This window comes from Sceloporus occidentalis, unplaced genomic scaffold (assembly GCF_023333645.1).
Source record: "Sceloporus occidentalis isolate IW3139 unplaced genomic scaffold, rSceOcc1.0.p SCAF_1, whole genome shotgun sequence".
Classification (NCBI taxonomy): Eukaryota; Metazoa; Chordata; class Lepidosauria; order Squamata; family Phrynosomatidae; genus Sceloporus; species Sceloporus occidentalis.
Genome location: NW_028316981.1, coordinates 204,306,638 through 204,378,726, shown reverse-complemented (window position 1 = coordinate 204,378,726; position 72,089 = coordinate 204,306,638).

Sequence of the window (72,089 nt, the reverse complement as noted above, 5' to 3'; positions counted from 1 at the left end):
TTGAACTTTGCTGTCATCCGTCTCGACCCTGAAAAAAGCAGAGACGGGAAACAAATAAATATATTGTTATTATTATTGTTATTGTTGTTTTTGTTGTTGTTATATTGGACCCACCTTAACTCCTCCTCTGGAATTCGCGTTTTTGCAGCTGAGAAGGAAGGAAGGAAGGAAGGAAGAAAGAGAGGGAGGGAGGGAGGAGTGGAAAGTTTTTGCAAGCGCACACAGGCGCAGAGAATGTTGCAAAAAAGCATTGCAATTTTGCAAATTTTACGCATGGATTTTGGGGGGTCTGTAGGGGGAAATGGGGGTCCTAAGGAGGAATAAGTGGGGAGCATTAAGTGGGGGGTCGTGCCTCTTTTCCTAATTTGCTTAGAATCCTACAGTTGTAAGAGACCCAAGGGCCATCCAGTCCAACCCCATTCTGCCATGCAGAAACTCTCCATCGAAGCATCCCAGACAGAAGACCATCCCCGACAGGATTCCTAGGAGGAACTTCCTGACAGTAAGGGCTGTTTGACATAGGAACAAACTCCCTTGGAGTGTGGCGGAGTCTCCTTCCTTAGAGGTCTTTAAACAGAGGCTGGGTGGCCATCTGTCAATAGGGATGCTTTGACTGAGAGTTCCTGCATGGCAGAATAGGGTTGGACTGGATGGCCCTTTTTGGAGTCTCTTCCAACTCTAGGATTCTATGAAATTCCAAAAAGGAAATTTTTTATTTATTAAATAAATTGATTAACTGAAGGCGAAAGAATGTATTAATTTATTTTGAGCGCCTCAATCCAGACTAGCTCTGCGGGAAGACTGACTCCCATCATCCCCAGGAGATGGCACACAAAATGGCAGAGGCTCCAGAGTCCGGAGGAGTACACTTCTCATCATCCCCTGATGAAGCAGAAGGTGGCGGACGACACCCTCAATGGCTTTGGAATGAAATTCCCATCATCCTCTGGCCGTCAGGGGCAGGACAGCCATGTTTTCCCAGGGGGTGATGGGAACTGTAGTCCAAAAGCCATGCCTAGGGATCTTGCAGTCCTTGTCAAGCGCACAGACACAGACATGAGCTCCTCGGGGTTCAGGGGGAGCAGCAAGGTTTCCCATGACATTCTTGCAAACAAGCTTGTAAAATGTGGGCTAGACAAAGGAACTGTTAAATGGATCTGTAATTGGTTGACTGGCCGAACCCAAAGCTTGCTCAACAATGGCTCTTTTTCAGCCTGGAGAGAAGTGACCAGTGGGGTCCCACAGGCTTCTGTCCTGGGCCCAGTGCTATTCAACATCTTTATCAATGAATCAGGGAAGGGAACTTTCTATCGCACAGGGATACCTTGGGTCCTTGAGATAGAAGATAGACCCAAAGGCTCTGACTCAGTCCACACCTTCTGCCATGCATGGATATGTAGGGTCCTCGACATGAAAGGGAGCCCCAAAGGACATGAGTCAGTTCAGACCTTCTGCCATGCGGGATACCTAGGGTCCTTGAGATGGAAGGGGCCCCAAAGCCCCTGACCCAGTCCACATCTTCTGTCATGCCAGGATACCTAGGATCCTTGAGATGGAAGGGGCCCCAAAGGCCCTGACCCAGTCCACACCTCGTTCTTCTGCCGTTCAGGGATACCTAGGGAACTTGAGATGGAAGGGAGCCCCAAAGGCCCTGACCCTGTCCACACGTCATTCTTCTACCATGCCGGGATACCTAGGGTCCTTGAGATGGAAGTGGCCCCAAAGGCCCTGACCCAGTCCACACCTCGTTCTTCTGCCATGCAGGGATACCTAGGGTCCTTGAGATGGAAGTGGCCCCACAGGCCCTGACCCAGTCCACACCTCCTTCTTCTGCCATGCAGGGATACCTAGGGTCCTTGAGATGGAAGGGAGCCCCAAAGGCCCTGACCCAGTCCACACCTCCTTCTTCTGCCATGCAGGGATACCTAGGGTCCTTGAGATGGAAGGGAGCCCCAAAGGCCCTGACCCAGTCCACACCTCCTTCTTCTGCCATGCAGGGATACCTAGGGTCCTTGAGATGGAAGTGGCCCCACAGGCCCTGACCCAGTCCACACCTCCTTCTTCTGCCATGCAGGGATACCTAGGGTCCTTGAGATGGAAGGGGCCCCAAAGGCCCTGACCCAGTCCACACCTCATTCTTCTGCCATGCAGGGATACCTAGGGTCCTTGAGATGGAAGGGAGCCTCAAAGGCCCTGACCCAGTCCACACCTCCTTCTTCTGCCATGCAGGGATACCTAGGGTCCTTGAGATGGAAGGGGCCCCAAAGGCCCTGACCCAGTCCACACCTCATTCTTCTGCCATGCAGGGATACCTAGGGTACTTGAGATGGAAGGGAGCCTCAAAGGCCCTGACCCAGTCCACACCTCCTTCTTCTGCCATGCAGGGATACCTAGGGTCCTTGAGATGGAAGGGAGCCTCAAAGGCCCTGACCCAGTCCACACCCCGTTCTTCTGCCATCCAGGGATACATAGGTTCATAGAGTTGGAAGGCACGTTTTATTTTAGAAATAAAAATTTATTTACATAAAATTTAAAATAAAATAAAATACAAATTGATTCAAATTTAAAATAAAATGCAATCCAAATAAAGTATAGAAATAAAAATCATAATAAAAATGAAGTAAAATGGGATAGACAATAGAAATAAAATATCAAATCATATGAAATGAAATAGAATCAAAATTACAATTAAAATTAAATATGAAATCAAGTCTGAAATGAATATTGGCATATAAAAATAAAATAAAAATATAAGAACAATAAAGTAAAAATAAATTAAAAAATAAAAAATGTTAAAATCAAAAAACATAGATATAACAAAGTAAATAATAAATAAAGTAGCTGTTGACCCAGCATCTAAATAAATGAAGAAGGAATGTAAAATAAACCAAATAAATCAGAAGGGGCAACGACTGATAGGAAAGGATATGAGAAAAAAGAAAGAAAAGGTGGGTAAGAATTGGAAAATAAATCAAAGAGAAGCTCACCTAAAAGAAAGAGATGGAAACAGGAAATAAAATGAGGGAGGGAGGAGGTAAGGAATAGAGAATGAAATAGGCAAGCAGGAATGTAAAAGGAAAAAGGAAAAAGAAAGGCTAAAACTTACAAAGCAGAGAAAAAGGAGGAATGGAGATAAAAGAAAAAGAAGTAAAGAAGGGGGAAAGGAATTAAAATAGAAGAGGATGGCACCAGACCCCAGGAAAAAAGGATAAAGAAATACCGTTTTTAATGATTTATTTTGTATATTTTAAATGTTTAAATGTATTTGTTATTTTTATGTTTTTAACTTTACTGTGATGTTTTATTTTTATATAATGTATCATTTCTTTTATTTTCGACCTTTATTTTTTGTTTTGTTTTTTTTCTTCTTTATTTTGTTTTTAAATTTAATTTTAACTGAATTCTTTCTTTTCTTTTCTATTTCCTGCCTCAGGAGGCTGTCCAAGTGACCTGTGGCCACTGGAGGGCGCCGGAGAGCAAGGAAGGCAGCGCTGCTGTTTCCCATTGAGGAGGTCACAGATGATGGCAGAGACTAGGAGAAGAGGACCAGGAGACGGTTCCCTAGCGGCACCCAGCGGTGGCGCATGGGGCTAACAGACCGGAAGGCAAGGGTCGTGGCCTGGGATTGTAGGATCAAGCCTCTGGGTGTCCCTTTGGCAAAAATGCTGCTTAATAAAGAGACGACACGTGCATTATTATTTAAAAGTATTGAATTCTTTCCCAGAAAAGGTGGGAAAATAAGTATTAAATTACTTTATTATTTGAATTTATTTTATTTCCTACTTCCTACCTCAGGCGGCCACAGGAGGGCGCTATAGAGCTGTTCTTTGGCCACTGTGGGGGAGTCGCTTAAGCAGAACCTGGATGGCCAACTGCCCTTTCGGCTTGAATGGAGAGTTCCTGCATGGCAGAAAAGGGCTTGCATCAGGGCCCTTCTTGGGGTCTCTCCCAACTCCAGGATTCTGGGATAAGAAAGCCCAGGAGGACATACTGCTTTCCAGAGGCTTGCAATGCGGGTTAACGGTAGTCCAGTCTGCAGAAGTAAAGTTCTTAGCTTCCTTTTCATTTCTCAACATCCATTCCAGCCCCCTCCTTCTGCCATGAAGGAATACATAGGGTTCTAGAGTTTGAAGGGCCCCAAGGGCCATCCAGTCCTGTCCCTCTTCTCCCATGAAGGAATACATAGGGTCCTAGAGTTTGAAGGGCCCCAAGGACCACCCAGTCCTGTCCCTCTTCTCCCATGAAGGAATACATAGGGTTCTAGAGTTTGAAGGGCCACAAGGACCACCCAGTCCTACCCCTCCTCCTCCCATGAAGGAATACATAGCATTCTGCAATGCTGGGATACCTAGGGTCCTTGAGATGGAAGGAAGCCCCAAGGGTCCTGACCCAGTCCACACCTCGTTCTTCTGCCATGAAGGAATACATAGGGTTCTAGAGTTTGAAGGGCCCCAAGGGCCATCCAGTCCTGTCCCTCTTCTGCCATGAAGGAATACATAGGGTCCTAGAGTTTGAAGGGCCCCAAGGACCACCCAGTCCTGTCCCTCTTCTCCCATGAAGGAATACATAGGGTTCTAGAGTTTGAAGAGCCCCAAGGACCACCCAGTCCTGGCCCTCCTTCTCCCATGAAGGAATACATAGGGTTCTAGAGTTTGAAGAGCCCCAAGGACCACCCAGTCCTGTCCCTCTTCTCCCATGAAGGAATACATAGGGTTCTAGAGTTTGAAGGGCCCCAAGGACCACCCAGTCCTGTCCCTCTTCTGCCATGAAGGAATACATAGGGTTCTAGAGTTTGAAGGGCCCCAAGGACCACCCAGTCCTGCCCCTCCTTCTCCCATGAAAGAAAACATAGGGCCTAGAGTTTGAAGGGCCCCAAGGACCACCCAGTCCTGTCCCTCTTCTGCCATGAAGGCATACATAGGGCCTAGAGCTGAAAGAGCCCCAAGGGGCATCCAGTCCTGCCTCTCTTCTGCCATGAAGGCATACATAGGGTCCTAGAGTATGAAGGGCCCTATGGGCCACCCAGTCTTGCCCCTCCTTCTGCCATGAAGGAATACATAGGGTTCTAGAGTTTGAAGGGCTCCAAGGGCCATCCAGTCCTGCCCCTTCTTCTCCCATGAAGGAATACATAAGGTCCTAGAGTTTGAAGGGCCCCAAGGGCCACCCAGTCCTGCCCCTCCTTCTGCCATGAAGGAATACATAGGGTTCTAGAGTTTGAAGCACCCCAAGGGCCATCCAGTCCTGTCCTTCCTTCTCCCATGAAGGAATACATAGGGTTCTAGAGTTTGAAGCACCCCAAGGGCCATCCAGTCCTGCCTCTCTTCTGCCATGAAGGAATACATAGGGTCCTAGAGTATGAAGGGCCCTATGGGCCACCCAGTCTTGCCCCTCCTTCTGCCATGAAGGAATACATAGGGATCTAGAGTTTGAAGGGCCCCAAAGGGCACCCAGTCCTGTCCCTCTTCTGCCATGAAGGAATACATAGAGGCCTGGAGTTTAATGGGTCCCCAGGACAACCCAGTCCTGTCCCTCTTCTGCCATGAAGGAATACATAGGTGCCTAGAGTTGAAAGGGTCCCAAGGGCCATCCAGTCCTGCCCCTCCTTCTGCCATGAAGGAATACATAGGGTTCTAGAGTTTGAAGCACCCCAAAGGCCATCCAGTCCTGCCCCTCCTTCTGCCATGAAGGAATACATAGGGTTCTATAGTTTGAAGCACCCCAAGGGCCATCCAGTCCTGCGCCTCCTTCTGCCATGAAGGAATACATAGGGTCCTAGAGTATGAACGGCACCAAGGACCACCCAGTCTTGTCCCTCCTTCTCCCATGAAGGAATACATAGGGTCCTAGAGTATGAAGGGCCCTATGGGCCACCCAGTCCTGGAGGAAGACACTTCTCATCATCCCCAGATGACGCAGAAGATGGCGGGCGACCCCCTCAATGGCTTTGGAATGAAATTCCCATCATCCTCTGGCCCTCAGGGGTGGGACAGCCATGTTTTCCCAGGGGGTGATGGGAATTGTAGTCCAAAAGCCATGCCTAGGGATCTTGCAGTCCTTGTCAAGCACACAGACACAGACATGAGCTCCTCGGGGTTCAGGGGGAGCAGCAGGCCTCTTGAAATGCAGCACGGTGCAACATAGTTTTTTGTGGGTTTTTGGGGCTATGTGGCCAAACATCTTCTTGACGTTTCGGCCGCATCTGTGGCTGGCATCTCCAGAGAATTCTGTGCTTCTGCGTCTCTAAAATTGCTTCTCAAAAACCCACAACTCTTCATTGTTTGTGTTTTATAGGTTAGTCCTTAGCCCCCATGATTGAGAACATAAAATCAGATTGCAGGGGATTGGAGGGATTCAGGGTAACCAATATCAGAGTCTGCTTGTCTTGGGGAGAAAATGAGTGCCAGGGACATCACATGGCATTTGAATCTCAGTGAAGTCAGATGTTTGGTTTTGACAAGTTAAAATCTCCTAGAAGCTGCTTTTCTCCACTTGCTTCCCTGGCAGCCATGGCCCCAGGCGGGTCTATGGTTGGAAAGTCATTCAGAGAACCAGCCCAGTGTAAACCACTCTGCCCAGCTGGGGCCTTTACAATAAAATGGGATGTGAGGATGATCATTTTGGGGAGGAGAGTGTTTGAAGCCATAGGTCCTTTATGACTCTACCTCCCCACCCCATATCACATCAAACGAAACGCATCCGCATTGTGTGTAAAGAAGTTAGATCTTTCCATTGCCTCTTTTTACAAGAGAACACCTGTGTTCTTGTGGCTTCAGTGGGTGTCCATTAGCTATGGCATCTGGGGCACTTGAGCATGCCAGGCATATAAGACTACAGAGCCCCCAGGCACAAACAGCCCTGCACCTCGACCGAAGAAGTGTTCTTACAAGGCAAGAGCTCATAAGCATCTTCAGGCTTCCATGCATAATAATATTGCAGTGTGGCATGTTCTGGATTAGGCTGCTGATCAACCATATCTTAAAAGCATATCATTGAGCATCCTAAAACAGAAACCTTTTGCTTACTTGCTTGTTCTTAAGAAAAGACATGGCAAAGCTTCTTGGTAGAGAGAAGAAGACAACTTGCCCTCTTGATCCTTGCCCTTCATGGCTGGCCATCCAGGAGGGAGATGCCCTGAGGATGTTCTTGAGGGTCATCTTCAATGCATCCCTTAGGGAAAGTCAAGTTTGATCGCGTTTGAAGGAAGCGGTGGTTATTGCGGAAAAATTTGCTTTGAAGGAAATATGAAACCAGATCTTAACATTTCTCTTTCTTTTTCTTTTCTTCCAGGCCACAGCATCTGCTTCGGAGGATGGCATGCTCACTGAGGCCATGATAGACGCTCGCGTGGCTGATGCGGTCCAGCAACACAAGCAGAAAATGGAGTGGCTAAAGGCCGAGCGCATGGAACTAGTAAAGAGCCAGCCCTTGCCTCTCACGCTGGGGAAGTCTGTATGATGAGCCTTTTGATTTGCAGGGAAAGAGCAAGAGAATAAGAGGAAACACGACAGGCCATTGCATACAAAGCAAAGGACGATGGGGAAGCAGTCTCTTCCCTCAGAGACTAGAGAATCATGTCAAGAATGTTTTGCTGGTGAAGAGAGAGAGGGCCACAGTCTCATGTCTTGAAATCTGCTCTCTGGATTTTTTATACTTCAGGGTAAAACCTGGAATAAATTGTGTATTTGGGACACTGTATTCATCCATGTGGAAAGCAATACATTAAAAGAGTCCCATTGACAAATGGCAACCGCCACTTGTTCCATTCTGTGCCTTTTTGTAAACCACCTTGTGGAATATTTGAAATGCAGGTGGAGCAGGTGCCAAAGAATGCCAAAGAACCCTTTTTAGCCAAATGCAGGCAGAGTTTCCTTTTAGTTGCATTCTTGTGGGTTGCAAAAGGGGCAGAGCGAAACAACCACCAGCCTATTTTAATGTCTCTCTCTTACAATCGGCATCAAGCTTTGGATGAAGCATGTTGTTATTTTAGGATGAGGAAGATGCATACAAAGCACAGGAAGTCAAGAAATGAAATAGACATAGTCCTCTAGAAAACCTTCGAGGAAGAGGCAGGAGGCTGGGGAATGTTTCCTGTGGTTTTTTGGTTTTGACAAAAGAGCAGGCAGAGAATGGACAGCCTTGGATGCTGATGGACCCTCTCTCAGTTTTTAAAGCATAGACAACCATATGGGGTATGTAGTAGCAGTGCACCAACTTTTGAGGCATCTCTGGACCCTAGGTTCATATTGCCATTCAAGCCATTACAGTAAACCAAAGCTGTAAAATAATAATAAGGAGGAGAAGGAGGAAGAGGATGCTTTGGACTATAGCAAATAGGGATATAAGGGACCTCCTGATGTTAAGAAGACAAGAGCCAATCCTTATCAGTCTCGGGTAGTATTATGTTCACTCAGTGAGCAACCGGTTGCCTTTGGGAAGCCCCCAAGGAGAGCACCGTCTCATTCCCCATGGCCTGCTACACAAGGGTCTGTAACATTTTCTGCCAGTATCCACGGGGATGTCAACAGATGAAACCATCAGTCCGCATTGAGGAAAGAGGTGTGCATGTGCGCATGTGCTTCTCCTTCCTCAATGGGTGCATGGCCAACCTCTATGTGCATCTTTTTCCATGGACCTAGGTGCACCTCTGTCCCCTGGTTAGCTGTGGAAATCTCACTTGGGCATCCAGCTGTCCTTGCAGCACCAGGAAAGGGCAAGCAAGATGCAGACTGACGATACCTTCTGCTGACACCCCAGTGGATATTGGCAGGAAAATGTGTGCGCACTCGCCAAGGTTTATGCCCTGGCAGTGTTAATTATTGGATATTGGGCCATATGTGTGTAGCATGATTTGTCCCAGTTGTGAGTTTGTATTCCCTTTGCACCCAGTGAACCTCGGAGCATCAACTGAGCTGGGCAGTGACTGAAACGCCTCTCACCCATTCCAGCCTTGTGGCAAAGGCCAGTGCGGGCAAGGAGCTGGAGAAAAGAGAGAAGCCTCTCCCTTCTGTGGAAGGACTGCCAATCCTTCTTCATTGGGGTGCAGAGACCCAGCTGGTGTGTTTACAGAAGCCACGTGTTCTTGAACAGGAAATTGGCATGGACAGAAAGAAAGAGCAGTTCCAGCTTGCCAGCCAAGTCCTAAGAAAACTTGCAGCAGCATCTCTGCTCTAGTCAGTCTGTCCTAAAATGATGCCACTCGAAGCCACAGAAATGAGGCCCAGTGCCCAAGCCATGCAATAGTTTCCTGGCACTATCAGTGGAAAAACAGCTAAGAGAGTCAGCTTGCATGGGCAGGTGAAGGCACCGCTACACAAAGGGAGGCTTCCCGTCCAAGCTATTTGTCACCCACAGAAATGCCAAGCTGATCTCCGCTACTATAAGCCAAATGGCAGAAATCCGTGAAGCCCTAGACGTCAAAGATGGTGACAGGTCAAGCTCAGTGCTCATTACTCCTCCGAATGGATGACAGCTACCGGAAAGAAAAATCTGAGGACCTCAAAGAAGATACTGCAATGAACCAAAATGCCCCAGTTTAGAAAAAAAGATTAGAAATCTGGGTCAAAACTAACAGAATGATCTTCACCAGGGAGAAATGTAAGACACTGCATTAGGTCGAAAAAAGGAAATGCATTGATATAGGATGGGGGAGACCTGGCTTAAGGAGACTCCATGCGAAAGGGATCTGGGAGTCCTAGTAGACCACAAGTTGAATATGAGTCAACAGTGCAATGCGGCAGCTAAAAAGGCCAATGAGATTTTAGGTTGCATCAATAGAAGTATAGTGTCTACATCAAAGGAAGTAACAGTGCCACTCTATTCTGCTTTGGTCAGGCTTCACCTGGAATACTGTGTCCAGTTTTGGGCGCCAAAGTTCCAAAAGGATGTTGAGAAGCTGGAGGGTGTCCAAAGGAGGGCCAGCAAAATGGTCAAGGGCCGGGAAACCATGAATCCCTATGAGGAACTCCTTTGGGAGCTGGGGATGTTTAGTCTGGAAAAGAGACGGTAAAGAGGTGATAAGATATTTTCTGCTGCTCCAGAGACTAGGACCCAGAGCAATGGATGCAAGCTCCAGGGAAAGAAACTCCAGCTCAACATTAGGAGGAACCTCCTGACAGTAAGGGCTTTCCAGGTTTAGATTTTGGTCCCGTCTTCAAGATAAATAGACCAAATCTAAAATACTTCTGCTCTCAGGAATTTTGGAGAATAAACACAATAGGTTTTGGGTTTAGAGATGCGTCCCACTTCCAAAAACATTTCATTACGTATCTGCAAATATTCCAAAATGGAAAACACTTCTGGTCCCAGGAATTTGGAGAAAAAAGGAGACTCTATATACGAAACATAAATGAATTTTCTGTTTAGATTTTCCCATCTTCAATACAATCTCATTCTGTATATATTCCCAAATTCCAAAATCTGAAACCCAGCTCCTGCCCTGAAAGAATACATAGGATCCTAGAGTTGGAAGGGACTATTAAGGGCCTTATAGAGATGTAAGGGGGTCCAATGACAAGAGTTAGGAAGAGGCAAGGCAGTGCCAAGCCTTTCAAAACACTCTGCTGCCATGTTTATTTCCTCCAATGGCCCAGCACCTCCGCCTGCCCTTCAAGGCAGAGTAGCAAGGCCCAGAGAAGCACATGGCAACCATGGCCACTTGGCTAGATGCATTTGTTTGCCTTTGAAAGCATTCCGTATCCGCTCAGGAATCTGGATTTCACTCTTGAATGCAGCTGAGGCCAGTGCAGCCATTGGCTATTGGTCAGTGCGTTGGATACTGGTCAGTGCGTTGGATACTGGTCAGTGCGTTGGTTACTGGTCAGTGCATTGGCTACTGGGCAGTACATTGGATACTGGGCAGTGTGTTGGATACTGGTCAGTGCGTTGGATACTGGTCAGTGCGTTGGCTCCAGGGCAGTACATTGGATACTGGCCAGTACTCTTCTGGACCTTGGTCGGATCAGACCTGTTCTTGGAGGGCACTTGGCTTGGGTCTACCCAAGTTCTCAGCGCCAAGATGCCAAGCATGTGGACGTTCCTCAAAGAGCGTGGAGTGGTAAGCAGAGAGCGAGGCCTGAGGTGAACATTGAGGCCACGGCTCTGGCCAGCCATCCTTTCTCAGACTCTCATTCATCTCTTTCCTCTGCAGAGGGCCAAGAAACTTGTGGTCAAATGGTTTTCCTGCTCCAAACGACCAATAGATGAGAGGACGATGAAAGGTCTCTTCGTCTTCCAAGGTAAGTCCCCATGTCCTTCCGTCCTCCCTCCCTCCCTCCCTCCCTCTGTCTCTACTTCTTACTACCATCCTCCCTTCTTTCTGTCTCCTTCCTTCCTTCCTTCCTTCCTTCCTGCTGTCCTTCCTTCCTTCCCTTCCTCCCCTCTTTGTCTCAACTTGTTACTGCCTCTTTTCCTTTCTGTCTTTTCCCCTTCCTTCCTTCCTTCGTTCTGTCTCTACTTCTTCCTACCTCCTTTCTTTCCTTCTTACTGTCTCTTTTCCTTCCTTCCTTCCTTCCTTCCTTCCTTCCTGCCTGCCTGCCTTCTGTCTCTACGTCTTACTACCTACTTTCTTTCCTTCTTTCTGTCTCTTTCAGTTCCTTCCTTCCTTCTGACTCTACTTCTTACTACCTCCTTTCCTTCCTTCTTTCTGTCTCTTTCCCTTCCTTCCTTCCTTCCTTCCTTCTTTGCTTCTGTCTCTACTTCTTACTACCTCCTTTCTTTCCTTCTTTCTGTCTCTTTCCCTTCCTTCCTTCCTTCCTTGCTTCTGTCTCTACTTCTTACTACTTCCTTTCTTTCCTTCTGTCTCTTTCCCTTCCTTCCTTCCTTCCTTCCTTCCTTCCTTCCTTCCTTCCTTCTGTCTCTACTTCTTACTACGTACTTTCTTTCCTTCTTTCTGTCTCTTTCTCTTCCTTCCTTCCTTCTTTCTGTCTCTACTTCCTGCTGCCTCCCTCCCTCCCTTCATTTTTCCTTTTGGTTTGGGCAATGAGGGCTTGTATCTCTGATGTTCTCTGGGGAATTTTCTGTGCAGGGCTCTGGGAAACAAAGACTTTTGGGCATCTCTTGGAGTTGTTGTCTGCTAGGGAGAGGTAGATAGATTTGCTGGTGTTTTCATGGCCTCATTCCCACTGCCTTTTAAACCTGATGGCAAGAAACCAGTTCAAATGACCCTGGTTCCCACTTAATCTGAATCGCTGGAGCCATTCTGAGAGGGGGGCATGCTCCAGATGCATTTAACCCACGTCTTTTTGACGCAAGAGTCGTGAACCACAAGCGGATCAGAATCGATACAAATTTCCCCTACAGCCGGCTGGAATTGAAAATTTTGAATCCATTCATTCATGAATGGGAACCACAAGCGCTTTATTTTGGTGCCAGAAAATGATAGAAAATGCAATCGGGGCAAGTGTAGTGTAAACCACAATCCAATGTCAAATAGATCCATCGGTTCAGATCCACAGCAGTTGTGTGGGAATGAGGCCCATATCTCCCTTTGGGAAGTGGGGAAAGGCTGAGTGGGGCTTTTAGGTTTAGGGTTCATTTTTCCTGACCTCTCCCCTGTGCTCTAAGGTCTTTTTCGGTATCCATGCTACGGCTTTACGGAAGCGATCAGAGATCCACCTGAGGATGCCACTCTTGGGGCCCTACCAGTGGGCTTTCCAGAGCGCCATTCTGGCCGCATCACTGGACAGGAAAGATGGTCAATGGTGCTAGGGATGCTCTGAAGTTGTCACATTGAATGGCCTTTTCCTGTGTCTATTCCAGACTTATGGAGCCGCAAGGCACCTGCGTTAAGAAGGAGGACGTTGCCTGTCCTGCTCTTGCCGTGGAGGTCCAGCCCTCTTTCTCGGTAAGGAAAGAGTCTTTCAGACCACAGAGGGGCCTCATCTTTTGCCCACTAGTGTCCTGAGTCAGGACCATGGCCTGTGGTCAGGCATTGAAGGGCCCTGAGCCCTCCCCTTGTGGGTGAACAGGTGTCCTCCTTTTCCAGGACATGTCCTATGTTTCAACCTCCTGACCAGGAGGAATTCCAAAATGTCCTCTGTTACGAGCATGGCTAAGAAGCATGCATTTACAATGTGTGTGATGACTTCTTCCATGAATGTACTGCATTTCTTCTTTTCCTTTCAAAGGATTGCCCAGAAATGGAGGAGGGAACCCAAGAAACCAAAAACAAAGAAGACGGGGATCAGAGGTACTCCTTTTCATGCCATTTCCAAAGGGCATGTGGGCCCAAGAGGGGCCATGGATGGGCTTCTGTTCGGACCTTTGTACAGTGGAGCCTTGCCTTATGCGGGGATCCGTTCCGAACCCCACCATGTAAGGCAAATTCTGCCTATGCTTGAGCCCCATTCACTTGATTGTCACTTGCCTTCTGCGTAAACAGGAAGCCGTGTATGGTGCACCCACGTATGGAGCGGGCGCACTGTATTGTCTCTCCTCCCAGCTTCTGGAAAGAACCCTCTCGGCTTCAGATGGGAAATTTGTCCCACCTGGGAGGGATGGCTTCTGTAATGCCTCACCCTGGAGAAGTGGATCGGTGCTTCTGGTAGGAGCACTCTCTTCATCAGTCCATGGGCTTCCATAAGGATGCCCTTGTGGTCCCTCAGTGGGCTGTCTGGAGCATCATTCTGCCCCAGAGGGATGCTCTGAAGGTGCCACACTTCATGAACTTTTTCTGCCTCCATTTTAGACAACCGGAGCCAATGGAGGACTGCACTGAGGAGCAGGAGTACTGGGATAAGATTGGCCACTTGCCGGTAAGGAAAGAATCTGGCTGACCTTCAGAGGGGGTCCTCTTATTATTTATTTATTCATTTTTAAAAGATACACACTCACACACACACACTGTGGGACCTTGTTATCTGCCTGGGTTTGGTTCCAGCATCCCCCGTGGATAACAAAATCCATGGATGCTCATGTCCCATTCACTGTGATGACAGAGCAAAATAGTGTCCTTTATATAAAATGGCAAGTCAAGGTTTGCTATTTGGAAGTTGTACTTCTTAGGAATATTTCCAAGCCTTGTATCCTTGTAGAAAAAACCCACGGATAAGGAGGGCCCACTGTGTGTATTTATACATCTTTTGCCCTTCTGGACCCTAGACCAAGAGTGTCTTGAGAAGGGACCATGATCTGTGGCCAGGCAGGGAAGGATCCTGACCTCCTCCTTTTCCAGGATGTTTCCACCTCCTGACCAGGAGGAATCCCAAAACGTCTTCCGGTTATGAGTATAACGAAGAGGCCCATTGAGCAGGGTGGCCATTACACCTTCCAGGACACGTCCTACGTTTCAGACGTGCGGAGACTTAGAAGGTGGCACTTACTTAATTTTCCCTCTCTCTTCCCCCCCCCCCCCCCCCCCCAGAGAAAGAAGTCTCTGACTCCTTTTTGTGAGTGGTTCCGGCATCTGGACCCTAGAGTGAGCAAGTTAGTTGTAGACGTTGCGGCCAAGCGTCGTTTACAATTCATCCTGGCTCACTATTTAGAGTCACCCAAAAAGGTAGGTGGGCTGCCTCTTAATCTCCCATGCATCCCTGCGGCCCTGGGCCTATATTCCCTCTCTGGGGCTGGAAGTCCAGTAAGGATGCAACTTCCCTCCCTTGTTTCTCTTGACAGCAGCTGTGAAAAGCTCCTGCTTCAAGTCCTCAATTCTCCGTCCTGCGACCAGGAGCATGCGCTGCTATTCCTCATGGCCGAGGTGATGGCATCCTCCTGGTTGAGGAAGGTAGGGACATCACCCAGAAGGGGTCTTTCCTGCTGACCCTCATATGGCTGCTCCACGTGGAGCTAATGCAAGGGCTGCAACTTGTCTTTGAGAATTGGGGAGAAGGGCCAGGGGACCCTCGATCTCTTTCCTTATTGTTTGCAAGTGTTGTCCTCTTGTTGAGACCAGAATCTCCTTCTCATCCCAGTTGAAGGCGATGAAAGCCATTGGGCTAATCGCAGATGTCATCGCGTTTGAGGAGACGCTGATAGCCATGGGTACTCTTCGTCGCAAACACCTTGCTTTTTGCCACGTGTGAATCCAATTTCCGTGCCAAGAACCGCAAGGAGTTCAAGGAGTGAGTTGTGTTACAAGTAGAGGCTTGGGGGAAAAGGGTCCGTGGGGGTTTCTAGTCCGCTGGATGGGGCCAGATGGAGGAATGCAGATCTCTCTACTGAACAAACATGGCGTTCTGTTGACTTAGTGATGTGATATTCGCTCTCCCTTCTCTGCAGGGAATTAAGCCACAGCATCAATGCCCTGCTGCCCAGGTACATGCCTGACATCGAGGCCTTGCTTGATGTCATCCGTCGAGGTGAGTTGCTTTTCATGTCTGTCTCTCTCTGGGGGGAAAGGCCTTTCTCCCTTCCCCAACCCCTGAGCCACAGAGATCCCTCTCCCAAAAGAAAGGGAGAATGGGATTATTTGCAGCCTTGCTAGGGAAAAAATAGAGAGGGAAAGTCAAAAACATCTCTGCTTTCTCTGCTCTTTTTCAGGAATACGATGCCAGCGCTCACGCAGGGAAAAACAAGGGCTGTATCATCGTTAACGCCTGGCCCTCCGCCTTTCTGGTGCTGGACAGCTGAGGAGGAGGAGGAGGAGGAGGCCTGGAAATCGCAGAGGCAACATTGGGGCAGACACCTATCCACCAGTCCCACACGCTCGCCTGGGTCTTCTCCTCTTCCCTGCCCATTCGACCTCTTGGCACCAGGGACTGGCATGGAGACGAAGGGAAGAGAGCGAACAGAAGGAGAAGAGGCACAGGAGCCCCAGCTGCCCAGAGGCAATATTGGGGCAGACACTCGTCCACCAATCCCACACGCTTGCCTGGGTCTTCTCCTCTTCCCTGCCAATTCGACCTCTTGGCACCAGGGACTGGCATGGAGACGAAGGGAAGAGAGCGAACAGAAGGAGAAGAGGCACAGGGGCCCCAGCTGCCCAGAGGCAATATTGGGGCAGACACTCGTCCGCCAATCCCACACGCTTGCTTGGGTCTTCTCCTCTTCCGTGCCCATTCGACCCTTTGGCACCAGGGATTGGCATGGGGACGGAAGAAGGAGAGCAAACAGGAGGAGAAGAAGATAACTGCCATCCTCCGGTCTGAGAGGAAGGAGACTCCGCCCTCCATAACTGCCATCCGCCGTCCTGAGAGGAAGGAGACTCCGCCCTCCATAACTGCCATCCGCCGTCATAAGAGGAAGGAGACTCCGCCCTCCATAACTGCCATCCGCCGTCCTGAGAGGAAGGAGACTCCGCCCTCCATAACTGCCATCCGCCGTCCTAAGAGGAAGGAGACTCCGCCCTCCATAGCTGCCATCCGCCGGTGTGAGAGGAAGGAGACTCCACCCTCCACAACTGCCATCCGCTGGCCTGAGAGGAAGGAGACTCCGCCCTCCATAACTGCCATCCGCCGATCTGAGAGGAAGGAGACTCCGCCCTCCACAACTGCCATCCGCCAATCTGAGAGGAAGGAGACTCCGCCCTCCATAACTGCCATCCGCCGGCCTGAGAGGAAGGAGACTCTGCCTTATTACATCTCTCCTCACCTTTAAAAAGGCCATAAAGATGGATCACTTTTGGTGGGTCTTCCCAGAATGACCTCCTAATAGAACGGGAGAGGTAGATAAACCACAAGCGGTTTATTTTGTTGCCAGAAAATGCGATTGGGGCAAATGTAGTGTAAACCACAATCCGATGTCGAATCGATCCAGCGATTCGGGTCACACACCGATTTCTCTGTATGTGGGAATGAGGCCCATTCCTCACTTGGGAAGTGGGAAAAGGCTAAGTGGGGCTTTTAGGTTTAGGTTTCATTTTTCCTGACCTCTCTCCTGCGCTCTAAGGTCTTTTTCGGTATTTATGCTACGGCTTTACAGAAGCGATCAGAGATCCACCTGAGGATGCCTCTCTTGGGGCCCCACCAGTGGGCTTTCTAGAGCGCCATTCTGGCCGCATCGCTGGACAGGAAAGATGGTCAGTGGTGCTAGGGATGCTCTGAGGTTGTCACATTGAATGGCCTTTTTTTGTCCCCATTCCAGACGTACGGAGCCGCAAGGAACCTGCATCAAGAAGGATGACGTTGCCTGTCCTGCTCTTGCCGTGGAGGTCCAGCCCTCTTTCTCGGTAAGGAAAGAGTCTTTCAGACCACAGAGGGGCCTCATCTTTTGCCCACTAGTGTCCTGAGTCAGGACCATGGCCTGTGGTCAGGCATTGAAGGGCCCTGAGCCCTCCCCTCGTGGGTGACCAGGTGTCCTCCTTTTCAAGGACATGTCCTATGTTTCAACCTCATGACCAGGAGGAATAACAAAATGTCCTCCATTACGAGCATGGCTAAGACTCATGTATTTACATTGTGTGTGATGACTTCAGTTTTGTAATGTCCTACATTTTTCCATGAATGTACTGCATTTCTTCTTTTCCTTTGAAAGGATTCCTTAGAAATGGAGGAGGTGCCCACGGAGGCCAAAAATGAGGAGGACGAGAGGGATCAGAGGTATTCCTTATCATGCCCTTTCCAAAGGGCATGTGGGCCCAAGAGGGGCCATGGAGGGGCCATGGATGGGCTTCTGTTCAGACCTTTGTACGGTGGAGCCTTGCCTTATGAGGAGATCCATTCTGAACCCCGCCACGTAAGGCAAATTCTGCCTAGGCTTGAGCCCCCTTCAATGGATTGTCGGGTGGCTTCCATGTAAACAGGAAGCTGCATATGGTGTGCTCGCGTATGGAGTTGGCGCACTCTATTGTCTCTCCTCCTAGCTTCCAGAAAGAACCCCCTTGGCTTCAGATAGGTAATTTGTTCTCACCTGGGAGGGATGGGTGCTGTAATGCCTCACCCGGGAGAAATGGCTGGGTGCTTCTGGAAGGAGTACTCTCTTCATCAGTCCATGGGCTTCCATAAGGATGCCCTTGTGGTCCCTCAGTGGGATGTCTGGAGCATCATTCTGCCTCAGAGAGATGCTCTGAAGGTGCCACAAATCATGAACTTTTTCTGCCTCCATTTTAGACAACCGGAGCCTATGGAGGACTGCGCTGAGGAGGAGGAGTACCGGGATACGATTGGCCCCTTGCCGGTAAGGAAAGAATCTGGCTGACCTTCAGAGGGGGTCCTCTTCTTATTTAGTTATTCATTTTTAAAAGATACACACTCACACACGCACACAGTGGGGCCTTCTTATCCGCTGGGGTTTGGTTCCAGCATTCCCCGTGGATAACAAAATCCATGGATGCTCATGTCCCATTCACTGTGATGGCAGAGCAAAATGGTGTCCCTTATATAAAATGGCAAGTCAAGGTTTGCTATTTGGAAGTTGTACTTTTTAGGAATATTTTCAAGCCGTGTATCCTTGTAGAAAAAAACAATGGATAAGGAGGGCGCACTGTGTGTATTTATACATCTTTTGCCCTTCTGGACCCAAGACCGAGAGTCTCTTGAGAAGGGACTGTGATCTGTGGCCAGGCAGGGAAGGGTCCTGACCTCCTCCTTTTCCAGGACGTTTCCACCTCCTGACCAGGAGGAATCCCAAAACGTCTTCCGGTTACGAGCATAACGAAGAGGCCCATTGAGCAGGGTGGCCATGACACCTTCCAGGACACGTCCTTACGTTTCAGACGTGCGGAGACTTAGAAGGTGGCACTTACCTAATTTCCCCCCTCTCTTCCCCCCCCCCCCCCAGAGAAAGAAGTCTCTGACTCCTTTTTGTGAGTGGTTCCGCCATCTGGACCCTAGAGTGAGCAAGTTAGTCGTAGACGTTGCGGCCAAGCGTCATTTACAATTCATCCTGGCTCACTATTTAGAGTCACCCAAAAGGTAGGTGGACTGCCTCTTAATCTCCCACGCATCCCTGGGACCCTGGGCTTATATTCCCTCTCTTGGGCTGGAAGTCCAGTAAGGATGCGACTTCCCTCTCCTTCCCTGTTTCTCTTGACAGCAGCTGTGAAAAGCTCCTGCTTCAAGTCCTCAATTCTCTGTCCTGCGACCAGGAGCATGCGCTGCTATTCCTCATGGCTGAGGTGATGGAATCCTCCTGGTTGAGGAAGGTAGGGACATGACCCAGAAGGGGTCTTTCCTGCTGACCCTCACATGGCTGCTCCACGTCGAGCAAATTCAAAGGCTGCACCTTGTCTTTGAGAATTGGGGAGGAGGACAGGGTGACCCTCGATCTCTTTCCTTATTGTTTGCAAGTGTTGTCCTCTTGTTGAGACCAGAATCTCCTTCTCATCCCAGTTGAAGGCGATGAAAGCCATTGGGCTAATCGCAGATGTCATCCAGTTTGAGGAGACGCTGGAGCCGTGGGTACCTTTTGTCACAAAAGCCTTGCTTTTTGCCACGACTGAATCCAATTTCCGTGCTAAGAACCGCAAGGAGTTCAAGGAGTGAGTTGTGTTACAAGTAGAGGCTGGGGGAGAAAGGGTCCGTGGGGGTTTCTAGTCCGCTGAATGGGGCCAGATGGAGGAATGCAAATCTCCGTACTGAAGAAACAGGGTTTTCTTTTGACTTAGTGAGGTGCTATTCGCTCTCTCTTCTCTGCAGGGAATTAAGCCACAGCATCAATGCCCTGCTGCCCAGGTACATGCCCGACATCGAGGCCTTGCTTGATGTCATCCGTCGAGGTGAGTCTTGGTTTTCTTGTCTGTCTCTCTCTGGGGGGAAAGGCCTTTCTCCCTTCCCCAACCCCTGAGCCGCAGCGATCCCTCTCTCCCAAAAGAAAGGGAGAATGGGATTATTTGCAGCCTTGCTGGGGGAAAAATAGAGAGAGAAAGTCAAAAACATCTCTGCTTTCTCTGTTCTTTTTCAGGAATACGATGCCAGCGCTCACGCAGGGAAAAACAAGGGCTGTATCAGCGTTCACGCCTGGCCCTCCGCATTTCTGGTGCTGGACAGCTGAGGAGGAGGAGGAGGAGGCCTGGAAATGGCAGAGACAAGATTGGGGCAGACACCCATCCACCAGCCCCACACGCTTGCCTGGGTCTTCTCCTCTTCCCTGCCCATTCCACCCCTTGGCACCAGGGACTGGCATGGGGACGGAAGGAGGAGAGCCAACAGGAGGAGAAGAGGCACAGGAGCCCCTGCTGCCTAGGGAAGGGGATACCTGCTTTTGGGGCCTCATTGGTCAAACAAGATGGGGCTGGAAGGGAGGCATTCCAAAATCCGTGGATGCTCAAGTCCCACACGGCCGCACCATTATTAGGGAGAATGGGACAAAAGTACCTCACCTCCCGTCCTCCTTCCCTTCCTCCTTCTCTCTGTTCTTCCTTTCTTCCCTCCTTTTGTACCCTCTCCCTATCTCCTTCCCTCCCTCAACACTCCTTCTTCCTTCCTTCCTTCCTTCCTTCCTTCCTTCCTTCCTTCCTTCCTTCTTTCCTTTCTCTCTCCTTCCCTCCCTCCTTCCTTCCTTTCTTCCCTCCCTTCTTCCTTTCTTCCCTCCCTCCTTCCTTCCCTCTTCCTTTCTCCTTCCTTCTCTCCCTCCCTCATTCCCTGCTTACCTACTTCCTTGGGGGCTTCTGCCCCAGCTTGGCTGAAGAGGCAGAGTCTGCCAGGGCCAGGAGCAGGCTGGGGGGAAGGAAGGGGGGTATTTTCCTCCAGGGCGCATTGGCCTGAGATCCTGGAGGTTTTTTGCCTTCCCCTGGGCACTGAGCAGGAGTTACTTTGGGAGGTTAATTGGCACATTCAAATCCATTTAAAAAATCATGGTGAAGATAATAAAAATACTAAATCCAACAGAAAGAGAAATAAGAGCTAATACAAGGAAAATAAATTTATTGATTTAAAACTATTTCTCGTTTCCTTTGCCTTTTTCACTAATCTGTTACGCACAGTGCTATTATTTGCTGTTGCATGGATTCTGGGACAACATGGCTTGCTGTGCCAGCTAGCTAGGTATATGGGCTTATATATTAGAAATCTGGATTGAGTCAGCCTTGTAGTTTAAGCAGTATAATCACTAGGGGAATGTGGGGGAAGAGAGCTGCTCCAGGGGACACCCGAAGTGGGGCTGACACCACTGTAGCTATAAGCTGTGACACTTGCCTGTGTCCCTGTAAAGGTCTGAAGAGATGGGGTGAGTGGAGATAGGCTTTGTGGCCAGGGCTGGGGGTGGGGAAGGAGAGACCCCAGGGTTGTATTAATTTCATTTAGTTTTTTCTTCTTTTAAAATTTCTTTAAAAACATCTCTTCCTATTAAATTTTGACTTTTACCACATGGAGGTATTTACATGTACAGTTGCCCCTCCGTTTTTGCATACTTCAGATCTGTAACTCTTGCTTACTCCCAAGGAGCTTATGGAGGGGGTTAAAACTGGGGGTATACCCAAGGCACACGTCCACAACCACTTGCAGCCAGAAACCCGCTTTCAAGCCTATGGGGCTTGAATATCTGCGAGTTTCCATTTTTGCACACGAGTCTGGAATGGATCCCCCACGAAAACGGAGGGCTGACTCCAAATACATTTAGGCTGTGTGTTCGATACTGTCATTTTAAGGTTTTATTTTAATTTTGTTAGTTGCTCATACCACAACAATTGCCATTCCATGCAGTGATATATGGGAATTATGATTTATAGCAATGGAAAGAGTAATAGCATTTACATTTCTAAACCACTTCATAGTAAACCCACACTTCAGCCCCATACAACAACTGAGGCATTAGCTTACTCTTGTAGAGCTCAAGGCATGGCAACACAAACCTACCACCAGAATGTGTTGCATATTGAAAAATAGCATTAGCTGTTGTATTAACTGCAGCAGCTTTCAAGAGCGTAGACCAGCATCCAGAGTCCTTAAATGTTACCAATAGCTATTTAGAATGACTAACTTGCTCCAGTTGTTGGTGATTTCAAGCTGCCATTGATATTTCTGCGTTCATTTTCCAAACAGCATGATTTTAGTTTTTGAAGAATTAACCCATGAATTCTTTCTCATAATATTCTCCTAGAGTCCTGAAAAGTCCATGCAAGACCACTTGTGCAAAAGAGAGAAGGATGGCATCATTGACATATAATAAAATGGGGATATCTTTATCCTTCAAACAAGGGGAGAAAAACATTGCATCTAATAGAGAAGAGATTATACCGTTCATACAGAAATTACATAAAAGAACTGCTTTTAGACAGCCCTGGCAAACACCTGTATTGACAGGAATGGTTTCTGAGAAACTGCCATTTGAAACTGTAAGCTGCCTTTGGTGCTTCTCAGAGAGTTAGTCCATAAAAGAAAAGAAAGAAATATTGCACCTTACATTCCATTTTTAGGCAAGTCAGTCAAGCCTCTACTGTCCTTCTAGGTTCACAGATTCTCCAGTTAAATGGATTACAGTGGTACCCCGGGTTACGAAATTAATTCGTTCCGCTGCCGCTTTCGTAACCCGGAAACTTTCGCTAGCCGAATAGCCCATAGGCGCTAATAGCGAAAGCCGCGATTTCGTGTGAAATCGCGCCGAAAAGCACCAAATTTTTTTTTCGTAAGCCGAAAAAAAAACGTAACCCGGAACAGTTTTTTTCTTTGGGATTTTTTCGTATCCCGGGAATTTCGTAAGGCGGTGCTTTCGTATCCCGGGGTACCACTGTATCTGGAATTGTTTGGGATTTGGGATGGAAATTACTTTGATCACTCTGATAGACCACCTACACCAGGAACATGATAGGATTGTTTGTTTGTTTGTTTATTCAACTCATGTCCTGCCTTTCTCCTGAAATGGGATCCAAGGCAGCTCCAAGGTAACATTCCTGTTGCTCCTTTGGACTTCTCAGTGGAGTTTACTGTCATTTACATTTGGGTTCACATGTCAAGATGCAGCAAAGGTACTGTTTAGAGAAGATTTTCATCATTCTTGAAAAGCCAGTTCCAAAATATGGAGCTATTCAAACCTTGGCCCTTTGGCCTGTGGCATCCCACTGGGTTCCATTTTTGTCTCCTGTGCTCTTTAATATCACACGAAACATCTGAACATGAAGATCTAAGGTGCACTGGACATCAGTGTTCAGGTGAAACACAACTCTGTTGATCCATCTGATTACAGAAAAAGTGTTGATGCCTTGACCAGTAATAAGATGGATGAGTTTTAACAAACTGGAGGTTAAATATAATTATAAAGATTAACCAAACAAATTGAATATACAGGTCTTCTTGGCTGTTATGTGTAACTTCTCCAGATAAAGCATTTCAATCTGTCCAGGATAGGACAAGTTGGCTCACCACCTTATCCTGATGCACTTCCCACCTTTAAACCCTTTCTCCTTGTTGGCTTACTTCACTATCAGGCTTGCATGACAGAAACCAGCTTAAAACAGGATGAGTCATGAGTTGAGGTGGGAGAGGAGAAAATTGTAGTATGCTCCCCCATGTAGTACTCTGAGTGCAATACACACACACACACACACACACACATCTGGTTTGATTGTTAGAGACCAACAAGATTATTACATGGGGCTTTGAAATCATGAGTACAGCCAGGCAAAAAAGTGGCATTCATGATACTTATCACACAGTGATGCCTCTGACCCATAGCTGCTGTTTTCCTGGTACACAGTGAGGGCATCTCTTTTAATTGACAAGGATATCTGTCCATGTTCTTCTAATCACACTAGTCTCTGGGTACAAAATGAGATGCCCTCACTGCCAGGGCACTTGTGATACTGGCAGTCATGCGGGTTCGATGTCTCCTCCACTCCCTCTGCCCCCCCGTCTCACTATAAGCATCAGCTTATGCAGAATGGGAAAAGATACAGAGAAGGCTGATAGGAATTCAGGTTATAGGAATGAATAGTCAACCTAAGCATTTTTTTCAAGTAGTGTTTATGAAGTCACACTTTCCGAAAGCCAATGGTAAACCGCCTCTGGACAAATTTTGCCAAGAAAACGACACTATATGTTTGCCAGAAGTTGGAAATGACTTCAAGGCAGACAACAAGAACAGTATACAGTATGTTCCTTTGTGATGTATTTGGGCACTAGCGACTGATATACTTCTTGTCAAAAAAATTGAGTGCTTACATGAATATCAGTGTTCCAAAATACAGATCAGTGGCATCAATGGCTCTTTAGGCTGAACCTACGGTGCGTTACAGACCGTCGGATTGCGGCGGTCTGCTGCCGCCGCAGCTTGCAGCATCTGAGAGCCACAGTGGCCAAACCGCGGGGCTCCCGGACGCTCCAAGGAAGGAGCGCGGAAATCGCGCTCCTTCGTGGGCCCCAGAAGTGATGCCACAAAGAGCAAGGCGCACTTTCGCAGCGTCACTTCCATCGCGACACGTCTGGACACTATGCGTCCAAGACATCAAAATGGCGGTGACCGTGTGGAACGGCTGCTGCCATTTGTTACGGACAGAGTCTGTAACAGGAGTAGGGATGTCTAGAAGAGATGCCCTTTTTTAAAACGGGGACGTCCTGAGGACGTCCCAAATGGCAGTATGTAACCCACCTACCTAAACTATATACTTTTCTCCAGAGACTTCTCCAGAAACTTTCCATGAAATGAATCTTGAAGCTTCCTATTTCTTTAATGAGTTGGAGGTAAAGAATTGAGAAGAAAGACAAAGTATGATTACTGACTGAGCACGTCTTGTGCTGATTAAGTTGTAAACTGAGGCTATTATAGTTTGGCCACATCATGAGAAGGCATAAATCATTAGAAAAGGCAATGATGATAGAAAAGGTAGAAGGCAGCAGATAGAGGGGAAGACCACATGCCAGATGGCTAGATTCAATCAGAGAGGCCACAGGCCTGAGCTGAGCAGTGGAGGACAAGGGGCCTTGGAGGTATTTCATTCATGGGATCCCTATGAGTCGAGTTCAACTCAAAGGCAGTTAACAACAACTCTTCTCTGCTGCATTATCTTAGTCCAAATGGTTAAAGGGTGGATCCTCTTCACCTCCAAACATTTCAAATTCTAAGCGGAGAGCTGGTAGTGAGAGAAGAAGCACTGGCAAATCAAGAACATCTAGAAAAATATATCACACATTTGGCACAAGGGGTCCATTTTGTGTTCTTAGCAGTGTCTGAGAATGCCTGGAAGTGTGCAAATGGCAATGTGAACTTGCTGTCATAACAATATGGGGGAAAGTGTTGAGATGAACCTGTGTTAAGAACAGAGACCACTTAGTGGTATCAAAACTACATTTAGGGATGGGGAGTGTTACAAACCACATGGGTACACACAGTGGAACATACAGTGGTATCAGTGCTATATTTGGGGACGTGGTTCATGTAAAGCATCTATCAATAATAAATGCTGAATTAGCAGGTGTGACCTCCAACTGCACAAAAACCCAAGAGCAACAACTCTGGCTAAAGTCATTTTTATTCATCCCAAACATATTTCATTATATCAGTGTTATCCAAATTTATCAGTAATCATAAACAGCAAGCACATGTTTCTTATGATGACCTGTGACTCTGATGCTGGGGATGAGAGAAATCTTGTGTGGATAGTGATGCCTGCTGCTGGAAGGAGGGGCCCTGGACAACTTCTCATGTGGATTTAGTTTTAAAATGCAGCCCAACAGCCTCTCAGTTAAGTGGTCTTTTGCCAGGCTGTGCCTCGTTTTGCTTGCACATTGGTATGCTGTGACCATAAAACAATTTGGGTCTACTACAAAATGTGGAAAATGCAATTATTTTCATTTCTTACAAGCACTTCCCTTATGCCTGGATCCATTCTGGACACACATACCCCGTGTGTAATGGAAATACCGTGAATGCTTGATCCCCATTGAAAACATGGCACACACGCCATTCTTACTTCCGTCTCATGGCTTCAGAGTAAGCTGAAAGCCACATACGGTGTGTCCATGTATGGCACAGGCATGCTCTACTAGTTTCTTTTAGATTCTGGTATGGCCTGTTCCTGGTTGAATCCTAGAATTCAAAGACATAACCCTGTTAGTCTGGAAAATCAGTATGCAAAGGTATCTTCACACCTTTGAGACTAACTAAAAGAGAGAAGCTGGTAGCATGAGCTTTTGCAGACTTGAGCTACTTCCTCAGATGCATGGGGACCAAAGTCAGTGCAGTGAATCCCCTCTTGGTTTTAATCTTCAAAAGTAGTGTTCCCTCTGAACACTACCTGGACAGTTCCTTTAAAGATCACAGTAAGAGCCAGAGCAGCTTTATCCCTGCTGCTGACATGAGAACCAGCATTGCCTGTTCCTCCAACCAGTAGACTGAAGAAATCTGAACCTGGGATCATATTCTGCTGGACCAACAGAGCACCCTACGCAAGCAGCCACCAGCCCATTTGTGTATCTGTGTGTGTGGACTCTCTTGCCTGTTTCCCCCCTTATAGAGCAGTGGATTATACCCACTGTTGAGGCTTACTTCTGCAATGTGATAATTGTGTGTTATCCAGTGAAGGCCTTCTGGTTTATTTCCTTTAAAAATATGCAGGGCAGCATCCTGGTGCCTTGTGACTGTGGTCACACTTCCTCCATGGTTGCACAGAGTTGGACAGAGAAGACAGACAAAATTTGGCAGCTCTGAGTGGTCTGTTTCTCCAGCCTGATCCTTCCTTTACAGCCTTTCTCTTTTTGCTGTCATCATTTAAATGCTAGCATAGCTATGCTAGAGTAGTGTACAAACAGGATTACTCCACAGATATATAAGAGGCCTAAAGACTCTAAAGCCACTAGATCTCATCTGATCTTGGAAACTAAAAAGGGTAAACCATGTCTGAATATTCCTTTCCAAAGAAAACCCTATGAACTTCATGGGGTCTCCATACGTTGACAGGGGAAATGCACAACACACACACAACATTGCCTTATGTAGAGTCAGACTGCTGAACTGTTTTGATTAGCATTTCTAAGGGGCCATTCAGACTACCATTTAACCCGGTTCCGGATTTGAAATTTGCACGTGAAGTTCATATTGGGCCCGATTCTGTCACAATCCATGTCGAGGCTTGCACAAGGAAATGCCCCTTACCCCGGGGTATCCAGAATCGGGCTAAAATCCGTCTTTTCCCAAAAGACCCAGGTTCCTCGAAATATGAACTTGCCCTCGATCACAATTGGGGCAAATTTAGGGAGGGATTAGGGTCAGAGGGCGGGCAGAGGTCAGAGCATTCCCTCCCCTCAGATGAGGGGAGGGGGAGGAAGAGGAGGAGGAGGAGGAGGAGGAGGAGGAGGAGGAGGAGGAGGAGGAGGAGGAGAAATTACTATTATTATTATTATTATTATTATTATTTGTGTTATATGCGGATGCTACAGTCAGAATGCCTGCGCTGCATTTCCCTTTTATTCCCAATTGATTCCACGGGTCAGTTGGAACTGACAGGTCACTCTCTCTCAGCCTCAGTGGAAGGCAATGGTGAAGTGTAAGCAGGAGGAAAGGGGCCAGTTCAGGTCAGGGCAAAGCCAGGGCACGAACGGAGCTCCCATCAGGCACTTTCCTCCCTTTTTTATTTTTTTAAAATTAATTTTGACAAAATATGCACATGTTTTGTTTTGTTTTTTCTTGTGGCAGATATATATATATATATATATATATATATATATAGAGTGGCTGGCAGCTTGTTCCCTTTCCCTTTCATTTGCTGGCTTCCAGCAAAGGGGAAATGTTGCAAGTGGGCTAGCCTTTTTTTCCTTTGCGAATCAATCCAAAAATGCGAATGTTGCATTTGTTGCTCTTGTCAATTAGGCAACTGGCAAAACGATGCATGCTTTTGCTACTGTCTCTTCAGGGGCAGCCCTGAATTGCTTTTAAAAGCAAAAAAGAATGCAAGGCAATCGCATCCTTTTGTGGCATTTCCGAGGTGAGGAATTTTATTATTATTATTATTATTATTATTATTACATGTATAAGAGGCATTCTGGGGTGGCAGGGAGTGGGGGATACAGGATGCATTAACTTGTATTTTGGGGTTGAAAATGGGGCCAAGGGCAGATCATAACCTGCACTGACCCAAATGCCCACACACACACACACACACACGAGATTTTAAATTGACAAAATGTGCGCACTTTGGGGCATTTTGTGCATGGCTCTTTAAAATAAAGAAGGGGGGAAAGCACACTTCCAATGCCCCTGCAAATGTCACCTATGACGATTGCTTGATTGATAGCAGGCGCCCTCAAGTTAAACCCGATAAGGCATTCGGGTTAAAATGCCCCTCAATCGTAGTGGGCACTCGCTAACGGAGAGATTCAGGGGAGGGGCATCCGGATCTACCCAGTTCCACCCACGTTAACTGGGCCAGTGGGAATGGGGCCTAAGAGAACTGGCAGCAGGTCTCTTAGATTTCTCTCTTAGATCACTCCCAGCTCTGAGCAATTGCAGGAAGTGAATCTGGAAACCTCTTCATCATCATCTTCATCATCAATTTTCTTTCTTATCTCCTCATGTAAAGGATTGCCTCTGTCATTGAGTTATATGATGTTACATCATAAAGTTTATGGAATTAACACAAGAGTATAATGAAACATTAAGCCAGTTATTGCTCTCCTGTAGTTGCAAATACTTTTTCTTCTCCTCTTTCTCTGCTCAGCTGTTTCCCAGTTCTTGGGGCTATTACTATGGCCCAGGGGCAGAAATCATTTGGCTCTCCAAATGTGAACTGTCTCCAGATAAGACCACTGAGTTGGGAAAAGAGTCTGTCCTTGGGGCTGATCTGTGCACTAAGGCCTGTTACAGACAGGCTCTTCTGGCGCCCCCGTCACGTGCTAGGGGTTGGCCAAGGACCTAGCGTCCGCACAGGCCTCACCCCTAGCATGTGATGAGGACGTAAAGATGGCGGCGCCCTATAAACACGAGCACCACCATCTTTACGTGCTGCATGTATAGTATCCGCACGTCGTGCACCGGATGTGATGCCGCTAGTGCGTGAGTAGCATCTCGCGGTGTCTCATCCGGGGTGGAAGAAGAAGCGCCATTTCAGAGCTTCTTCTTTGCTGCGTCCGGGAACCGCGCGGTTTGGATGCTGCAGTTCCCGGACGCAGCAACCAGCAGCGGCGCAAGACTGCCCCTTCTGGGCGGTCTGTAACGTGCCTTACTCTGTCTTATAAAGTTGTGGGGCTTGGGAAGGAGCCCCCAGGGTTGGCCTTCCAAAAATTATTGTCCGAGATGGCAACCGGTCTCTTTGGATTGCCCTTGGGGTCTGGTGTTTCAACCACGGGTGGCTGGGGAGGTCTCACAGGTTGACAGCTGTGGCCCCAGCTAAACCTGTGCCAAGTTCTTCCTCCCTTCATTTATCAGACCCCAGGTCTCAAACAGTGAATGAGGTTTTAAATCAATAAAGATGGCCCTTGTTTAACCACAAATGTTGTGTCTGGTCTCATTATTCCATGATTGGTCAATAAAGAGCTTTCTTGATGGCTACTCCTAAGCTATGGAGCTCCCTTCCAAGGGCTCTTCCTTTGCCCTCTCTCTGCTCTCTTTCTGCTGCCAGAGCAACCCTTTTTATTTAAACAGGCCTTCAGCTTTTAACTGGTTGGGACAGAGGCATATTCAATGGGTGTGCTATATATTTTTAAATAGGTTGAATTTTTAAAAATCATTTAATGGTTTAATTTGAGTCATTGTTTAACAGTTTTTAAACTTTTGTACTGTACAGGTTGAGTCTCCCTTATCCTGAATGCTTTGGATCAGGGGTGTTTTGGATTTCAGATGTTGTTGGATTCTGGAATACCTGTATTCGCATATATGTAAATAAAGAGATATCTTGGAGATGTGATCCAGGTCTACACATAAAATTGATTTATGTGAAGTTGAAGACTTTCCTGGCCCGCATCCATAGTTTTTTGTGGGTTTTTCGGGCTATGTGGCCATGTTCTAGAAGAGTTTATTCCTGACGTTTCGCCAGTATCTATGGTTGGCATCTTCAGAAAGTCTTCTAGAATACTGTTTATTTTATTTTATAGCCCGCTTTTCCAAAAGAGATCAAAGTGGGTTACAACAAGAGCACAAAACAATGTACAATTTAAAACACGATTTAAAAACACAATAAAAAAATTGTAAACATTAAAAACCAGAACAAAAACTAGCTTAAAAGTGCCAGTGTAATGGGGGGAGAACAGATGTCACAACGCATGGGAGAAAGCCTGTTGGAAGAGGTAGGTCTTCAGCTTCTTCCTAAACAGGTCAAGGGAGGTAGCCGAGCAGAGCTCGCCGGGAAGAGAGTTCCAAAACTGCGGGGCCGAGATGGAAAAGGCCCTCTGTGCAGTCGAGATGTACTTCGTATTAGGAACCCTCAACAATTGCTTCCCGGCCGATCTGGGAGTGCGGGGAGGATTATATGGGGAGAGGTGGTCCTCCAAGTACCCTGGGCCCAAGCCATTTAGGGCTTTATAGGTAATAACCAACACCTTTTATTGGGCCCGGAAGCGAATGGGCAGCCAATGAAGATCTTGCAGAATGGGTGTTATGTGGCTAGTCCTGGGGCATCCAGTGACTAACCTAGCTGCCATATTCTGCACTAATTGAAGCTTCTGGGTTTGGTACAAGGGTTGCCCCATGTAGATCGCATTACAGAAATCCAACCGAGAGGTTACCAGAGCATGTACCACCGTTTCAAGGTCCTCCCGGCCCAGGAAGGGTCGCAGCTGGCGTATCAGCCGAAGCTGATAACAAGTGCTCCTGCTGTCGCATCCACCTGAGATGTAAGGTGGAGCGATGAGTCCAGAACATACCACATAGCCCGAAAAACCCACAAAAAACTATAAATTGATTTATGTTTCATATACATCCAATAGACGTAGCCTAGAAGTCCTCTGATACAGTATTACAAATAAATTTGTGTATGAAACAAAGTTTGTTTACACTGAACCATTAGAAAGCAAAAATGCCACTATCTTAGCCATACATGAAAAGGTTTGGGTTTTTGGAATATTTAAGAATTCCAGATACGGAAGACTCAACCTGTATATTGTTTTAGCTGTTTTGGTTTAATATATTGCAAACCATTTGAGTCCCATATTAGGAAAAGGTGGGATATTAAATAAAATAAAATAAATAAATAACTTCCACTTCGTCTCCCTGTCCCCCACACTTTGCCATTTGCACATTGTGATTGTGATGAAATTGGTGATGTTTCTGCTGAGGCGCATTCATAAAGCTTTCAGTGATGCTTCAAGCTTAATAGAAAGCAAGGGGAAGGAGGAAGGGAGCTTTCATGGGAGACACTTGGCATTTCTTGGGGGCCCTTTTCTGTTAAAGGAGGAGGAGATTCAGCACAAAATAAGAGAAGAGAAGATACTGTGTACATATGTGTTAGATACACACAGAAAAAGGGGAGGGGGAGAGACATGCAACCCAGACCAACCAACCATTTCCCCATCAAAACTCCAAAACTTCATGTAGCCAAGTGAACTTTCCATATATTTCTTTTATTTGTCTCAAATCAAGGATATTGAGATGTAAGAATAGCCTAAACTTGGAATGTGATGTTCTTTAATGTGCCTCCACTACTCAGGAGATGGAGGCAAAATGATGCAATCAATGTGGAATAATCCTTCTCAGATACGTAGAACAAAAGGCAAGGCTGGCAGTTCAGTTCTAGAATGAACAGTTGTAGATTCCCAAGGAGATGGGAGCAAAGGGATCCAGCAGCTGAGGTGAGTTGCCAAACTCTATCTTTTAGATTGCCTGGCTCTCCAAATATCCTCTGTCTAAAAAAACGATGAGATTTCCCATGGTCTTAAAAGATATGATATAAAGCACAGTAAAGGAAAAAATATTCTAGAAGGAAAGAGCATTTCCAGTGAATATCAAGTTTCTGGTGAGTCTCTACAGAGCAGGTCCTGGAAAAAGAGCAGGTTATTGGTGCTTGTTAACCCTTTTCTTAATAGCTTCTTCAACCTAATTATGGGGAAGTCTTTTCCATGGTTAACATTTTATTTCAGCATTTTCTAAATGAACTCTCTGCAGATTTAAAAGGAAACTTTCAAATTTAAAAGGAATTTAACAAGAACTGCAATAGATCTGTTTTATAAGGAGGAGCGGTAACACCTTACAGGTTACTTAAGGTATGTTTTCAAATGTGATGGTAATAAAAGAATGAGATGGTGACAGCATAGCAATGTTTCTTTTCAGAGTCACAGCTTCAAGTTTAAGCATTAATCTTAGAACAAAATATCCAGTGCAACGTGAGAAGTATTTTTTCAAGAAGAGTGTTTAAAAGCATCTTAGGTTAATATGAGGTGGAGGTGAGTCCTTAGAAGTTGGTTCTATAGAAAGAAAGAAAGTGGAACATTTTATTTCACCATTTTCTAAATGACTTCTCTGCAGATTTCAAAGGAAATTTTCAGATTTAAAAAGAACTGCAAACACCTCCGTTTTATAAGATGGAGCAGAAACACCTTCCAAATTGAGGTATGTTTTTAATTGTCATTGATATAGAAGAATGAAATGACGATAGCATGACAATGTTTCTTTACAGGAAATGCCATGGCTTTTCACAACTTCAATTTCTTTAAGCGATAATCTCAGAACAAAAAGTCCAGTGCAGTCTAAGATGTATAAGGCTCCCCCCCAAAAGCATTTAAAATATCATAAGTTAATATGAGGTGGAAGTAAGTACTTAGAAATAGTTCTATAGAGAGAAAGAAAGTGGAATTCTGAACTGTTCAATATCTCAAGGCCTGAAAATATCTACAGTGGTTAAACAGTTTAAGATAACCTTTGTGACATTGCAAATTTAACAGGGACCCAAGTTAATAAAATGAGTTTAAGCAATGCAAGTGAGTATCAAAAAGCCCAGAGCAAGGCAAGGAACCGAACAGAAGACTGTTCCAAAAAGAGGAGAATGAGAAACATAACCAGAGATGAACCTCATAAACCTGCGTCTGAAGAGGTAGGCTCAACTCTGCGAATATTCATGGTACCAACTTCTATCTTTCAGTTAGTCTCAAAAGTATTGCAATATCCCTTTGCATTCAGAAACCTGGAAGATCTTTATGATGTGTCCATTCCTAAGGAAAACAGACTCATAGTCACTTCTTCTGGCTGTTGAAATTGTTTTGACTATTTTTGTGAGCTCTTGTATTCTGAAAGGTAATTTTCTGTGTCCATTCTCTAAAGAAGTGATCACCTGGCATAACTGATCTCCATTTAATAAACACCTAAGCAGGAAAGAGATGACAGCCTTGAGCAGAACAGACAAGATCAATGCAGCTTTTGTAAGCCTCTCCAGGCCTCTTTAAAGCACAGATTTGCATCTCCTCCAGGAGACGAACTGAGTAAGTACTTACCAACTCTAAAAGTCAAACTAGATGAAACTGAAGCTAAATGTCTGCACTGGAATAACTACAGTAATATGTATGTAAGAAGGAGGCAAATGTGAGAACTTTCCTTGTTTAAAAAAACAAATACAAAATACCTCAGCTACACTGGTACGCTCTCCACATTTCATATGTTATTTATCTACTGTTAGGAGAACTGAAACAAAAGAAAGGTCAGTGGATCAAATATTAACATTGGCGGAAGGGCAGAAGCTAAATGATATGAAGAGTAAATTGGATGAGGAAAGAAGTTCTGCTCCTTTAAAATACACAATACTATATCAAGGAAGTCAGGTGAGATTTAAGAGACATAGTTCTAGAACAAAAATTTATATACTCTGGAAAGATTTAAACATAACAATCCAGCAGATGTAGTAGATATTCTAGTATTTGTAGTTCTGTATAGTCTGTTTTGCCTGGCTCTCCAAATAACATTTAACTAGGAGAGAGATGAAAGTTCCTGTCAATGTTAAGAAAAGCACAAATATGCGCCAAAGGATCCGAAAAGAGGTATAAAACAGACCTTCCCTCAAAAAGAGAAATGTGAACAGCATTTCCAAGGAGTGTCTCCAATATTTTGGTAAGTCTATGAGAGGTAGGTCCCTTTATTGGGAAGAGAACAGGTTCTTATTTTCCTTCATTTTACATTTCACTTGGTGCCTGGCTCTGGGAAATATTTATTAAGGTTTAAGGGTTACACCATCTTTTTACAAATGACCTCTTTGTGGATCTGAAAGGAAATTTTCAGGTTAAGAAGAAGTGGAATCCTATGAAGAGAGAGAGAGAAAGATACATCTTTAAGGTAAATTTTCATCTGCAATAATCTTAGAAGAACACAGAATTTGACCAGATCATTTTTACTTGCAGGGATTAGCTTAGTTTAAAAAGGATAAAGAAATCTACTGCAAAGTATAAACCTGATTAAGAAAGCAATCGGCTCCTAATAAATAATCTGGAACAGTGTAAGATACACAACATATTTCTTCAAAAAAGGATTGCAAAGCACCATAAGTGAATATTCCCATCATGGAGGTGAGTCCGTAGGAAGGAAGGGAAAAGGAAAAAGGTTCCTGATTAATTTTCCTTGATGATCGGCAGGTTCAAAATCCTATGTATCCAAAATACTGGTTAAACCTTTTTAAGAGTGTTCCAAAAGAGGAGAATGAGAAAAATAGATAAACTTCAGAAACCTGGAGAAAGGTCTTGCTAAGGAAAACAGGTACATGGTCACTTTTTCTGGGTGATGGCTGAAATGGTATTGATAATTTAAGTGACGTCTTTCGCTCTGAGAAGGTAATTGTTTCTGTTTTTAAAAAGTCATAGTCAATTCCTTTTCTAAAATGCTATCACCAGGCATGGATGCTCTTCATTTAATAAACAGGAAAGGGTTTACAATCTGGTATATAAGACACAAAATAAATGCTATTTTTGTATGTCTCTTCAGCCATGGATATAGCAAACATTCACAGCTCAACCAGGAGAGGAACGGAGTAAGTAACTATTGACCTCCAAAAGCAAACTCTATGGAAGTGAAGCTAAATTTGTGAGCTGCAATAACTACAACAGGGAATAGGTGAGAAAAAGGCAGGTACGAGTACTTTTAGTGTTTAAAAACGAAAAATAATATTTAAAGATCTCATCTACACAGAGACAGTCTTTATATTTTTCATTGTTATTTATCTAATCTTGGAAGAATTGCAACAGGAAAGTTCAATGGATCATACATTAACATAGGCTGAAGAACAGAAGCCAAATGATTTAAAGAGTATCAGTTGAAAAAAGCTGTTTTTCATTTAAAATGCACAATATTATAGCAAAGCTGTGAGGTGAGATTTAAAAGACGTAGCTCTTGAACCAACGGTTGTATGCTTTGGAGAGACTTAAACACAACAATCCAGCAGAAGTGGTGCACATTGCAGTATTTCTAGTTCTATATGCTCTGTTTTGCCTGGCTCTCTAAATAACATTTGAGTAGGAAAAGGATGGAAGTTCAAGACATGCACCAAAATATGTGTCACAAGGTAAAGAGCTCATCTTCCTTCAAGAATGGAAAAGTGAAAAGTGTTACCAAGAAACATCTCCATTTTGGTAAGTCGCTAAAGGTAGGTTCCTTTATTAGGAAGAGAACATATTCCTGTTTTCCTTCACTTGACAGTCGCTTAGAGCTAAGAACGGGGAAAGACTTCTTACAGTTAAAGGGTGACACCATCTTTTTTATAAATGAGCTCTTTGTAGATTGGAAAGAAAGTTTTCAGGTTAAGAAGAACTGGAATCCTTCTGTTCTCTGAAGAAAGAACAATACATCTCTAAGGTAAATTTTCAGTTGCAATAAACCGAAGAATACACATATTGACAAGACCATTTTTATTTGCAGGGATTACTTTGGTTTAAAAGGGATAAATCAATCTACTGTGAAGCATAAACATGATTCAGAAACTAATCAGCTTTTAATAAAAGGTATGGAGTAAATATAAGATGCACAACATATTACTTGAAAAAAGAAGCGCTAAGCATTATAAATGGATTTGTTCATCATAAAGGTGAGTCCGTAGGAAGAGAGGAAAAAGGAGAAAGATTTCAGGTTCATTTTGTGGTTTAAGGGTTATGTCCTCATTTTGTAAATAACGTCTTTGTTGATCTGAAAGTATTTTTCAGGCAAAGAAGTGGAATCCCTCTGTTTTCTGAAGAGAAAGAGAGATCTTTAAGGTACATTTTCATCTGCAATAAACAGAAGTATATAGTATTTGACAAGACCATTTTTACTTGCAGGGATTAGCTTAGTTAATGAAGGATAAAGAAATCTACTGTAAAGGATGAATAGGGTTGAAAAAGCAGTCAGCTCCAAAAACAAGTTTCGAGTCATACAAGATGCACAACACATTTCTTTAAAATGGAGTGTAAAGCATCATAAATGAACATTCCCATCATGGAGGTGAGTCCTTAGGAAGAAAAGACAGGAAAAGATTTCTTGATGTTGATGCCGATTCAAAATCCTATGTACCCAAAATACTGCTGAACCTTTTTAAAGAACGTATATGTGATTTCTCTGCTAATTTAATAGGAAGGTGAACTTTCCAGAGTCAATGTTCAGAGCTGTTCACCAAAGCATCAGTTCAAAGAAGGATATACATCCTCACTTCCATGTGTCTTCTCACAATGTTTTTCTTCACAGGAGCCAGCAAGGACCACAGCACAAGAAGTGGCGGGTTAAGAGGGAGAATGGGTGGTGCGCTTGCGCATGGCTCTCGCTCATGGCATGCCCAGACTAGTGCTGACTGCCACTTTTGGAGTCGGGAAGGAATTTTCCTCCAGGGCGAATTGGCCTGAGATCCTGGAGGTTTTTCGCCTTCCCCTGGGCACTGAGCAGGAGTCACTTTGGGAGGTTAGATGGCATACTGAGTTCAGTAAATAATATCATTTAAAGAAGGCAATACAAATAATATATAAATTGGAAGAAGGAGTATCGGAGGGCACTTGTGTTTGGCTCTTGCTCATGGCATGCCCAGGCTAGTGCTGACTGCCACTTTTGGAGTCGGGAAGGAATTTTCCTCCAGGGCAGATTGGCCTGAGATCCTGGAGGTTTTTCGCCTTCCCCTGGGCACTGAGCAGGAGTCACTTTGGGAGGTTAATTGGCACATTCAAATCCATTTAAAAAATCATGGTGAAGATAATAAAAATACTAAATCCAACAGAAAGAGAAATAAGAGCTAATACAAGGAAAATAAATTTATTGATTTAAAACTATTTCTCGTTTCCTTTGCCTTTTTCACTAACCTGTTAAGCACAGTGCTATTACCCGCTGTTGCATGGATTCTGGGACAACATGGCTTGCTGTGCCAGCTAGCTAGGTATATGGGCTTATATATTAGAAATCTGGATTGAGTCAGCCTTGTAGTTGAAGCAGTATAATCACTAGGGGAATGTGGGGAAGGGAGCTGCTCCAGGGGACACCCGAAGTGGGGCTGACACCACTGTAGCTATAAGCTGTGACACTTGCCTGTGTCCCTGTAAAGGTCTGAAGAGATGGGGTGAGTGGAGATAGGCTTTGTGGCCAGGGCTGGGGAAGGAGAGACCCCAGGGTTGTATTAATTTCATTTAGTTTTTTCTTCTTTTAAAATTTCTTTAAAAACATCTCTTCCTATTAAATTTTGACTTTTACCACATGGAGGTATTTACACGTACAGTTGCCCCTCCGTTTTTGCATACTTCAGATCTGTAACTCTTGCTTACTCCCAAGGAGCTTATGGAGGGGGTTAAAATTGGGGGTATAGCCAAGGCACACGTCCACAACCGCTTGCAGCCAGAAACCCGCTTTCAAGCCTATGGGGCTTGAACATCTGCGAGTTTCCATTTTTGCACACGAGTCTGGAATGGATCCCCCAGGAAAACGGAGGGCTGACTCCAAATACATTTAGGCTGTGTGTTCGATACTGTCATTTTAAGGTTTTATTTTAATTTTGTTAGTTGCTCATACCACAACAATTGCCATTCCATGCAGTGATATATGGGAATTATGATTTATAGCAATGGAAAGAGTAATAGCATTTACATTTCTAAACCACTTCATAGTAAACCCACACTACAGCCCCATACAACAACTGAGGCATTAGCTTACTCTTGTAGAGCTCAAGGCATGGCAACACAAACCTACCACCAGAATGTGTTGCATATTGAAAAATAGCATTAGCTGTTGTATTAACTTCAACAGCTTTCAAGAGCGTAGTCCAGCATCCAGAGTCCTTAAATGTTACCAATAGCTATTTAGAATGACTAACTTGCTCCAGTTGTTGGTGATTTCAAGCTGCCATTGATATTTCTGCATTCATTTTCCAAACAGCATGATTTTAGTTTTTGAAGAATTAACCCCTGAATTCTTTCTCATAATATTCTCCTAGAGTCCTGAAAAGTCCATGCAAGACCACTTGTGCAAAAGAAAGAAGGATGGCATCATTGACATATAATAAAATGGGGATATCTTTATCCTTCAAACAAGGGGAGAAAAACATTGCATCTAATAGAGAAGAGATTATACCGTTCATACAGAAATTAAATAAAAGAACTGCTTTTAGACAGCGCTGGCAAACACCTGTATTGACAGGGATGGTTTCTGAGAAACTGCCATTTGAAACTGTAAGCTGCCTTTGGTGCTTCTCAGAGAGTTAGTACATAAAAGAAAAGAAAGAAATATTGCACCTTACATTCCATTTTTAGGCAAGTCAGTCAAGCCTCTACTGTCCTTCTAGGTTCACAGATTCTCCAGTTAAATGGATTATCTGGAATTGTTTGGGATTTGGGATGGAAATTACTTTGATCACTCTGATAGACCACCTACACCAGAAACATGATAGGATTGTTTGTTTGTTTGTTTATTCAACTCATGTCCTGCCTTTCTCCTGAAATTACCCTCTCCCTATCTCCTTCCCTCCCTCAACACTCCTTCCTTCCTTTCTCTCTCCTTCCTTCCTTTCTTCCCTCCCTTCTTCCCTCCCTCCCTCCTTCCTTCCCTCTTCCCTTCTTCTTCCTTCTCTCCCTCCCTCATTCCCTGCTTACCTACTTCCTTGGGGGCTTCTGCCTCAGCTTGGCTGAAGAGGCAGAATCTGCCAGGGCCAGGATCAGGCTGGGAGGGAGGAAGGGGGGAAGAAGGGAGGGAGGGAAGGAGAACAGAAGGAAGTAGGAAAAGAAGGCGGGGGACGGATTTTGACCCTGAAGGCGGTGCGGGTGCACGTATGCCATCATTGGGACAATATGGCCTTCCCATCCACGGATACTAATATCTGCAGCCAGGCCGAGGCTGCGTTACCCATTCATCTTAATGGCGGTCGCCCCTAGAATGCCCCAGTCCCCCCCCCCAAAATGATGGTGGGTCTCTCTCTCTCAGAGATGTCTCCCAAACAACGCTTGGCAGCTTTATGGATATGCTTTTCCAGCTGGAGATTTCACACCATTGGGAAATGCCTTGGGACTATGGAAAGTTTATCTAATGGACTGAAAGACTGTAATGGATAGCACCATTAATCTAGGGATGGTCTTGAGGACCCTGGATAATGCCATTAATGGACTGGGGATGGCATGCCGGACCATAAACATCTCAACTCCATTTGCAGGAGTAAAATTAATATCCTCTTGGCATCCAGAGCCCTCCATGATTTTGCCCCTGTTCGGAGACGGTGCCAAAAGGGTCCGCGGTGCATCCCTCTCCAAAGAACCCCCCAGATCTTTCTAGTCCATTCCAGGGATTTCCATTGCTGCAGAACCTCCTTTTGCCTTCCTGTTCAGTGCCAGCCTTCCCAAGGGACTGGGTCCTTTCTTTGCAAACCTGAGAAGGGAAGGAGGGTCCATTTAAGGCTTGGATTCAACAGCCTTTTCTGCAGCCACTCCGAACATTTGGAATGCCCTGCCAGAGGAGATCTGCCTTATTACATCTCTCCTCGCCTTTAAAAAGGCCATAAAGATGGATCTCTTTTGGTGGGTCTTCCCAGAATGACCTCCTAATAGAACGGGACCATTTGTCCGTCCAAACCAACCCTCCCTAATGCCACTCCTGTTTGAATTGTTTTAAGTAATGCTATTTATTATCGTATGGATTTATTGTCATGGTTTATATGTGAAGGTGGGAGGGGAGGAGGTTTTGGGAAATTAAGGGAATGTTTTTATTATTACCATTTGTATTTGAGCTTTGCTGTTATCCGTCTGGATGGGAAACAAATAAATATATTGTTGTTATTATTGTTATTGTTGTTGTTATATTGGACCCACCTTAACTCCTCCTCTGGAATTCGAATTTTTGCAGCTGAGAAGGAAGGAAGGAAGGAAGGGAGGGAGGGAAGGAGGGAGGGAGGGAGGAGTGGAAAATTTTTGCAAGCGCACACAGGCGCAGAGAATGTTGCAAAAAAGCATTGCAATTTTGCAAATTTTATGCATGGATTTTAGGGGGTCTGTAGGGGGAAATGGGGGTCCTAAGGAGGAATAAGTGGGGAGCATTAAGTGGGGGGTCGTGCCTCTTTTCCTAATTTGCTTAGACTCCTAGAGTTGTAAGAGACCCAAGGGCCATCCAGTCCAACCCCATTCTGCCATGCAGGAACTCTCCATCGAAGCATCCCAGAAAGAAGACCACCCCCGACAGGATTCCTAGGAGGAACTTCCTGACAGTAAGGGCTGTTTGACATAGGAACAAACTCCCTTGGAGTGTGGCGGAGTCTCCTTCCTTAGAGGTCTTTAAACAGAGGCTGGGTGGCCATCTGTCAATAGGGATGCTTTGACTGAGAGTTCCTGCATGGCAGAATAGGGTTGGACTGGATGGCCCTTTTTGGGGTCTCTTCAAACTCTATGATTCTATGAAATTCCAAAAAGCAATTTTTTTATTTATTAAATAAATTGATTAACTGAAGGCGAAAGAATGTATTAATTTTTTTGAGCACCTCAATCCAGACTAGCTCTGCAGGAAGACTGACTCCCATCATCCCCAGGAGATGGCACACAAAATGGCAGAGGCTCCAGAGCCCGGAGGAGGACACTTCTCATCATCCCCAGATGACGCAGAAGGTAGCGGGCGACCCCCTCAATGGCTTTGGAATGAAATTCCCATCATCCTCTGGCCCTCAGGAGCAGGACAGCCATGTTTTCCCAGGGGGTGATGGGAACTGTAGTCCAAAAGCCATGCCTAGGGATCTTGCAGTCCTTTTCAAGCACACAGACACAGACATGAGCTCCTCGGGGTTCAGGGGGAGCAGCAAGGTTTCCCATGACATTCTTGCAAACAAGCTTGTAAAATGTGGGCTAGACAAAGGAACTGTTAAATGGATCTGTAATTGGTTGACCGGCCGAACCCAAAGGGTGCTCAACAATGGCTCTTTTTCAGCCTGGAGAGAAGTGACCAGTGGGGTCCCACAGGGCTCTGTCCTGGGCCAAGTGCTATTCAACATCTTTATCAATGACCTGGATGACAGAATTGGGAGCATACTTATCAAATTTGCAGATGACACCAAATTAGGAGGAATTGCTAATACTCCAGAGGACAGGATCAACATTCAAAATGATCTGAATAGACTAGAAAGCTGGGCCAAAGCTAACAAAATGAAATTCAACACAGAGGAATGTAAGGTACTGCACTTAGGGCAGAAAAATGAAATGCACAGATATAGGATGGGAGACACGTGGCTGAATGAAAGTACATGTGAAAGGGATCTAGGAGTCCAAGTAGGCCATAAGTTGAACATGAGTCAACAGTGCGATGCGGCAGCTAAAAAGGCCAATGCAATTTTAGGCTGTATCATTAAAAGTATAGTGTCCAGATCAAGAGAAGTAATCGTGCCATTGTATTCTGCTCTGGTCAGGCCCCACCTGGAATATTGTGTCCAGTTCTGGGCTCCACAATTCAAAAAGGACATTGAGAAACTGGAGCCATGTGTCCAAAGGAGGGCGACGAAAATGGTGAAAGGTCTGGAAACCTTGCCCTATGAGGAACGACTCAGGAGCTGGGGATGTTTAGCCTGGAGAAGAGAAGGTTAAAAGGTGATATGATAGCCCTGTTTAAATATGTGAAAGGATGTCATATTGAGGAGGGAGCAAGCTTGTTTTCTGCTGCTCCAGAGAACAGGACCTGGAACAATGGATGCAAGCTCCAGGAAAAGGGATTCCACCTCGACATTAGGAAGAACTTCCTGACAGTAAGGGCTGTTCGACAGTGGAACACACTCCTTCCTCGGAGTGTAGTGGAGTCTCCTTCCTTGGAGGTCTTTAAGCAGAGGCTGGATGGCCATGTATTGGGGATGCTTTGATTGGATTTCCTGCATGCCAGGGGGTTGGACTGGATGGCCCTTGCGGTCTCTTCCAACTCTATGATTCTATGATTCCAAATCAGTTCAGTTTTTTAATTAGAGGAATTCAACACTGATGCAAGACATGCACACACAACAACAAGTAAGATACAAAAGGTGGTAGTGGATAGTGACTGGTCGGTGGCAGAGGAGAATACTATACCAGTTCCAGAAGTCAAGTTCTGATTGGGAGAAGGCTGTGAACATTGGCTACAAAAGTGAGGTCTGACAACAATACTTAGGAGTCAAGCAAAACTCTGGAAGAGTGCCTGCCTGATCCTAAACTAGGCTGAATCAAAAATGTCCAAACAGGCATATTGATAGGGTAAAATGTGTCCTGTAGCAGTTTCTCAGGAGTTTGAGTGGATATTCCAGAAGGAAGAATGGCCAGAGATGGGTGGTAATGACAGCCATACAAAGAGGTGCCATCTCCAGAAGGAAATGCCCTTTGATTTCCAGCCTCCTGGCGATTGCTCAATGCATCACCGACTATCACACTCCAATGTGAAGGGATTATGCAGATTTCTGTCTCAATAGTCCAGTTTTGCCTACATGCACCAGGGCTTCCAAACTGAGCCTTCTTGATCTCCTGATTCGGGCAGGCTGCTTCTTTGCAATGGGCGCCTTTTGTGGCTACATAATAAAACATTCCTAATAATAGTAATCTAATACAAAAGGGCAACTATGGGTGAAGGAGGGCTGGTCCTTGGGGTAACATAATATTTTGTTTTCTTGGTTTTCTTGTCCATTGCTCCAGATAGTATTAGCAACAAAAAGGGACTTGACACCTATGTGGAAGAAGAGGCTCACCACCTGATCCTGATGCACTTCCCATCTTTAAACCCTTTCTCCTTGCTCCCTTACTTCACTATCACGCTTGCATGACAGAAACCAGCTTAAAACAGGATGAGTCATGAGTTGAGGTGGGAGAGGAGAAAATTGTAGTATGCTCCCCCATGTAGTACTCTGAGTGCAATACACACACACACACACACACACACACACACACACCTGGTTTGATTGTTAGAGACCAACAAGATTATTACATGGGGCTTTGAAATCATGAGTACAGCCAGGCAAAAAAGTGGCTTTCATGATACTTATCACACAATGATGCCTCTGACCCATAGCTGTTGTTTTCCTGATACACAGTGAGGGCATCTCTTTTAATTGACAAGGATATCTGTCAATGATCTTCCAATCACACTAGTCTCTGGGTACAAAATGAGATGCCCTCACTGCCAGGGCAGTTGTGATACTGGCAGTCATGCGGGTTCGATGTCTCCTCCACTCCCTCTGCCCCCCCATCTCACTATAAGCATCAGCTTATGCAGAATGGGGAAAAATACAGAGAAGGCTGAAAGGAATTCAGGTTATAGGAATGAATAGTCAACCTAAGCATTTTTTTCAAGTAGTGTTTATGAAGTCACCCTTTCCGGAAGCCAATGGTAAACCTCCTCTGAACAAATTTTGCCAAGAAAACCACACTATATGGCTGCCAGAAGTTGGAAATGACTTCAAGGCAGACAACATGAACAGTATATGCTCCTTTGTGATGTATTTGGGCACTAGCGACTGATATACTTCTTGTGAAAAAAATTGAGTGCTTACATGAATATCGGTGTTCCAAAATACAGATCAGTGGCATCAATGGCTCTTTAGGCTGAACCTACGGTGCGTTACAGACCGCCGGACTGCGGCGGTCTGCTGCCGCCGCAGCTTGCAACATCTGGGAGCCACAGTGGCCAAACCGCGGGGCTCCCGGACGCTCCAAGGAAGGAGCGTGGAAATCGCGCTCCTTCGTGGGCCCCAGAAGTGATGCCGCAAAGCGCAAGGCGCACTTTCGCGGCGTCACTTCCGCCGTGACACGTCTGGACGCTATGCGTCCAAGACATCAAAATGGCGGCGGCCGTGTGGGAGCTGGGGATGTTTAGTCTGGAAAAGAGACAGTTAAGAGGTGATAAGATATTTTCTGCTGCTCCAGAGACAAGGACCCAGAGCAATGGGTGCAAGCTCCAGGGAAAGAGATTCCAGCTCAACATTAGGAGGAACCTCCTAACAGTAAGGGCTTTCCAGGTTTAGATTTTGGTCCCGTCCAAGATAAATAGACCAAAATACTTGTGCTCTCAGGAATTTTGGAGAATAAGCACAAATTAGTTTTGGGTTTAGAGATGTGTCCCACTTCCAAAAATATTTCATTACGTATCCGCAAATATTCCAAAATGGAAAACGCTTTTGGTCCCAGGAATTTGGAGAAAAAAAGAGACTCGTTATACGAAACATCAATGAATTTTCTGTTTAGATTTTCCCATCTTCAATACAATCTCATTCTGTATATATTCCCAAATTCCAAAATCTGAAACCCACCTCCTGCCCTGCAGGAATACATAGGATCCTAGACTTGGAAGGGACTATTAAGGGCCATATTGAGATGTAAGGCGGTCCAATGACAAGAGTTAGGAAGAGGCAAGGCAGTGCCAAGGCTTTCAAAACACTCTGCTGCCTTGTTTATTTCCTCCAATGGACCAGCACCTCCGCCTGCCCTTCAAGGCAGGGTAGCACGGCCCAGAGAAGCACATGGCAACCATGGCCACTTGGCCAGATGCATTTGTTTGCCTTTGAAAGCATTCCGTATCCGCTCTGGAATCTGGACTCCACTCTAGAATGCAGCTGAGGCCAGTGCAGCCATTGGCTATTGGTCAGTGCGTTGGATACTGGTCACTGGGTTGGACACTGTTCAGTCCGTTGGATACTGGTCAGTGCGTTGGATACTGGCCAGTGCTCTTCTGGACCTTGGTCGGACCAGACCTGTTCTTGGAGGGCACTTGGCTTGGGTCTACCCAGGTTCTCAGCGCCACGATGCCAAGCGTGTGGACGTTCCTCAAAGAGCATGGAGGGGTAAGCAGAGAGGGAGGCCTGAGGTGACCATTGAGGCCATGGCTCTGGCCAGCCATCCTTTCTCTGACTCTCATTCATCTCTTCCCTCTGCAGAGGGCCAAGAAAACTGTGATCAAATGGTTTTCTTGCTCCATACGACCAATGGATGAGGAGGAGGATGCCTGGTCTCTTCCTCTTCCAAGGTAAGTCCCCATGTCCTTCCGTCCTTCCTTCCTTCCTTCCTCCCTCCCTCCCTCCCTCTGTCTCTACTTCTTACTACCTCCAACCCTTCTTTCTGTCTCCTTCCTTCCTTCCTTCCTTCCTTCCCTCCTTCCTTCCTTCTGTCTCTACTTCCTGCTGCCTCCCTCCCTCCTTCCCTTTGTTTTTCCTTTTGGTTTGGGCAATGAGGGCTTGTATCGCTGATGTTCTCTGGGGAACTTTCTGTACAGGGCTCTGGGAAATGAGGACTTTTGGGCATCTCTTGGAGTTGTTGTTTGCTAGGGAGAGGTAGATAGATCTGCTGGTGTTTTCATGGCCTCATTCCCACTACCTTTTGAACCCGATGGCAAGAAAAGAGTTCAAATGACCCTGGTTCCCACTTAATCCGAATCGTTGGAGCCATTCTGAGGGGGGGGGGGCATGCTCCAGATGCATTTAACCCACGTCTTTTTGACGCAAGTGTCGTGAACCACAAGCGGATCAGAATCGATTCAAATTACCCCTTCGGCCGGCTGGAACTGAATCATGTTGAATCAATTCATTTGTGAATGGGAACCCCAAGAGGTTTATTTTGTTGCCAGAAAATGCGATTGGGGCAAATGTAGTGTAAACCACAATCCGATGTCGAATGGATCCAACGATTCGGGTCACACACCGATTTCTCTGTATGTGGGAATGAGGCCCATATCTCACTTTGGGAAGTGGGAAAAGGCTGAGTGGGGCTTTTAGGTTTAGGTTTCATTTTTCCTGACCTCTCTCCTGCGCTCTAAGGTCTTTTTCGGTACAGTGGTCCCCCGGGTTACGAAATTAATTCGTTCCGCTGCCCTTTTCGTAACCCGGAAGACTTTCGCAAGCCGAATTGCCATAGGCGCTAATGGGAAAAAGCCGCGATTTGGTGTGAAATCGCGCCGAAAAGCACCAAAAGTTTTTTCGTAACCCGAAAAAACTTTCGTAACGTGGAACAGTTTTTTTAAATTATTTTTTTTCGTAACCCGGGAATTTCGTAAGGCGGTGCTTTCGTATCCCGGGGTACCACTGTATTTATGCTACGGCTTTACGGAAGCGATCAGAGATCCACCTGAGGATGCCACTCTTGGGGCCCCACCAGTGGGCTTTCTAGAGCGCCATTCTGGCCGCATCGCTGGACAGGAAAGAGGGTCAGTGGTGCTAGGGATGCTCTGAGGTTGTCACATTGAATGGCCTTTTTTTGTCCCCATTCCAGACGTACGGAGCCGCAAGGAACCTGCGTCAAGAAGGATGACGTTGCCTGTCCTGCTCTTGCCGTGGAGGTCCAGCCCTCTTTCTCGGTAAGGAAAGAGTCTTTCAGACCCACAGAGGGGCCTCATCTTTTGCCCACTAGTGTCCTGAGTCAGGACCATGGCCTGTGGTCAGGCATTGAAGGGCCCTGAGCCCTCCCCTCGAGGGTGGCCAGGTGTCCTCCTTTTCCAGGACATGTCCTATGTTTCAACCTCATGACCAGGAGGAATAACAAAATGTCCTCCATTACCAGCATGGCTAAGAATCATGTATTTACATTGTGTGTGATGACTTCAGTTTTGTAACGTCCTACATTTTTCCATGAATGCGTTTCTTCTTTGCCTTTGAAAGGATTCCTTGGAAATGGAGGAGGTGCCCACGGAGACCAAAAATGAGGAGGACGAGAGGGATCAGAGGTACTCCTTTTCTTGCCGTTTCCAAAGGGCATGTGGGCCCAAGAGGGGCCATGGAGGGGCCATGGATTGGCTTCTGTTCGGACCTTTGTACAGTGGAGCCTTGCCTTATGCGGAGATCCGTTCTGAACCCCGCCACGTAAGGCAAATTCTGCCTACGCTTGAGCCCCCTTCAATGGATTGCCGGGTGGCTTCCGTGTCAACAGGAAGCTGCATATGGTGCGCCTGCTTATGGAGTTGGCGCACTGCATTGTCTCTACTCCTAGCTTCCAGAAAGAACCCCCTTGGTTTCAGATAGGTAATTTGTTCTCACCTGGGAGGGATGGGTGCTGTAATGCCTCACCCGGGAGAAATGGCTGGGTGCTTCTGGAAGGAGCACTCTCTTCATCAGTCCATGGGCTTCCATAAGGATGCCCTTGTGGTCCCTCAGTGGGATGTCTGGAGCATCATTCTGCCTCAGAGAGATGCTCTGAAGGTGCCACAAATCATGAACTTTTTCTGCCTCCATTTTAGACAACCGGAGCCAATGGAGGACTGCGCTGAGGAGGAGGAGTACTGGGATACGATTGGCCCCTTGCCGGTAAGGAAAGAATCTGGCTGACCTTCAGAGGGGGTCCTCTTCTTATTTAGTTATTCATTTTTAAAAGAAACACACTGACACACGCACACAGTGGGGCTTTCTTATCCGCTGGGGTTTGGTTCCAGCATTCCCCATGGATAACAAAATCCATGGATGCTCATGTCCCATTCACTGTGATGGCAGAGCAAAATGGTGTCCCTTATATAAAATGGCAAGTCAAGGTTTGCTATTTGGAAGTTGTACCTTTTAGGAATGTTTTCAAGCCGTGTATCCTTGTAGAAAATACCCGTGGATAAGGAGGGCGCACTGTGTGTATTTATACATCTTTTGCCCTTCTGGACCCAAGACCAAGAGTGTCTTGAGAAGGGACCGTGATCTGTGGCCAGGCAGGGAAGGGTCCTGACCTCCTCCTTTTCCAGGACGTTTCCACCTCCTGACCAGGAGGAATCCCAAAACGTCTTCCGGTTACGAGCATAACGAAGAGGCCCATTGAGCAGGGTGGCCATGACACCTTCCAGGACACGTCCTACGTTTCAGAAGGTGGCACTTACCTAATTTCCCCCCTCTCTTTCTCCCCCCAGAGAAAGAAGTCTCTGACTCCTTTTTGTGAGTGGTTCCGCCATCTGGACCCTACAGTGAGCGAGTTAGTCGTAGACGTTGCGGCCAAGGAAAATTTAGAATTCATCCTGGCTCACTATTTAGAGTCACCCAAAAGGTAGGTGGACTGCGTCTTAAGTCTCCCACGCATCCCTGGGACCCTGGGCCTATATTCCCTCTCTGGGGCCGGAAGTCCAGTAAGGATGCGACTTCCCTCTCCTTCCCTGTTTCTCTTGACAGCAGCTGTGAAAAGCTCCTGCTTCAAGTCCTCAATTCTCCGTCCTGCGACCAGGAGCATGCGCTGCTGTTCCTCATGGCCGAGGTGATGGAATACTCCTGGTTGAGGAAGGTAGGGACATCACCCAGAAGGGGTCTTTCCTGCTGACCCTCACATGGCTGCTCCACGTGGAGCAAATTCAAAGGCTGCACCTTGTCTTTGAGAATTGGGGAGGAGGACAGGGTGACCCTCGATCTCTTTCCTTATTGTTTGCAAGTGTTGTCCTCTTCTTGAGACCAGAATCTCCTTCTCATCCCAGTTGAAAGCGATGAAAGCCATTGGGCTAATCGCAGATGTCATCCAGTTTGAGGAGACGCTGGAGCCGTGGGTACCTTTTGTCACAAAGGCCTTGCTTTTTGCCATGACTGAAGACAATTTCCGTGCTAAGAACCGCAAGGAGTTCAAGGAGTGAGTTGTGTTACAAGTAGAGGCTGGGGGAGAAAGGGTGCGTGGGGGTTTCTAGTCCGCTGGATGGGGCCAGATGGAGGAATGCAAATCTCTCTACTGAACAAACAGGGTTTTCTGTTGACCTAGTGAGGTGATATTCGCTCTCTCTTCTCTGCAGGGAATTAAGCCACAGCATCAATGCCCTGCTGCCCAGGTACATGCCCGACATCGAGGCCTTGCTTGACGTCATCCGTCGAGGTGAGTCTTGGTTTTCTTGTCTGTCTCTCTCTGGGGGGAAAGGCCTTTCTCCCTTCCCCAACCCCTGAGCCGCAGCGATCCCTCTCTCCCAAAAGAAAGGGAGAATGGGATTATTTGCAGCCTTGCTGGGGAAAAAATAGAGAGGGAAAGTCAAAAACATCTCTGCTTTCTCTGTTCTTTTTCAGGAATACGATGCCAGCGCTCACGCAGGGAAAAACAAGGGTTGTATCAGCGTTAACGCCTGGCCCTCCGCCTTTCTGGTGCTGGACAGCTGAGGAGGAGGCCTGGAAATGGCAGAGACAAGATTGGGGCAGACACCCGTCCACCAGCCCGACACGCTTGCCTGGGTCTTCTCCTCTTCCCTGCCCATTCCACCCCTTGGCACCAGGGACTGGCATGGGGACGGAAGGAGGAGAGCCAACAGGAGGAGAAGAGGCACAGGAGCCCCTGCTGCCTAGGGAAGGGGATGCCTGCTTTTGGGGCCTCATTGGTCAAACAAGATGGGGCTGGAAGGGAGGCATTCCAAAATCCATGGATGCTCAAGTCCCACACGGCCACACCGTTATTAGGGACAATGGGACAAAAGTACCCCATCTCCCATCCTCCTTCCCTTCCTCCTTCTCTCTGTTCTTCCTTTCTTCCCTCCTTTTGTACCCACTCCCTATCTCCTTCCCTCTCTCAACACTCCTTCCTTCCTTCCTTCCTTCCTTCCTTCCTTCCTTCCTTCCTTTCTTCCTTCCTTCCTCCCTTCCTTCTTTCATTTCTCTCTCCTTTCCTCCCTCCTTCCTTACTTCCTTCCCTCCCTTCTTCCTTTCTTCCCTCCCTCCCTCCTTCCTTCCCTCTTCCCTTCTCCTTCCTTCTCTCCCTCCCTCATTCCCTGCTTACCTACTTCCTTGGGGGCTCCTGCCCCAGCTTGGCTGAAGAGGCAGAGTCTGCCAGGGCCAGGAGCAGGCTGGGGGGAAGGAAGGGGGGAATTTTCCTCCAGGGCGCATTGGCCTGAGATCCTGGAGGTTTTTCGCCTTCCCCTGGGCACTGAGCAGGAGTCACTTTGGGCGGTTAGATGGCATACTGAGTTCAGTAAATAATATCATTTAAAGAAGGCAATACAAATAATATATAAATTGGAAGAAGGAGTATCGGAGGGCACTTGTGTTTGGCTCTTGCTCATGGCATGCCCAGGCTAGTGCTGACTGCCACTTTTGGAGTCGGGAAGGAATTTTCCTCCAGGGCAGATTGGCCTGAGATCCTGGAGGTTTTTCGCCTTCCCCTGGGCACTGAGCAGGAGTCACTTTGGGAGGTTAATTGGCACATTCAAATCCATTTAAAAAATCATGGTGAAGATAATAAAAATACTAAATCCAACAGAAAGAGAAATAAGAGCTAATACAAGGAAAATAAATTTATTGATTTAAAACTATTTCTCGTTTCCTTTGCCTTTTTCACTAATCTGTTACGCACAGTGCTATTATTTGCTGTTGCATGGATTCTGGGACAACATGGCTTGCTGTGCCAGCTAGCTAGGTATATGGGCTTATATATTAGAAATCTGGATTGAGTCAGCCTTGTAGTTTAAGCAGTATAATCACTAGGGGAATGTGGGGGAAGAGAGCTGCTCCAGGGGACACCCGAAGTGGGGCTGACACCACTGTAGCTATAAGCTGTGACACTTGCCTGTGTCCCTCTAAAGGTCTGAAGAGATGGGGTGAGTGGAGATAGGCTTTGTGGCCAGGGCTGGGGGTGGGGAAGGAGAGACCCCAGGGTTGTATTAATTTCACTTAGTTTTTTCTTATTTTAAAATTTTTTTAAAAACATCTCTTCCTATTAAATTTTGACTTTTACCACATGGAGGTATTTACACGTACAGTTGCCCCTCCATTTTTGCATACTTCAGATCTGTAACTCTTGCTTACTCCCAAGGAGCTTATGGAGGGGGTTAAAATTGGGGGTATACCCAAGGCACACGTCCACAACCACTTGCAGCCAGAAACCCGCTTTCAAGCCTATGGGGCTTGAATATCTGCGAGTTTCCATTTTTGCACACGAGTCTGGAATGGATCCCCCACGAAAACGGAGGGCTGACTCCAAATACATTTAGGCTGTGTGTTCGATACTGTCATTTTAAGGTTTTATTTTAATTTTGTTAGTTGCTCATACCACAACAATTGCCATTCCATGCAGTGATATATGGGAATTATGATTTATAGCAATGGAAAGAGTAATAGCATTTACATTTCTAAACCACTTCATAGTAAACCCACACTTCAGCCCCATACAACAATTGAGGCAATAGCTTACTCTTGTAGAGCTCAAGGCATGGCAACACAAACCTACCACCAGAATGTGTTGCATATTGAAAAATAGCATTAGCTTTTGTATTAGCTACAGCAGCTTTCAAGAGTGTAGACCAGCATCCAGAGTCCTTAAATGTTACCAATAGCTATTTAGAATGACTAACTTGCTCCAGTTGTTGGTGATTTCAAGCTGCCATTAATATTTCTGCGTTCATTTTCCAAACAGCATGATTTTAGTTTTTGAATAATTAACCCATGAATTCTTTCTCATAATATTCTCCTAGAGTCCTGAAAAGTCCATGCAAGACCACTTGTGCAAAAGAAAGAAGGATGGCATCATTGACATATAATAAAATGGGGATATCTTTATCCTTCAAACAAGGGGAGAAAAACATTGCATCTAATAGAGAAGAGATTATACCGTTCATACAGAAATCAAATAAAAGAACTGCTTTTAGACAGCCCTGGCAAACACCTGTATTGACAGGGATGGTTTCTGAGAAACTGCCATTTGAAACTGTAAGCTGCCTTTGGTGCTTGTCAGAGACTTAGTATATAAAAGAAAAGAAAGAAATATTGCACCTTACATTCCATTTTTAGGCAAGTCAGTCAAGCCTCTACTGTCCTTCTAGGTTCACAGATTCTCCAGTTAAATGGATTATCTGGAATTGTTTGGGATTTGGGATGGAAATTACTTTGATCACTCTGATAGACCACCTACACCAGGAACATGATAGGATTGTTTGTTTGTTTGTTTATTCAACTCATGTCCTGCCTTTCTCCTGAAATGGGATCCAAGGCAGCTCCAAGGTAACATTCCTGTTGCTCCTTTGGACTTCTCAGTGGAGTTTACTGTTTGTGAGTGGTTCCGCCCTCACCTCACCTCACCTCCCGTCCTCGTCCTCCCTCCCTTCCTCCTTCTCTCTGTTCTTCCTTTCTTCCCTCCTTTTGTACCCTCTCCCTATCTCCTTCCCTCCCTCAACACTCCTTCCTTCCTTCCTTCCTTCCTTCCTTCTTTCCTTTCTCTCTCCTTCCCTCCTTCCTTCCTTCCTTCCTTTCTTCCCTCCCTTCTTCCCTCCCTCCCTCCTTCCTTCCCTCTTCCCTTCTCCTTCCTTCTCTCCCTCCCTCATTCCCTGCTTACCTACTTCCTTGGGGGCTTCTGCCTCAGCTTGGCTGAAGAGGCAGAGTCTGCCAGGGCCAGGATCAGGCTGGGAGGAAGGAAGGGGGAAAGGAGGGAGGGAGAACAGAAGGAAGTAGGAAAAGAAGGAGGGGGAGGGATTTTGACCCTGAAGGCGGTGCGGGTGCACGTATGCCATCATTGGGACAATATGGGTTTCCCATCCACGGATACTAATATCTTCAGCCAGGCCGAGGCTGCGTGACCCATTCATCTCAATGCCGGTCGCCCCTAGAATGCCCCAGTCCCCCCCCCACCCACCCAGAATGATGGTGGGTCTCTCTCTCTCAGAGATGTCTCCCAAACAACGCTGGGCAGCTTTATGGATATGCTTTTGCAGCTGGAGATTTCACACCATTGGGAACTGCCTTGGCACTATGGAAAGTTTATCTAATGGACTGAAAGACAGTAATGGATAGCACCATTAATCTAGGGATGGTCTTGAGGAACCTGGATAATGCCATTAATGGACTGGGGATGGCATGCAGGACCATAAACATCTCAACTCCATTTGCAGGAGTAAAATTAAAATCCTCTTGGCATCCAGAGCCCTCCATGATTTTGCCCCTGTTCGGAGACGGTGCCAAAAGGGTCCGCGGTGCATCCCTCTCCAAAGAACCCCCCAGATCTTTCTAGTCCATTCCAGGGATTTCCATTGCTGCAGAGCCTCCTTTTGCCTTCCTGTTCAGTGCCAGCCTTCCCAAGGGACTGGGTCCTTTCTTTGCAAACCTGAGAAGGGAAAGAGGGTCCATTTAAGGCTTGGATTCAACAGCCTTTTCTGCAGCCACTCCGAACATTTGGAATGCCCTGCCAGAGGAGATCTGCCTTATTACATCTCTCCTCGCCTTTAAAAAGGCCATAAAGATGGATCTCTTTTGGTGGGTCTTCCCAGAATGACCTCCTAATAGAACGGGACCATTTGTCCGTCCAAACCAACCCTCCCTAATGCCACTCCTGTTTGAATTGTTTTAAGTAATGTTATTTATTATCGTATGGATTTATTGTCATGGTTTATATGGGAAGGTGGGAGGGGAGGAGGTTTTGGGAAATTAAGGGAATGTTTTTATTATTACTACATATTTATTTATTTATTACCATAGAATTTGTATTTGAACTTTACTTTTATCCGTCTCGACCCTGAAAAAAGCAGAGATGGGAATGAAATAAATACATTGTTATTATTGTTATTGTTGTTTTTGTTGTTGTTATATTGGACCCAACTTAACTCCTCCTCTGGAATTCGAATTTTTGCAGCTGAGAAGGCAGGAAGGAAGGGAGGGAGGGAGGAGTGGAAAGTTTTTGCAAGCGCACACAGGCGCAGAGAATGTTGCAAAAAAGCATTGCAATTTTGCAAATTTTACGCATGGATTTTGGGGGGTCTCTAGGGGGAAATGGGGTCCTAAGGAGGAATAAGTGGGGAGCATTAAGTGGGGGGTCGTGCCTCTTTTCCTAATTTGCTTAGAATCCTAGAGTTGTAAGAGACCCAAGGGCCATCCAGTCCAACCCCATTCTGCCATGCAGGAACTCTCCATCGAAGCATCCCAGAAAGAAGACCATCCCCGACAGGATTCCTAGGAGGAACTTCCTGACAGTAAGGGCTGTTTGACATAGGAACAAACTCCCTTGGAGTGTGGCGGAGTCTCCTTCCTTAGAGGTCTTTAAACAGAGGCTGGATGGCCATCTGTCAATAGGGGTGCTTTGACTGAGAGTTCCTGCATGACAGAATAGGGTTGGACTGGATGGCCCTTTTTGGGGTCTCTTCAAACTCTATGATTCTATGAAATTCCAAAAAGCAAATTTTTTATTTATTAAATAAATTGATTAACTGAAGGCGAAAGAATGTATTAATTTATTTTGAGTGCCTCAATCCAGACTAGCTCTGCGGGAAAACTCACTCCCATCATCCCCAGGAGATGGCATACAAAATGGCGGAGGCTCCAGAGCCCGGAGGAGGACACTTATCATCATCCCCTGATGACGCAGAAGGTGGCGGGCGACCCCCTCAATGGCTTCGGAATGAAATTCCCATCATCCTCTGGCCCTCAGGGGCAGGACAGCCATGTTTTCCCAGGGGGTGATGGGAATTGTAGTCCAAAAGCCATGCCTAGGGATCTTGCAGTCCTTGTCAAGCACGCAGACACAGACATGAGCTCCTCAGGGTTCAGGGGGAGCAGCAAGGTTTCCCATGACATTCTTGCAAACAAGCTTGTAAAATGTGGGCTAGACAAAGGAACTGTTAAATGGATCTGTAATTGGTTGACCGGCCGAACCCAAAGGGTGCTCAACAATGGCTCTTTTTCAGCCTGGAGAGAAGTGACCAGTGGGGTCCCACAGGCCTCTGTCCAGGGCCCAGTGCTGTTCAACATCTTTATCAATGAATCAGGGAAGGAAATTTTTTATCGCACAGGGATACCTAGGGTCCTTGAGATGGAAGATAGCCCCAAAGGCTCTGACTCAGTCCACACCTTCTGCCATGCATGGATATGTAGGGTCCTCGACATGAAAGGGAGCCCCAAAGGACATGAGTCAGTGCACACCTTCTGCCATGAGGGATACCTAGGGTCCTTGAGATGGAAGGGGCCCCAAAGCCCCTGACCAAGTCCACACCTCGTTCTTCTGCCATGTAGGGATACCTAGGGTCCTTGAGATGGAAGGGAGCCCCAAAGGCCCTGACCCTGTCCACACCTCGTTCTTCTGCCATGCAGGGATACCTGGGGTCCTTGTGATGGAAGGGAGCCCCAAAGGCCCTGACCCAGTCCACACCTCCTTCTTCTGCCATGCCGGGATACCTAGGGTCCTTGAGATGGAAGGGGCCCCAAAGGCCCTGACCCAGTCCACACCCCGTTCTTCTGCCATGCAGGGATACTAGGGTCCTTGAGATGGAAGGGGCCCCAAAGGCCCTGACCCAGTCCACACCCCGTTCTTCTGCCATGCAGGGATACCAAGGGTCCTTGAGATGGAAGGGAGCCCCAAAGGCCCTGACCCTGTCCACACCTCCTTCTTCTGCCATGCAGGGATACCTAGGGTCCTTGAGATGGAAGGGGCCCCAAAGGCCCTGACCCAGTCCACACCCCGTTCTTCTGCCATGCAGGGATACTAGGGTCCTTGAGATGGAAGTGGCCCCAAAGGCCCTGACCCTGTCCACACCTCCTTCTTCTGCCATGCAGGGATACCTAGGGTCCTTGAGATGGAAGGGGCCCCAAAGGCCCTGACCCAGTCCACACCTCATTCTTCTGCCATCCAGGGATACATAGGTTCATAGAGTTGGAAGGCACGTTTTATTTTAGAAATAAAAATTAATTTACATAAAATTAGAAATAAAATAAAATACAAATTGATTTCAATTTAAAATAAAATGCAATCCAAATAAAGTATAGAAATAAAAATCATAATAAAAATGAAGTAAAATGAGATAGACAATAGAAATAAAATATCAAAACATATGAAATGAAATAGAATCAAAATTACAATTAAAATTAAATATGAAATCAAGTCTGAAATGAATATTGGCATATAAAAATAAAATAAAAATATAAGAACAATAAAGTAAAAATAATTAAAAAAAATAAAAAATGTTAAAATCAAAAAACATAGATATAACAAAGTAAATAATAAATAAAGTACCTGTTGACCCAGCATCTAAATAAATGAAGAAGGAATGTAAAATAAACCAAATAAATCAGAAGGGGCAACGACTGATAGGAAACGATATGAGAAAAAAGAAAGAAAAGGTGGGTAAGAATTGGAAAATAAATCAAAGAGAAGCTCACCTAAAAGAAAGAGATGAAAACAGGAAATAAAATGAGGGAGGGAGGGAGGAGGTAAGGAATAGAGAATGAAATAGGCAAGCAGGAATGTAAAAGGAAAAAGGAAAAAGAAAGGCTAAAACTTACAAAGCAGAGAAAAAGGAGGAATGGAGATAAAAGAAAAAGAAGTAAAGAAGGGGGAAAGGAATTAAAATAGAAGAGGATGGCACCAGACCCCAGGAAAAAAGGATAAAGAAATACAGTTTTTAATGATTTATTTTGTATATTTTAAATGTTTAAATGTATTTGTTATTTTTATGTTTTTAACTTTACTGTGATGTTTTATTTTTATATAATGTATCATTTCTTTTATTTTCGACCTTTACTTTCTGTTTTGTTTTTTTTCTTCTTTATTTTGTTTTTAAATTTAATTTTAACTGAATTCTTTCTTTTCTTTTCTATTTCCTGCCTCAGGAGGCTGTCCAAGTGACCTGTGGCCACTGGAGGGCGCCGGAGAGCAAGGAAGGCAGCGCTGCTGTTTCCCATTGAGGAGGTCACAGATGATGGCAGAGACTAGGAGAAGAGGACCAGGAGAGGGTTCCCTAGCGGCACCCAGCGGTGGCGCATGGGGCTAACAGACCGGAAGGCAAGGGTCGTGGCCTGGGATTGTAGGATCAAGCCTCTGGGTGTCCCTTTTGCAAAAATGCTGCTTAATAAAGAGACACGTGCATTATTATTTAAAAGTATTGAATTCTTTCCCAGAAAAGGTGGGGAAATAAGTAGTATTAAATTACGTTATTCTTTGAATTTATTTTATTTCCTACTTCCTACCTCAGGCGGCCACAGGAGGGCGCTATAGAGCTGTTCTTTGGCCACTGTGGGGGAGTCCCTTAAGCAGAACCTGGATGGCCAACTGCCCTTTCGGCTTGAATGGAGAGTTCCTGCATGGCAGAAAAGGGCCCTTCTTGGGGTCTCTCCCAACTCCAGGATTCTGGGATAAGAAAGCCCAGGAGGACATACTGCTTTCCAGAGGCTTGCAATGCGGGTTAACGGTAGTCCAGTCTGCAGAAGTAAAGCTGTTAGCTTCCTTTTCATTTCTCAACATCCATTCCAGCCCCCTCCTTCTCCCATGAAGGAATACATAGGGTTCTAGAGTTTGAAGGGACCCAAGGACCACCCAGTCCTGGCCCTCCTTCTCCCATGAAGGAATACATAGGGTTCTAGAGTTTGAAGGGCCACAAGGACCACCCAGTCCTGCCTATCCTTCTGCCATGAAGGAATACATAGTGTGCTAGAGTATGAAGGGCCTGAAGGGCCATCCAGTCCTACCCCTCCTCCTCCCATGAAGGAATACATAGCATTCTGCAATGCTGGGATACCTAGGGTCCTTGAGATGGAAGGAAGCCCCAAGGGTCCTGACCCAGTCCACACCTCGTTCTTCTGCCATGAAGGAATACATAGGGTTCTAGAGTTTGAAGGGCCCTAAGGACCACCCAGTCCTGTCCCTCTTCTGCCATGGAGGAATACATAGGGTTCTAGAGTTTGAAGAGCCCCAAGGACCACCCAGTCCTGGTCCTCCTTCTCCCATGAAGGAATACATAGGGTTCTAGAGTTTGAAGGGCCCCAAGGACCACCCAGTCCTGTCCCTCTTCTGCCATGAAGGAATACATAGGGTTCTAGAGTTTGAAGGGCCACAAGGACCACCCAGTCCTGTCCCTCTTCTGCCATGAAGGAAAACATAGGGTTCTAGAGTTTGAAGGGCCCCAAGGACCACCCAATCCTGTCCCTCTTCTGCCATGAAGGCATAAATAGGTTCCTAGAGCTTTAAGGACCCCAAGGGCCACCCAGTCCTGTCCCTCTTCTCCCATGAAGGAATACATAGGGTTCTAGAGTTTGAAGGGCCCCAAGGACCACCCAGTCCTGGCCCTCCTTCTCCGACGAAGGAATACATAGGGTCCTAGAGTATGAATGGCCCCAAGGACCACCCAGTCCTGGCCCTCCTTCTCCCATGAAGGAATACATAGGGTCCTAGAATTGAAAGGGCCCCTAGGGCATCCAGTCCTGTCCCTCTTCTGCCATGAAGGAATACATAGGGTTCTAGAGTTTGAAGGGCCCCAAGGACCACCCAGTCCTGTCCCTCTTCTGCCATGAAGGAATACATAGGGTTCTAGAGTTTGAAGGGCCCCAAGGACTACCCAGTCCTGTCCCTCTTCTGCCATGAAGGAATACATAGGGTTCTAGAGTATGAAGGGCCCCAAGGACCACCCAGTCCTGTCCCTCTTCTCCCATGAAGGAATACATAGGGTTCTAGAGTTTGAAGGGCCCCAAGGACCACCCAGTCCTGTCCCTCTTCTGCCATGAAGGAATACATAGGGTTCTAGAGTTTGAAGGGCCCCAAGGACCACCCAGTCCTGTCCCTCTTCTGCCATGAAGGCATAAATAGGTTCCTAGAGCTTGAAGGACCCCAAGGGCCACCCAGTCCTGTCCCTGTTCTCCCATGAAGGAATACATAGGGTTCTAGAGTTTGAAGGGCCCCAAGGACCACCCAGTCCTGGCCCTCCTTCTCCCATGAAGGAATACATAGGGTCCTAGAGTATGAATGGCCCCAAGGACCACCCAGTCCTGGCCCTCCTTCTCCCATGAAGGAGTACATAGGGTCCTAGAGTTGAAAGGGCCCCTAGGGCATCCAGTCCTGCCCCTCCTTCTGCCACGAAGGAATACATACGGTCCTAGAGTTGAAAGGGCCCCAAGGGCCATCCAGTCCTGCCCCTCCTTCTGCCATGAAGGAATACACAGGGGCCTAGAGTTGAAAGGGCTCCAAGGACCACCCAGTCCTGGCCCTCCTTCTCCCATGAAGGAATACATAGGGTCCGGGAGTTTGAAGGGCCCCAAGGACCACCCAGTCCTGCCCCTCCTTCTGCCATGAAGGAATACATAGAGTTTGAAGGGCCCCAAGGGCCATCCAGTCCTGTCCCTCCTTCACCCATGAAGGAATACATAAAGTCCTAGAGTTTGAAGGGCTCCAAGGGCCATCCAGTCCTGCCCCTCCTTCTCCCATGAAGGAATACATAGGGCCTAGAGCTGAAAGAGCCCCAAGGGGCATCCAGTCCTGCCACTCTTCTGCCATGAAGGCATACATAGGGTCCTAGAGAATGAAGGGCCCTAAGGGCCACCCAGTCCTGCCCCTCCTTCTGCCATGAAGGAATACATAGGGTCCTAGAGTATGAAGGGCCCTATGGGCCACCCAATCTTGCCCCTCCTTCTGCCATGAAGGAATACATAGGGTTCTAGAGTTTGAAGGGCTCCAAGGGCCATCCAGTCCTGCCCCTCCTTCTCCCATGAAGGAATACATAAGGTCCTAGAGTTTGAAGGGCCCCAAGGGCCACCCAGTCCTGCCCCTCCTTCTGCCATGAAGGAATACATAGGGTTCTAGAGTTTGAAGCACCCCAAGGGCCATCCAGTCCTGCCCCTCCTTCTGCCATGAAGGAATACATAGGGTTCTAGAGTTTGAAGCACCCCAAGGGCCATCCAGTCCTGCCTCTCTTCTGCCATGAAGGAATACATAGGGTCCTAGAGTATGAAGGGCCCTATGGGCCACCCAGTCTTGCCCCTCCTTCTGCCATGAAGGAATACATAGGGATCTAGAGTTTGAAGGGCCCCAAAGGGCACCCAGTCCTGTCCCTCTTCTGCCATGAAGGAATACATAGAGGCCTGGAGTTTAATGGGTCCCCAGGACAACCCAGTCCTGTCCCTCTTCTGCCATGAAGGAATACATAGGTGCCTAGAATTGAAAGGGTCCCAAGGGCCATCCAGTCCTGCCCCTCCTTCTGCCATGAAGGAATACATAGGGTTCTATAGTTTGAAGCACCCCAAGGGCCATCCAGTCCTGCGCCTCCTTCTGCCATGAAGGAATACATAGGGTCCTAGAGTATGAACGGCCCCAAGGACCACCCAGTCTTGTCCCTCCTTCTCCCATGAAGGAATACATAGGGTCCTAGAGTATGAAGGGCCCTATGGGCCACCCAGTCCTGGACGAGGACACTTCTCATCATCCCCAGATGAAGCAGAAGGTGGCGGGCGACCCCCTCAATGGCTTTGGAATGAAATTCCCATCATCCTCTGGCCCTCAGGGGTGGGACAGCCATGTTTTCCCAGGGGGTGATGGGAATTGTAGTCCAAAAGCCATGCCTAGGGATCTTGCAGTCCTTGTCAAGCACACAGACACAGACATGAGCTCCTCGGGGTTCAGGGGGAGCAGCAGGCCTCTTGAAATGCAGCACGGTGCAACATAGTTTTTTGTGGGTTTTTGGGGCTATGTGGCCAAACATCTTCCTGACGTTTCGGCCGCATCTGTGGCTGGCATCTCCAGAGAATTCTGTGCTTCTGCGTCTCTAAAATTGCTTCTCAAAAACCCACAACTCTTCATTGTTTGTGTTTTATAGGTTAGTCCTTAGCCCCCATGATTGAGAACATAAAATCAGATTGCAGGGGATTGGAGGGATTCAGGGTAACCAATATCAGAGTCTGTTTGTCTTGGGGAGAAAATGAGTGCCAGGGACATCACATGGCATTTGAATCTCAGTGAAGTCAGATGTTTGGTTTTGACAAGTTAAAATCTCCTAGAAGCTGCTTTTCTCCACTTGCTTCCCTGGCAGCCATGGCCCCAGGCGGGTCTATGATTGGAAAGTCATTCAGAGAACCAGCCCAGTGTAAACCACTCTGCCCAGCTGGGGCCTTTACAATAAAATGGGATGTGAGGATGATCATTTTGGGGAGGAGAGTGTTTGAAGCCATAGGTCCTTTATGACTCTACCTCCCCACCCCATATCACATCAAACGAAACGCATCCACATTGTGTGTAAAGAAGTTAGATCTTTCCATTGCCTCTTTTTACAAGAGAACACCTGTGTTCTTGTGGCTTCAGTGGGTGTCCATTAGCTATGGCATCTGGGGCACTTGAGCATGCCAGGCATATAAGACTGCAGAGCCCCCAGGCACAAACAGCCCTGCACCTCGACCGAAGAAGTGTTCTTACAAGGCAAGAGCTCATAAGTATCTTCAGGCTTCCATGCATAATAATATTGCAGTGTGGCATGTTCTGGATTAGGCTGCTGATCAACCATATCTTAAAAGCATATCATTGAGCATCCTAAAACAGAAACCTTTTGCTTACTTGCTTGTTCTTAAGAAAAGACATGGCAAAGCTCCTTGGTAGAGAGAAGAAGACAACTTGCCCTCTTGATCCTTGCCCTTCATGGCTGGCCATCCAGGAGGGAGATGCCCTGAGGATGTTCTTGAGGGTCATCTTCAATGCATCCCTTAGGGAAAGTCAAGTTTGATCGCGTTTGAAGGAAGCGGTGGTTATTGCGGAAAAATTTGCTTTGAAGGAAATATGAAACCAGATCTCTTCCAGGCCACAGCATCTGCTTCGGAGGATGGCATGCTCACTGAGGCCATGATAGACGCTCGCGTGGCTGATGCGGTCCAGCAACACCAGCAGAAAATGGAGTGGCTAAAGGCCGAGCGCATGGAGCTAGTAAAGAGCCAGCCCTTGCCTCTCACGCTGGGGAAGTCTGTATGATGAGCCTTTTGATTTGCAGGGAAAGAGCAAGAGAATAAGAGGAAACACGACAGGCCATTGCATACGAAGCAAAGGGCCATGGGGAAGCAGTCTCTTCCCTCAGAGACTAGAGAATCATGTCAAGAATGTTTTGCTGGTGAAGAGAGAGGGGGCCACAGTCTCATGTCTTGAAATCTGCTCTCTGGATTTTTTATACTTCAGGGTAAAACCTGGAATAAATTGTGTATTTGGGACACTGTATTCATCCATGTGGAAAGCAATACATTAAAAGAGTCCCATTGACAAATGGCAACCGCCACTTGTTCCATTCTGTGCCTTTTTGTAAACCACCTTGTGGAATATTTGAAATGCAGGTGGAGCAGGTGCCAAAGAATGCCAAAGAACCCTTTTTAGCCAAATGCAGGCAGAGTTTCCTTTTAGTTGCATTCTTGTGGGTTGCAAAAGGGGCAGAGCGAAACAACCACCAGCCTATTTTAATGTCTCTCTCTTACAATCGGCATCAAGCTTTGGATGAAGCATGTTGTTATTTTAGGATGAGGAAGATGCATACAAAGCACAGGAAGTCAAGAAATGAAATAGACATAGTCCTCTAGAAAACCTTCGAGGAAGAGGCAGGAGGCTGGGGAATGTTTCCTGTGGTTTTTTGGTTTTGACAAAAGAGCAGGCAGAGAATGGACAGCCTTGGATGCTGATGGACCCTCTCTCAGTTTTTAAAGCATAGACAACCATATGGGGTATGTAGTAGCAGTGCACCAACTTTTGAGGCATCTCTGGACCCTAGGTTCATATTGCCATTCAAGCCATTACAGTAAACCAAAGCTGTAAAATAATAATAAGGAGGAGAAGGAGGAAGAGGATGCTTTGGACTATAGCAAACAGGGATATAAGGGACCTCCTGATGTTAAGAAGACAAGAGCCAATCTGTATCAGTCTCGGGTAGTATTATGTTCACTCAGTGAGCAACCGGTTGCCTTTGGGAAGCCCCCAAGGAGAGCACCGTCTCATTCCCCATGGCCTGCTACACAAGGGTCTGTAACATTTTCTGCCAGTATCCACGGGGATGTCAACAGATGAAACCATCAGTCCGCATTGAGGAAAGAGGTGTGCATGTGCGCATGTGCTTCTCCTTCCTCAATGGGTGCATGGCCAACCTCTATGTGCATCTTTTTCCATGGACCTAGGTGCAGCTCTGTCCCAAGCCCCTGGTTAGCTGTGGAAATCTCACTTGGGCATCCAGCTGTCCTTGCAGCACCAGGAAAGGACAAGCAAGATGCAGACTGACGATACCTTCTGCTGACACCCCAGTGGATATTGGCAGGAAAATGTGTGCACACTCGCCAAGGTTTATGCCCTGGCAGTGTTAATTATTGGATATTGGGCCATATGTGTGTAGCATGATTTGTCCCAGTTGTGAGTTTGTATTCCCTTTGCACCCAGTGAACCTCGGAGCATCAACTGAGCTGGGCAGTGACTGAAACGCCTCTCACCCATTCCAGCCTTGTGGCAAAGGCCAGTGCGGGCAAGGAGCTGGAGAAAAGAGAGAAGTCTCTCCCTTCTGTGGAAGGACTGCCAATCCTTCTTCATTGGGGTGCAGAGACCCAGCTGGTGTGTTTACAGAAGCCACGTGTTCTTGAACAGGAAATTGGCATGGACAGAAAGAAAGAGCAGTTCCAGCTTGCCAGCCAAGTCCTAAGAAAACTTGCAGCAGCATCTCTGCTCTAGTCAGTCTGTCCTAAAATGATGCCACTCGAAGCCACAGAAATGATGCCCAGTGCCCAAGCCATGCAATAGTTTCCTGGCACTATCAGTGGAAAAACAGCTAAGAGAGTCAGCTTGCATGGGCAGGTGAAGGCACCGCTACACAAAGGGAGGCTTCCTGTCCAAGCTATTTGTCACCCACAGAAATGCCAAGCTGATCTCCGCTACTATAAGCCAAATGGCAGAAATCCGTGAAGCCCAAGACATATTAATACCCCATCATTTAACGGAAGACGTCAAAGATGGTGACAGGTCAAGCTCAATGCTCATTACTCCTCCGAATGGATGACAGCTACCGGAAAGAAAAATCTGAGGACCTCAAAGAAGATACTGCAATGAACCAAAATACCCCAGTTTAGAAAAATAGATTAGAAATCTGGGTCAAAACTAACAGAATGATCTTCACCAGGGAGAAATGTAAGACACTGCATTAGGTAGAAAAAAGGAAATGCATCGATATAGGATGGGGGAGACCTGGCTTAAGGAGACTCCATGCGAAAGGGATCTGGGAGTCCTAGTAGACCACAAATTGAATATGAGTCAACAGTGCAATGCGGCAGCTAAAAAGGCCAATGAGATTTTAGGTTGTATCAATAGAAGTATAGTGTCTACATCAAAGGAAGTAACAGTGCCACTCTATTCTGCTTTGGTCAGGCTTCACCTGGAATACTGTGTCCAGTTTTGGGCACCAAAGTTCCAAAAGGATGTTGAGAAGCTGGAGGGTGTCCAAAGGAGGGCCAGCAAAATGGTCAAGGGCCTGGAAACCATGAATCCCTATGAGGAACTCCTTTGGGAGCTGGGGATGTTTAGTCTGGAAAAGAGACGGTAAAGAGGTGATAAGATATTTTCTGCTGCTCCAGAGACTAGGACCCAGAGCAATGGATGCAAGCTCCAGGGAAAGAAACTCCAGCTCAACATTAGGAGGAACCTCCTGACAGTAAGGGCTTTCCAGGTTTAGATTTTGGTCCCGTCTTCAAGATAAATAGACCAAATCTAAAATACTTCTGCTCTCAGGAATTTTGGAGAATAAACACAATAGGTTTTGGGTTTAGAGATGCGTCCCACTTCCAAAAACATTTCATTATGTATCCGCAAATATTCCAAAATGGAAAACACTTCTGGTCCCAGGAATTTGGAGAAAAAAGGAGACTCTATATACGAAACATCAATGAATTTTCTGTTTAGATTTTCCCATCTTCAATACAATCTCATTCTGTATATATTCCCAAATTCCAAAATCTGAAACCCAGCTCCTGCCCTGAAAGAATACATAGGATCCTAGAGTTGGAAGGGACTATTAAGGGCCATATAGAGATGTAAGGGGGTCCAATGACAAGAGTTAGGAAGAGGCAAGGCAGTGCCAAGCCTTTCAAAACACTCTGCTGCCATGTTTATTTCCTCCAATGGCCCAGCACCTCCGCCTGCCCTTCAAGGCAGAGTAGCAAGGCCCAGAGAAGCACATGGCAACCATGGCCACTTGGCTAGATGCATTTGTTTGCCTTTGAAAGCATTCCGTATCCGCTCAAGAATCTGGATTTCACTCTAGAATGCAGCTGAGGCCAGTGCAGCCATTGGCTATTGGTCAGTGCGTTGGATACTGGTCAGTGCGTTGGATACTGGTCAGTGCGTTGGATACTGGTCAGTGCGTTGGATACTGGTCAGTGCGTTGGTTACTGGTCAGTGCATTGGCTACTGGGCAGTACATTGGATACTGGGCAGTGTGTTGGATACTGGTCAGTGCGTTGGATACTGGTCAGTGCGTTGGCTCCAGGGCAGTACATTGGATACTGGCCAGTACTCTTCTGGACCTTGGTCGGATCAGACCTGTTCTTGGAGGGCACTTGGCTTGGGTCTACCCAAGTTCTCAGCGCCAAGATGCCAAGCATGTGGACGTTCCTCAAAGAGCGTGGAGTGGTAAGCAGAGAGCGAGGCCTGAGGTGACCATTGAGGCCACGGCTCTGGCCAGCCATCCTTTCTCAGACTCTCATTCATCTCTTTCCTCTGCAGAGGGCCAAGAAACTTGTGGTCAAATGGTTTTCCTGCTCCAAACGAACAATAGATGAGAGGACAATGAAAGGTCTCTTCGTCTTCCAAGGTAAGTCCCCATGTCCTTCCGTCCTCCCTCCCTCCCTCCCTCCCTCTGTCTCTACTTCTTACTACCATCCTCCCTTCTTTCTGTCTCCTTCCTTCCTTCCTTCCTTCCTTCCTTCCTTCCCTTCCTCCCCTCTTTGTCTCAACTTGTTACTGCCTCTTTTCCTTTCTGTCTTTTCCCCTTCCTTCCTTCCTTCGTTCTGTCTCTACTTCTTCCTACCTCCTTTCTTTCCTTCTTACTGTCTCTTTTCCTTCCTTCCTTCCTTCCTTCCTTCTGTCTCTACTTCTTACTATCTCCTTTCTTACCTTCTTTCTGTCTCTTTCCCTTCCTTCCTTCCTTCCTGCCTGCCTGCCTTCTGTCTCTACGTCTTACTACCTACTTTCTTTCCTTCTTTCTGTCTCTTTCAGTTCCTTCCTTCCTTCTGACTCTACTTCTTACTACCTCCTTTCCTTCCTTCTTTCTGTCTCTTTCTCTTCCTTCCTTCCTTCCTTCCTTCCTTCCTTCTTTGCTTCTGTCTCTACTTCTTACTACCTCCTTTCTTTCCTTCTTTCTGTCTCTTTCCCTTCCTTCCTTCCTTCCTTCCTTGCTTCTGTCTCTACTTCTTACTACTTCCTTTCTTTCCTTCTGTCTCTTTCCCTCCCTTCCTTCCTTCCTTCCTTCCTTCCTTCTGTCTCTACTTCTTACTACGTACTTTCTTTCCTTCTTTCTGTCTCTTTCTCTTCCTTCCTTCCTTCTTTCTGTCTCTACTTCCTGCTGCCTCCCTCCCTCCCTTCATTTTTCCTTTTGGTTTGGGCAATGAGGGCTTGTATCTCTGATGTTCTCTGGGGAATTTTCTGTGCAGGGCTCTGGGAAACAAATACTTTTGGGCATCTCTTGGAGTTGTTGTTTGCTAGGGAGAGGTAGATAGATTTGCTGGTGTTTTCATGGCCTCATTCCCACTGCCTTTTAAACCCGATGGCAAGAAACCAGTTCAAATGACCCTGGTTCCCACTTAATCTGAATCGCTGGAGCCATTCTGAGAGGGGGACATGCTCCAGATGCATTTAACCCACGTCTTTTTGACGCAAGAGTCGTGAACCACAAGCGGATCAGAATCGATACAAATTTCCCCTACAGCCGGCTGGAATTGAAAATTTTGAATCCATTCATTCATGAATGGGAACTACAAGCGCTTTATTTTGGTGCCAGAAAATGATAGAAAATGCAATCGGGGCAAGTGTAGTGTAAACCACAATCCAATGTCAAATAGATCCATCGGTTCAGATCCACAGCGGTTGTGTGGGAATGAGGCCCATATCTACCTTTGGGAAGTGGGGAAAGGCTGAGTGGGGCTTTTAGGTTTAGGGTTCATTTTTCCTGACCTCTCCCCTGTGCTCTAAGGTCTTTTTCGGTATCCATGCTACGGCTTTACGGAAGCGATCAGAGATCCACCTGAGGATGCCACTCTTGGGGCCCTACCAGTGGGCTTTCCAGAGCGCCATTCTGGCCGCATCGCTGGACAGGAAAGATGGTCAATGGTGCTAGGGATGCTCTGAAGTTGTCACATTGAATGGCCTTTTCCTGTGTCTATTCCAGACTTATGGAGCCGCAAGGCACCTGCGTTAAGAAGGAGGACGTTGCCTGTCCTGCTCTTGCCATGGAGGTTCAGCCCTCTTTCTCAGTAAGGAAAGAGTCTTTCAGACCCATAGAGGGGCCTCATCTTTTGCCCACTTGTGTCCTGAGACAGGACCATGGCCTGTGGTCAGGCATTGAAGGGCCCTGAGCCCTCCCCTCAAGGGTGAACAGGTGTCCTCCTTTTCCAGGACATGTCCTATGTTTCAACCTCCTGACCAGGAGGAATTCCAAAATGTCCTCTGTTACGAGCATGGCTAAGAAGCATGCATTTACAATGTGTGTGATGACTTCTTCCATGAATGTACTGCATTTCTTCTTTTCCTTTGAAAGGATTGCCCAGAAATGGAGGAGGGAACCCAAGAAACCAAAAACAAAGAAGACGGGGATCAGAGGTACTCCTTTTCATGCCATTTCCAAAGGGCATGTGGGCCCAAGAGGGGCCATGGATGGGCTTCTGTTCGGACCTTTGTACAGTGGAGCCTTGCCTTATGCGGGGATCCGTTCCGAACCCCACCATGTAAGGCAAATTCTGCCTATGCTTGAGCCCCATTCACTTGATTGTCACTTGCCTTCTGCGTAAACAGGAAGCCGTGTATGGTGCACCCACGTATGGAGCGGGCGCACTGTATTGTCTCTCCTCCCAGCTTCTGGAAAGAACCCTCTCGGCTTCAGATGGGAAATTTGTCCCACCTGGGAGGGATGGCTTCTGTAATGCCTCACCCTGGAGAAGTGGATCGGTGCTTCTGGTAGGAGCACTCTCTTCATCAGTCCATGGGCTTCCATAAGGATGCCCTTGTGGTCCCTCAGTGGGCTGTCTGGAGCATCATTCTGCCCCAGAGGGATGCTCTGAAGGTGCCACACTTCATGAACTTTTTCTGCCTCCATTTTAGACAACCGGAGCCAATGGAGGACTGCACTGAGGAGCAGGAGTACTGGGATAAGATTGGCCACTTGCCGGTAAGGAAAGAATCTGGCTGACCTTCAGAGGGGGTCCTCTTATTATTTATTTATTCATTTTTAAAAGATACACACTCACACACACACACTGTGGGACCTTGTTATCTGCTGGGGTTTGGTTCCAGCATCCCCCGTGGATAACAAAATCCATGGATGCTCATGTCCCATTCACTGTGATGACAGAGCAAAATAGTGTCCTTTATATAAAATGGCAAGTCAAGGTTTGCTATTTGGAAGTTGTACTTCTTAGGAATATTTCCAAGCCTTGTATCCTTGTAGAAAAAACCCGCGGATAAGGAGGGCCCACTGTGTGTATTTATACATCTTTTGCCCTTCTGGACCCTAGACCAAGAGTGTCTTGAGAAGGGACCATGATCTGTGGCCAGGCAGGGAAGGATCCTGACCTCCTCCTTTTCCAGGATGTTTCCACCTCCTGACCAGGAGGAATCCCAAAACGTCTTCCGGTTATGAGTATAACGAAGAGGCCCATTGAGCAGGGTGGCCATTACACCTTCCAGGACACGTCCTACGTTTCAGACGTGCGGAGACTTAGAAGGTGGCACTTACCTAATTTTCCCTCTCTCTTCCCCCCCCCCCCCCAGAGAAAGAAGTCTCTGACTCCTTTTTGTGAGTGGTTCCGGCATCTGGACCCTAGAGTGAGCAAGTTTGTTGTAGACGTTGCGGCCAAGCGTCGTTTACAATTCATCCTGGCTCACTATTTAGAGTCACCCAAAAAGGTAGGTGGGCTGCCTCTTAATCTCCCATGCATCCCTGCGGCCCTGGGCCTATATTCCCTCTCTGGGGCTGGAAGTCCAGTAAGGATGCAACTTCCCTCCCTTGTTTCTCTTGACAGCAGCTGTGAAAAGCTCCTGCTTCAAGTCCTCAATTCTCCGTCCTGCGACCAGGAGCATGCGCTGCTATTCCTCATGGCCGAGGTGATGGCATCCTCCTGGTTGAGGAAGGTAGGGACATCACCCAGAAGGGGTCTTTCCTGCTGACCCTCATATGGCTGCTCCACGTGGAGCAAATTCAAGGGCTGCAACTTGTCTTTGAGAATTGGGGAGAAGGGCCAGGGGACCCTCGATCTCTTTCCTTATTGTTTGCAAGTGTTGTCCTCTTGTTGAGACCAGAGTCTCCTTCTCATCCCAGTTGAGGGCGATGAAAGCCATTGGGCTAATCGCAGATGTCATCGCGTTTGAGGAGACGCTGATAGCCATGGGTACTCTTCGTCGCAAACACCTTGCTTTTTGCCACGTGTGAATCCAATTTCCGTGCCAAGAACCGCAAGGAGTTCAAGGAGTGAGTTGTGTTACAAGTAGAGGCTTGGGGGAAAAGGGTCCGTGGGGGTTTCTAGTCCGCTGGATGGGGCCAGATGGAGGAATGCAGATCTCTCTACTGAACAAACAGGGCGTTCTGTTGACTTAGTGACGTGATATTCGCTCTCCCTTCTCTGCAGGGAATTAAGCCACAGCATCAATGCCCTGCTGCCCAGGTACATGCCTGACATCGAGGCCTTGCTTGATGTCATCCATCGAGATGAGTTGCTTTTCATGTCTGTCTCTCTCTGGGGGGAAAGGCCTTTCTCCCTTCCCCAACCCCTGAGCCGCAGCAATCCCTCTCTCCCAAAAGAAAGTGAGAATGGGATTATTTGCAGCCTTGCTGGGGAAAAAATAGAGAGGGAAAGTCAAAAACATCTCTGCTTTCTCTCTTCTTTTTCAGGAATACGATGCCAGCGCTCACGCAGGGAAAAACAAGGGCTGTATCAGCGTTAACGCCTGGCCCTCCGCCTTTCTGGTGCTGGACAGCTGAGGAGGAGGAGGAGGAGGAGGCCTGGAAATCGCAGAGGCAACATTGGGGCAGACACCTATCCACCAGTCCCACACGCTTGCCTGGGTCTTCTCCTCTTCCCTGCCCATTCGACCTCTTGGCACCAGGGACTGGCATGGAGACGAAGGGAAGAGAGCGAACAGAAGGAGAAGAGGCACAGGAGCCCCAGCTGCCCAGAGGCAATATTGGGGCAGACACTCGTCCACCAATCCCACACGCTTGCCTGGGTCTTCTCCTCTTCCCTGCCAATTCGACCTCTTGGCACCAGGGACTGGCATGGAGACGAAGGGAAGAGAGCGAACAGAAGGAGAAGAGGCACAGGGGCCCCAGCTGCCCAGAGGCAATATTGGGGCAGACACTCGTCCGCCAATCCCACATGCTTGCTTGGGTCTTCTCCTCTTCCCTGCCCATTCGACCCTTTGGCACCAGGGATTGGCATGGGGACGGAAGAAGGAGAGCAAACAGGAGGAGAAGAAGATAACTGCCATCCTCCGGTCTGAGAGGAAGGAGACTCCGCCCTCCATAACTGCCATCCGCCGTCCTGAGAGGAAGGAGACTCCGCCCTCCATAACTGCCATCCGCCGGTGTGAGAGGAAGGAGACTGCGCCCTCCATAGCTGCCATCCGCCGGCCTGAGAGGAAGGAGACTGCGCCCTCCATAGCTGCCATCCGCCGGTGTGAGAGGAAGGAGACTCCACCCTCCACAACTGCCATCCGCCGGCCTGAGAGGAAGGAGACTCCGCCCTCCATAACTGCCATCCGCCGGTCTGAGAGGAAGGAGACTCCGCCCTCCATAACTGCCATCCGCCAATCTGAGAGGAAGGAGACTCCGCCCTCCATAACTGCCATCCGCCGGTCTGAGAGGAAGGAGACTCCGCCCTCCATAACTGCCATCCGCCGGCCTGAGAGGAAGGAGACTCTGCCTTATTACATCTCTCCTCACCTTTAAAAAGGCCATAAAGATGGATCACTTTTGGTGGGTCTTCCCAGAATGACCTCCTAATAGAACGGGAGAGGTAGATAAACCACAAGCGGTTTATTTTGTTGCCAGAAAATGCGATTGGGGCAAATGTAGTGTAAACCACAATCCGATGTCGAATGGATCCAACGATTCGGGTCACACACCGATTTCTCTGTATGTGGGATGAGGCCCATATCTCACTTTGGGAAGTGGGAAAAGGCTGAGTGGGGCTTTTAGGTTTAGGTTTCATTTTTCCTGACCTCTCTCCTGCGCTCTAAGGTCTTTTTCGGTATTTATGCTACGGCTTTACGGAAGCGATCAGAGATCCACCTGAGGATGCCACTCTTGGGGCCCCACCAGTGGGCTTTCTAGAGCGCCATTCTGGCCGCATCGCTGGACAGGAAAGAGGGTCAGTGGTGCTAGGGATGCTCTGAGGTTGTCACATTGAATGGCCTTTTTTTTGTCCCCATTCCAGACGTATGGAGCCGCAAGGAACCTGCGTCAAGAGGATGACGTTGCCTGTCCTGCTCTTGCCGTGGAGGTCCAGCCCTCTTTCTCGGTAAGGAAAGAGTCTTTCAGACCCACAGAGGGGCCTCATCTTTTGCCCACTAGTGTCCTGAGTCAGGACCATGGCCTGTGGTCAGGCATTGAAGGGCCCTGAGCCCTCCCCTCGAGGGTGACCAGGTGTCCTCCTTTTCCAGGACATGTCCTATGTTTCAACCTCATGACCAGGAGGAATAACAAAATGTCCTCCATTACGAGCATGGCTAAGAATCATGTATTTACATTGTGTGTGATGACTTCAGTTTTGTAACGTCCTACATTTTTCCATGAATGTACTGCGTTTCTTCTTTGCCTTTGAAAGGATTCCTTGGAAATGGAGGAGGTGCCCACGGAGGCCAAAAATGAAGAGGACGAGAGGGATCAGAGGTACTCCTTTTCTTGCCGTTTCCAAAGGGCATGTGGGCTCAAGAGGGGCCATGGAGGGGCCATGGATGGGCTTCTCTTCGGACCTTTGTACAGTGGAGCCTTGCCTTATGCGGAGATCCGTTCTGAACCCCGCCACGTAAGGCAAATTCTGCCTAGGCTTGAGCCCCCTTCAATGGATTGCCGGGTGGCTTCCGTGTAAACAGGAAGCTGCATATGGTGTGCCCGCGTATGGAGTTGGCGCACTCTATTGTCTCTCCTCCTAGCTTCCAGAAAGAACCCCCTTGGCTTCA